This window comes from Eublepharis macularius, chromosome 8, assembly GCF_028583425.1.
Source record: "Eublepharis macularius isolate TG4126 chromosome 8, MPM_Emac_v1.0, whole genome shotgun sequence".
NCBI lineage: Eukaryota > Metazoa > Chordata > Lepidosauria > Squamata > Eublepharidae > Eublepharis > Eublepharis macularius.
In genome coordinates, this window is record NC_072797.1 from 582,391 (window position 1) to 651,410 (window position 69,020).

At 55.0% G+C, this 69,020-nt stretch overlaps 3 protein-coding genes across 4 annotated transcripts; 2 read left to right on the forward strand and 1 right to left on the reverse strand.

Moving 5' to 3' along the window:
* Positions 1 to 4,088: 4,088 nt before the first annotated feature.
* On the forward strand, positions 4,089 to 18,599 carry TMEM8B (transmembrane protein 8B). Its single transcript, XM_054986608.1, is given in 13 exon segments — positions 4,089 to 4,119; positions 5,106 to 5,295; positions 9,840 to 10,047; positions 10,846 to 10,979; positions 11,559 to 11,830; positions 12,832 to 13,193; positions 13,408 to 13,504; positions 13,654 to 13,799; positions 14,139 to 14,274; positions 15,059 to 15,237; positions 15,635 to 15,781; positions 17,446 to 17,562; positions 18,255 to 18,599. Coding segments are annotated over 13 exon segments (2,364 nt in total).
* Positions 18,600 to 34,652: 16,053 nt separating this feature from the next.
* Positions 34,653 to 49,816, reverse strand: LRPAP1 (LDL receptor related protein associated protein 1). The gene is made up of 8 exons (XM_054986818.1): positions 49,620 to 49,816; positions 47,456 to 47,600; positions 45,992 to 46,116; positions 45,483 to 45,603; positions 40,625 to 40,783; positions 37,616 to 37,698; positions 36,980 to 37,156; positions 34,653 to 34,908 (listed from the first exon to the last, which is right to left on the reverse strand). The coding sequence occupies exons 1-8, from the start codon at positions 49,788 to 49,790 to the stop codon at positions 34,843 to 34,845; spliced, it is 1,047 nt and encodes a 348-aa protein (XP_054842793.1). The 5' UTR covers positions 49,791 to 49,816; the 3' UTR covers positions 34,653 to 34,842.
* A 1,245-nt stretch (positions 49,817 to 51,061) lies between these two features.
* On the forward strand, positions 51,062 to 55,740 carry LOC129334610 (killer cell lectin-like receptor subfamily F member 1). Of its 2 annotated transcripts, XM_054986820.1 has the most exons (5): positions 51,062 to 52,037; positions 52,448 to 52,614; positions 53,450 to 53,538; positions 53,737 to 53,870; positions 55,204 to 55,278. In XM_054986820.1, the coding sequence occupies exons 1-4, from the start codon at positions 51,965 to 51,967 to the stop codon at positions 53,831 to 53,833; spliced, it is 426 nt and encodes a 141-aa protein (XP_054842795.1). In that variant the 5' UTR covers positions 51,062 to 51,964; the 3' UTR covers positions 53,834 to 53,870; positions 55,204 to 55,278. The 2 variants fall into 2 exon arrangements, with proteins under 2 accessions (XP_054842795.1, XP_054842794.1); XM_054986819.1 differs by lacking the exon at positions 53,737 to 53,870 and having other exon boundaries at positions 55,204 to 55,740.
* Positions 55,741 to 69,020: the final 13,280 nt, after the last annotated feature.

Here is a 69,020-nt window from a genome sequence, read left to right on the forward strand (position 1 = left end):
GGAGGGGTGGCAGCAAATCGGTGGGGAGAGGAGCAGAAACGTTCTCTTGGCTTTCCCCAGAAAAAGGAAAGGTGGGGCCGGTGGATCAGGACGGCTCGGGCCAGGTTCTCATGTACCTCTCCGTGTGGGAGGGCACATTTCGCTGCAGGAGAAAAACTGACAGCCCTCCCGGGCCAGGCTGAGTTCTTGCACTTCCACGGCTGTTTCAGACGTTGCTGTCTCCTAGAATACCGTTAACTCTCGGGCAGGGAAAAGCGTGTACTTCGCAACTGATAAAGCACAGTGCAAACGTGTGGTTTTTCACCTTCAGTGGAGTTAACCTTTGCGTGAAAAAACAGGCGATTGGGAGCTGACGCGTTAGGCAGCCAAGGAAACAGTCGCCTGTGGCCAAACACAGCCGTGCCTTTGCCTCTTCGCTGCGCCGTCCAGGCGCCATCACGCTCCTCCTGTCACTGGCGACCCAGGCGCAGAAGGGGAAGCGAGGCCACGTCTTCCCCGCTCTCACGCCAGTGTGCGACACGCAGCCCCGGAAATCCTCCCCAGGAAGAGCCGGTCCTGCCTTGAAAACCCCAGCAGGGGGCGCCGTAGGCCAGCCATGACCTGACAGCCCTTCCTCCTCCCGTCAATCTCTCCTCCGGAAGGCGCGCAGAACTGGGGGAGGGGGCTTTGCCCTAAGCGAGGTCCGCGGCCCCTTGCACCGGGGGCGGCCGGGCAGCCTAGAAGGGGTTGGGGGCGTCAGTCCGGCCCACCCGCAGAGCGGGGGGTGGTCTTCTCGCCAAGACCAGCCTCGACGGCAGCCCCTTCCCCGCGGCCCGGGCGAGGCGCGCTTCTCCCCGGGCGCCCGGTCTCCTGCCCGCGGCCCCGCCCGAGGTCCCGGGGGCGTCCGCCGGGCGGTCTTTCCTCCGAGGAGGCGAGCGACCGGCAGGCGGCTTGACCAATGGGCCGCGGCCTCCCCGGCAGCCCGGCCAATGGGAAGGCGGGGGCTGCGGCGGCCGCCCGGCCTGACGTCATGGCTGCTGGGCAGTCGCCGCCGCCGCCGCCGCTGCCGGAGCCCGAGCCGAGGCGAGGCGAGCCCAGCGCGGCGGCGTGCCTGCAGGGAGCGGGCGGGCGGGCGCGGCTCCGGGCGCAGCATGGGCCGGGCGGGCCTGGGGCGGCTCCCGCTGCTGCTGCTGCCGCTGCCGCTGCTGCTGCACGTGCTCGCCTGGCTCGGCCCGGCCGGTGAGTGGCGGGGCGGGAGGGCGGGAGGGCGGGCGCGGCCCCGGCCCCGGCCACGGCCACCCCCTGCCCGGCGGGGCGCAGCGGGAGCTGTCCGCGCAGGCGGTGCTGAAGGGCCTCCGACGGGGTCGGGCGCGGGGAGGGGGCGGCGGGAGCTGTCCGGCGCCTGGTGCTGAAGCTGCCGGGCCTGCGGAGCCGAGCGGAGGGCCGGGAGCGGGTCCCGAGGGCGCTTCCCCGCCTGGCCCCGCCCCAGCGGCTCCCTCGAGCCCAGCAGGCCAGGCTGCGCCCGGCGCCGAGCGGGCTTCTCGGGGAGGAGGCGCAAGGTCTCCCCGCCCGCGCCCCTTGTTGCCGAGGAGTCCCGCTGTCCGGGCACGGGGCACAAAGGGCGAGGGGGATGCCGGGCCTCTGCCCCGAGGCGCCTGCAGCTCCGAGAGAAGCCAGGCCGCCAGGGCACGCGGGGAGGGAGGCTGAGCCGAAGGCCGCACCGTCGGGGGGGAGGGGGCGCCTTCCTCTCCCCGGCGCCCCCGCCCCGCGGCCAAGCCCCTCCGCCTCCCCCGCAGCTCCTCAAACTCAGCCTCGGCATGGAGGGGGGGGGTCGTCCGTTGCGGGCTCGCCGGGCGCTTTCCTGATGCGCGTCTCTTCGGTTCGCCTTTGGAGGGTCTCCCCCTCCACGCGGCCGGATCGCAGGGGCAGAGGCGGCCCTTTGACGGAGCCCGGCCCGGATCCTGTGCCAGGCTCGCCTCTCCGGGCTGCAGGGCTGAAGCGCCGCCTTCATAACTCCGGGGGTATATTGAGCGCTCCTGTCAGCAGCACCCCAGGACATTTCATTACTTCGTAATTGATGGCTTTCAGTAAGAATAATGAGATCATTTTCATGAGGAAGGAAATGGATGATGGAATATTATATGTGCTCCCTCGAACCTACAAACAATATTTTATAGCGAGGGCTGACAGCACTTCCCTTGATTTACAGGGCAGAACCTGGCAGCCTTGGCAAAACCTGAGGGCTTGTCTTTGTTGCCAGGTGTGTCCTACCACATGCTCTGTCCACCCGCAGGTCCTTCCAAGCACACCTGGTGGCTGAGGAGGGTTTCCCTGTCTAAGGGGGATTGGAACCCTGCCCCCCCCCATCTCTGCCCATTTCTCCAAGCCGGGTGACCAGTAAGGGCTCTTACTGGGACTTCCTATTTCTGTGACTTGCAGGTTTCTTGGGGAAGACCCCCAATTTAAATATCTCCTCTTTGTCCTCTCTGGAAACCTGGAGAAAACACACATGCACACAAAACCATTGCTGCAGGTGAGGGAGGGTCCAGTGGTCCAGCATCTGCTTTGCATGCCAAAGGTCCGATCCCCCACATCTGCCCAAGTCAATGGAGAGCAGCAGCCAGAAGACTGGTCCTGAGAGAGCGCTGGCCCGACTCAGGAGAAGGCAGCTAGCTTCCTGTGTGTGCATGTGTGTACAAATCACACAGCTGATGTTGGGAGGCCCATTCTTGTGAGCAGTAATCTTTCAAACATGGGGGTGTTTTTCAGAGAGGAAGGCCTCACTCGGAGCCTGTGGTTCAAACCGCCCTTTCCGACATCCCTTCCCAAGCCACGCTGCGGGCCATTCAAGTGCCATGCTCCCTGCCCCGCCTAGCCCCAGTCCAGGAAGACTTTTGGGCTCCTCTTCCTGGCCCTACGCCCTGCTTAGTGCCAAAAGGTCCTGAGGCAGCCCGCTGGGTTCCAGTCTACTTCTGTGGGTGCCCTGAATACGCTCCGCTTGCCTGTTTGAAACTTTTGTATCCCTCTCGTCCACGTCCCCCTGCCATCAAAGAATAGCGAAAGAAAAGATTTTAAAACATTTGATCCTGACAGGTGTCAAGGAAATCACTGTAGTTTACAATTTTAACCAAAATAAAACAGTAAACACAAACAACAGAGTTTAAAAAACTATAATTTTTTAAATACAAAAATATATTTTCCTCCAATTACTTCTTCGCTGAAACCATTCAAGTCAACATTTCGGTGTATGGAAAGAAGTACTTTTGTTTGTTTGTGTTTGTTTGTTTGTAGCCTGCCTCTCTCACGGAGACTCAAGGCGGATTACACAGTGTGAGATCCACCCCCCCCCCTTTCCTCACAGCCACCCTATGAGGTGGGCCAGGCTGAGAGCATGTGACTGGCCCGTGGTCCCACAGGGAGCTTCCTGGCTAAGCGGGGGTGTGAACTCCAGCCTCCCCAGTCTTAGACCAGCTCTCTAACAACTGCCCCGTGCCCCTACTGGATTCCCAGTATGAATCTCCATGTGCATCTCAAAAAGAGTCCAGTAGCACCTTTAAGACTAACCAATTTTATTGTAGCATAAGCTTTCGAGAATCAAGTTCTCTTTGTCAGATGCATGGTACAGAGACTGGTCAAATATAGAAGAGGAGGGGGGAGGAGGGGAGGAGAGAGAAGATGCAGTTAGGGGGGGAGGGGGAGGGTGCAACCAAAACATTCCTTTGCTAGTAAATGTAAACATCTCCTTTTGGTGTCCTTTTGGGGTCAGTTGGCTTGGGTGAGGCTTCAAAGGAGTTTGCCCTGTTAGTTTGCAGCAGTAAAACAGCTAGACCATCCAATTCCTATGTAGTATAAGCCTTCGATAACCACAGCTCTCCCCGTCAAATGCATCTGACAAAGAGAACTGTGGTCCCCGAAAGTCCACGCCAGGCGCCACTGGGCTCCCCGCAGAGGCCTTTGCACCCCCCAAACACACGAAAATATATATATAATGGAGACTGCATTTTTCAAAAATATATTTAAAGGCAGCCCCAGGGTAGTAGAATACCCTTGCATAGCCAAATGGGGATGCTTCGTCTAAGGCAGGGCCCGCTCGGCACAGTGACGCCGCAATGATGGCCATCCTGGCTGCGAAGGCAAACCGTGATTCTCTCGGTCCATGACTTACACCAGAGTCCATGTTGCTGGCGAAAGGAGCGACAGTCTTCAGTCCAGCCACTGAGGCCCTCCTTCTGGTTGCGAGAGGGACCCCACCCGTTCTGCTCCTCCTCCCCTCTCCTCCGGGCTCCTTCTCTCTGTCTGTTGGTTCCACCGAAGATCTCTCCCCCCCCCACCGCTCTTATCCTTACAAAACCAAACCCAGCAAACCAGCCCTGCGGTGCCTCCTGGGAACTTCCTGAGCTGCTACAAAGACAGGCAGGCAGACAGGCAGACTGACTGACTGACTGACTGACTGAACTCCACAGCCTGAGCGGCTTCATGCTGCTGCTTAGGAGCCCGGGAGGGGGTGTTGCCCCCACCTGGGAATCCCAGAGGAGGCTGGAGCCCAGCTGCCCCCCAGAAGTTTAGGCCCCTGCCGGGGAGGAAGTTTGTACAAATCTGGGACAGCCCCCAGATTTGCACAAAAATCCGGAAAATGGGGAAAAACTTGACAGTAATGTTTAAAACTTTTAATAAGTGACTTCAGAGAGAAAAACAGATCTTATGATGCTGCGTGGTGAGATCGCAGCCCCTATTTTGACAGTTGCTTAGCAACCCCTGAAATAGTCAAAGCGAGTGAGGGCAACTGAAAGATGCCGCTGCCAGGTGTTGCCAGGAGGAGGAGCCACTGCAGAGGTAGAGGTGAGGGGGCCAGGTAGGAACGGGCAGGGAGGGTGACAGAGGCACTGCCAGGTGGGCCAGCCAGGCCAAGGGGGCAGGGCTGTGGGCAAGTCGGAAGGCAGACGGGCCTGGCAGTGACTGGCAAAGTGGCCCTAGCTGGTTCCTAGGGTGAGAGTTGTTCCATTGTGGCAGAAGGTTCAGTGCCTGCGTAGACGGCCCTCTTGGGCGGGGGCAAGGCCGGAGGCACCCGGTGGGTCACAGGCTTTTCTGCAACCCTGACTCAGCCCCCTCCTCCTTCTGCCCCTCAGATGGGCTCTTTGTCACCGACTATTTCACTCGGACGCCCCGCAAGCTGAACGCCTTCCGATCCTTCACCAGCATCGAGCTTTTCCATTTCCGCATCCCTGAGGACACAGTCGTGGCTGTCTGGAATCTCATCACCTTCAAAGAGCAGGGCGGCACCTTTGGAGACCAGTGCCCGGACCGAAGCGTCACTGTGTGAGTCGGAGGGGTGGGTGGCTGCTGGCTTGCTCCGTGAGGTTAGGCCTTGGCTGCTTCTCTTCCCAAGTAAAAGGGACAACTCGTCTCCCTGGATCTGACCAAACTGTAGATTTCATCACCATATTTAGCAGCAGGCCAAAGCACTGGGGCAAGGTGCCAAACAAAAGAAAAGCCCGTGTATTTCTGCCATGCAAGTTTAAGCTCCTGTTTCTGCAGAGAGAGGGTCTGGTGGGCCGAGCAGCCTCCTCTCCCCAGGTCTCCCATCTTGCATTTTCCACTGTGGATGTTGCCTCCAGACTGGGCTGCTCCCAGGCTCCAGGGCCTTCACTTGGACAACAGAAGGGACCTCACTGCTGGCATTCTCAGAACTAGAAGGCAGAGCAGCTTTCGAAGTGATCCTGGGGAGAAAGCTGGCAGGAAATGGGAGCCTCTGATTGGGAACAAGTCAGTCCCAAGGGACAGCAGCGTCAGGGCTCAGGGCGGTACCAGCAGGAGCACAACAGAAACTGGGAGCAAGAGCAGGACGGCAGAGGAGGGCCAAGCGTGGAGACGGAGGGGCGGAGGGTTGTCCGGAATGAAATAGGTTGCAGGTTTCTGTAGGGAGCTTTACAAAAACGAGGGGAAGAGAAGCGTGCGTTAATCATCAGGCATGCAAAGAGAGAATCTGAGGAGCGGATTGCTAAAAGCATCAAGGCAAACAAAAACCATTTCTTCTTGTGAGGATAAAATGGAGGAGAATGAAGTAAGCCGCTTTGTGTCCCCAGGAGAAAGGCAAAGTATAAATGAAGTAAAATAAAAATAAAATAAATATATCCAGAGCAGGAAACCTGCCAAAAAAAACAGTTGGGCCCTTGGATGACCAAGAAATAGAAGGACTGCTAAAGGAAGATGAGGGAATGGAAGAGAAACTCAATTAATCCTCTGCATCTGTTAGAATGCTGCAGTAGGATCAAAGCAATTAAATTATAGGCTTTGAAAGTCTGTCTCCAGTGTTGCATCAGTACTTAGTTCTCGTGGCCCTTTCTTCCATGCCCAGGATAATGCCCATCGCCACTTTGGGGTCAAGAAGCACTTTTCCCCAGGCCAGTTTAGTTAGGCGTCCTGGAGGTGTTCTGCCAACTTCTGGGCATGGGGCAGGAGTCACTGGGGGTGGGGGGGGAGGTCGTTGTGAATGTCCTGCCTTGTGCAGGGGGCTGGACTACCTGACCCCGGGGGTCCCTTCCAACTCTCTGATTCTACGATCTGGGAGACTTGGGCTCAGATCCCCGCTCAGAGAAGTCCAGATCCCTGCTCTGCTTCAGAGGCTTGCTGGTTGACCTTGGGCCAGCCACACCCTCCCAGTTCTTTGCACCTGTGTTCACTGTGGGAAGTGTGGGTCACGTAGCCACGCTTCAGCTGGATTTGCAGAAACGGGCCTGAATAACGGAGCAGATTGAGGTGATGAAAGATGAAGTTCTAGACTTACGGGGGAAATTAAAAACCAATCAAGTCTTCAGGCCCTGATGGCATACACCCCGGGAGCTCCCTTAGGGAACCCAGATGGGAGACTGTTGATCTACCGACACGTACGTATAACTCATCACAATAACCAGCCACTGTAACTGAAGACTGGAGAGTATCTAATGTTTCACCAGTTTTTAAAAAGGGGTCCAGAGAGAAACCAAGCCTAAGCACAAAGCAACAAGCCTCACCGCTGTCCCAGGCAGATTGGTAGGAAGTAGAATCAAAGACAGAATCGTTCGGCACACAAAGCCTGGTGAGGGGAAAGCAGCACGGCTTCTGCGAAGGGAAGTCCCGCCTCACAAGCCCAATAGACTCCTTTGAGGAAGTAAAGGAACATGTAGACGAGGGCAGCCTGGTAGATATTATTGACTTCCAAAAGCCTTTTAACGAGGCGCCTCACGAAAGACTCCTGGGCCGAATCCACACGGCTCAAGTTTGCCGCTATTTTCCCGCCATTTATGCGCTTCTCAGAGGGCTGTTCACATACTCTCACCTCAATCCCGCCATTCTATCGCATCTGTTGTGCTGCGCCTCAGACGAGGTTGTCACGCTTTCAAACGCTTCTCTTGCGGTTCCCAAAGAGACCGCCCCCTCTTAACCACGCCCACTTCCTTGTTTCTCGCCTTTCCGGAACACCGTCCCTCTTTGCCAAGCCATTCTTATGGTCCCATCTCTGCCCGAGGCATGCCCGCACCCCTGTCCAGTTTATTTTTTTAAAAGGGGGGGCATTCCCAGCACTATTGCGCAATCCTGTTCATGAAGATCACCCACAAGCGGTTCGGGAAGTGGCGTTGTAAAAAGTCCGTGGAGGCATCAAGCCGGGGGGGGCGGGGGGTTGCCATTTTTTTACAGTAAATAATGTTTCACTGCCGAAGGAGAGCCCAGGTCATTTCTGATAAGCAGACTGTGCCTGCAAAGGTGGACTCTTTCCGGTTTTTTAAAAAAAATATTAAAATTATCGGTATAGCGAAAAATCGCTATCCTATACTTATAGTTGAACAGTAACATTAACCAATCAAAGGAATCAATGGGGGTGTGGCCCCGCCATTGCAATTGAGCAGAAAATCGATATAGCAAAAATCTAGCATTAAATTTTTTAAAAAGGCTACGTGATGTTGTCATCGGCAATGGAGGATCTAAACCCGCCCCGTATCACATGATTCTCCCAGGGATGTGAACAGAGTATAGCACGACACTGGCTCAGTAAAAGAGGGGATGTGAACACAGACTGGGACGTTGCAGGATAGAATCCAGCACAATTATTGCATAAGAAGAGTGGAAGGTAGGGAAGTGTGGATTCAGCCCTGGGTAATCTTAATAGTTTTGGATAAGAGGATGGGTCTTCTTACCATTAAAAATTGGTTGGACAGGAAGCAAAGGGTAGGAATAGACGGGCTGTTCTTGCAATGGAGGGAAGTGAGCAGAGGGGGAACCCGTAAGGTTCAGTATTGGGGCTGGTGCTATTAATTGGTTCATAAATGATCTGGAACTAGGCATTGGAACTGGGGGTGAACAGTGTAGTGGCCAAGTTTGCAGATGACGTAAAACTATTCAGGATGGTGAAAACCCACATGGACTGTGAAGAGCTCCGGGAGGACCTCCACAGATGGAATGAGTCGGAAGCAATGTGGGACATGAAGCTCCATGCAGGTAAGTACGAGGTGATGCGCACTGAAGAGAAATCCCAGGGCAACAGGCTAATGGGGTCTGCCCTTGCTGAGAGCGAGAGGGAAAGAAACCTTGGGGTCAAAGACAGGGTCAGCCCCGCGTGCTGCAACAGTCAAAAAGGCAAACTCTTTGAGGAAAGGTAAAAGAGTCTGGGGCTTTTCAGTTGACTACGGAGGGGCGTGACAGAGGTTTATAAAATTATGCACTGAGATGTTGATCCTTCAGAGTAGGGTGCTCAGCTAGAGGGACCCCTGCTCTGATCCAGCAGGGCTCTTCTGCGCCCTCGTGGTTTCGTGGGGTCACTTTGCCCCCTCCCCTAAATCCCTTTCTCTCTGGCCATGCTCAGTCTGGAATTGCTGTTCGAGTGGCCGTCGATTGCCTGGAATGTTTGCTGCACTTTCTACATATCAAGCGGCCTGTTGCTTTTGTCGTCCTTTTATTTCTTCAACCTTAAGCTACAGAGAGAGAGAGAGAGAGAGAGAGAGAGAGAGAGAGAGAGAGAGAGAGAGAGAGAGAGATGAAAATCAATAGGAATAGCCAAGGATTGAAATGCAATTCTATAAGCAAGAGGCAGGAGGAGGTCGCATCTGGAAGGCTGGTGCGGCAGGCGCGGAGTGCAAAGCCCCCCTCCCTTCTCCATCTGTCTCTCCCCCGACCAGGACGAACGACTGGGAGGATCCAAACTCTCATCCTGCCAAGTCCATGGCAAGCCCCAAGAGCTGCCTGCCTCCAATTTCTCTCTGCAGGAAAAGGAAAGAGAATCTGGAAGGAGGAGGCAGGCCTTTGTGCCAGGCCCCCACCCATTTTGCTTGGGTGGGGGAGATGCAAACAGTAGCTGTAAGAGTCAGCAGGGAGCCCAATGAAACGTCTGCAGCCAGGCAAGCCGCAGGTGTGAAAAGCAGGGAGGAGCCCGGCCCAGTCCCCGAGAGAGCCCAGGCAGCTGCCAGGCAAAGGGGAGAAGTCCCGAAATGAGGCCCTCCCAGTGCCACAGATAGGTGGGCCTCCTGGAGCCGGCAGTGAAGGGTCTCTTAGCAGGGGCTGAGAATGGGAAGGCAGGCAGGCCAATAGATTTCAGCACTGTGGTTGCAAAAAGACGGCTCCCCAGGATGGGGTGTGTGTGTGCGCACTGGAAACGGGGAATTCGCCCTTGCCCAGAGCAAAGGGCCGGCTGGCCCCTGGGGATCCCTTCCAGCTTCCTTTCCTTGGAGCCAAGGGCCCCCAGGGCTTGAGCCCCTGACTTTGGAACAGGCCCTTCATGTCACACACGCAGCGGTTCGTTCAGGCAAATTCTCGTGTCACTTACTGATTTTCACACCCAGCCCACGACGGAGACCCAGATTCACGCCTCTCTCTGTCTCTCCCCCGCTCAGGTATTTCCGTTCAGGGGCCCCTCCCGTCATCAGCCCCCTGCACGCCCACTTCCCCAGGGACACGGCCGTGCCAGGCTCTTTTGCCCTCACGCTCACCTGGACGCTGCCCAACCGGACCACGGGGGTCTTCAACATCACCAGCCCCCTGCCTGGGGACTGGTTCCTGGCTGCCCACTTGCCCAGGGAGCAGGGCAAGATTTCTGTCAAGGTGAGGCTGTGGGCAGGGCCTGGGAAGACGAGCTCCCTCTCTGCTTGCAGGGCGCAGACGGCCCATTCATTCGGTGGGAGCAAGCAGGCAGCCCCTGAGAAGGGAGGAGAGGAGCGGGGCAGGAAGGAGTTCCGTTCCCAGGGTGCTGATTCTTGAGGTGCAGCAGTGGGGAGGGGGAGCTGGGGGGGGTTCAGGGGTTGCCTGTCCTCAGATTGGCTCAGTTCCCCCAAATGGGTCCTGCTTTGCAGGCCCAGCTCTTTGGGGACAAAGCCTCGTCTTTCTGGTTGAACTGTCTGGTGAAAGGGAAAGGTCTCAGGGAAAGGCCTCAGCCTGTATCTGTAGCAACCTGGGGTGGCCGGTGTGGGGCCATGTCGGCCAACAGCCTTTTATTTCCTGTAAGGTTATGCCCCCCCCCCCCGCCGCAGCAGTTCTTTCTTCAGAAACCACGCCAGTTCTGAGAACAGCCCTCCAAACCAATGGAAGGGCATCCACTTGCCTGGATGGCAAATTTGGAGGAGGAAAATGGTTGGGGTCCCAAGGGACAAAACAAGGCCAAAGGGACGTGGAGTGTCTGTGAGAAGAGGCCAGGCCAGGCCAGGGCAGGGAAGGGCAGGGCAGGGCAGGGAGGCCAGAGGGAGGCGCGGCGGAGCGGGGCCTGGGCAGGGTGCAGCCAGGCAGGGACAGGCACTGCTGGCGGGGGGGGGGGGCTCTTCGGCTCCAGGGCCAGCAGGTCACTGCGCTCTTTCCGGGGGGGGCAGGCTGTGGGCCTTCTAATGCTGACCCTCCTCTCCTTTGCAGGGACTTGCGGAGGACTGCCAGTACCTCTTCCAGCCACAGCTGATTGTCCAGCGGCTGGTGGGCATTGGGGTGCTGTACCCAGGCTACGTGGCTGACCACGTGCTGCCCCCCCACAACCGCTCCCTGCTCTACAAGTGAGTAGCCGCAAAGTGGGGAAAGGCTTTCCTTTGTGGGGGGTGGGGTGGAGGAGACGGGTGGAAACAAAGTCCTTCTCAAGGGGATTCAGAGGCTGCCCCACCCCACCCTGCAGCCAGAGGCAGGAGGGAGAGTGTCCCAGGGCCTGAGAAGGAGCTGCTGCTTCCTGCACAGCCTCATACAGGTCCCAGACTGCCTGCCTGCCTGCCCGCCGTGCGAGTCCAGAGTGGGCACTGAAGCTCCACCTCTGCAGGAAATCTTGCTCAGGCTCCCCCTGCCACCGCGCCCGAGGTCTCCCCTGGCTTTTCTCTCATGTGCAGCAGCCGCTCTTTGTAGCTTTAGGGCCAAGAGACGCTGCTATTTAAAAAGAGAGGAAAAGTCTTCCCAGGTTGGCCCCTGGCACCAAATTCTGCAGTGCTTGTGCAGGGCTAGTGCTGAACAGCCGGGGAGCTGCCTGTGGCCCCCGGCCCAGTGGCCCTCTGTGACCTCAGCTGTTCTGGGGGTGCAACCTCAGCTCCAGGGCTGGAAGACGGGCGAGGCAAGGGCCAGCCGTGACCAGGCCTCTCTCTCCACCCCAGGGTCTTCATTCCCAGCTACACCTCCCGCGTGCTGGTGCAGCTGCGGAGCTGCCCCGGGGCCAACCAGAGTGGAGAGGGCTGCCCGCTGTGGCTGAAAGTGCGTGGCAAGGCACCCCCGCTGCACAACTCCACTGCCGCTGACTGCCGGGAGCAGTCGCCCTGCCGCCTGGCGCTGGATCTCCCCTTCTGGCAGAACTGGTACTACGTGCTGGTGGAGAAGGAGCTTGGGGTGGCCGGCAGCGTCAAGTTCCAGCTGCTTGTGCAGCTGAAGGGTGAGTGAGGGCGGGACGGGGCTGCCGGGTGGGGGCGCAAGGCAACACCTGCAGGGGCCTGAGGATGCTGCGTGCCAAGAGGAGGAGCAGGCGAGCTGCGAGAGAGAGCAGAGGCAGGCAGAGGGGCCCAGGGGACTGCTTAGGGAGGATGCGGAGCAAAAAACGTCATTTTTTAAAAAAGCAATTAATGCAGCAAACCACAAAACATTCCTCCAGCTGCACCACCGGCAGGGTGAAGACTGCGGCAAAGCTGCACGCCCCCACCCCCAAAAGCGAAAGAGGCACCAGGCTTGGTTTCAGACAGCCGGCACAAACAAGTCCCCAGGGCTGCGTTGGAGGCGACTGTCTAAAACCCTCTCCTGGCCTTTCTGCCCTTTCGGACAGCAGAGAGGCCGCCGTTCCTGATGGTTGCCCACTCAGGGGAGTAGGGAAGGCTCCCAGGGCGAGGCCCCCTCTGCAGGCGGGTCCAGGAAGGTCATCGCCTCGGGCTCGGTTTGCCGTGAGGCACGACACAGTGGTGGGCATGAGATGGCAGCGGGTGGAGGCGGAAGGACGGGCCGCAGCGGCTCTGGCTGCAGGAGTTGCGCTGTGCTTCTCTAGACTCCTGAAACTGGCCAACTAACACAGCATACGGAGGGCAAGGTGAGAACCTGACTCTTGGACTTGGGCTAAGTTTTCACTTGCAGGGATTTTCCCATGAGGGAGCATTAAAAATGTGGGGGCCCCGGTCTGAAGTTACCACCTTACCACCTTGGAACTGAAGCCCCTCATGCTGCTATAGACCTAGAATAGGCCTGAGATCATCGGGTTCCAGAGTCATAGAGTAAACGGGGCCTCCGCGTACCAGCCTAGGAGGGAATGCTGGAGGAAGGAGAAAGGAAGCTGAGAGACTTGTCCTGGGCTGAGGCGTGGGAAGCAGAGGTCCCCGCTGACTGGCGGGTGGGCACTGGTGGCAGCTGCTGCCTCTGCCTGTGTCTTTGACCCAGTCCCTTTGCCCACAGACTGCTCCCGGACAGGCCTGACCCGCGCCCCCTTCCAACTGCCTGGTTCTAATCTGAACATGCCGCATTCCTTTGGCTCCCCAGGGAGGGTGGCGGTGGCAGACAGCCAGCCCCCCTCCCCTCCAAACGTCTCCCATCACCCACCGCCCTCTGCCCCTGCCGCCCCTCCGGCGGCCAGCGAGCACTGCTGGCCCATCCGGCCCACCCTGCGCAACGAGCTGGACACCTTCTCCGTGCACTTTTACATCTTCTTTGGACCCAATATCTCGGTCCCTCCGGACCGGCCAGCCACCTTCGCCATCAGCCTCCTGCCCGTGCTGGACAGCGGAGGCACCCTCAACCTGGAGCTCAAACTCAATGTGGTGAGTTAGCAGGCGGGGCGGGGAGAGCAGGGTGCTCCTGTGGGAGAGGTTGAAGAAAGAGAGTCCCTGAAGGGGGGCTCTGGGAATGGGAGGGGTGGGCCAAGACGGGCTGAGAATAGCCCAGGAAATTGCGGGGGGGGGGGGCCTTGCTGCGCTTGAGGGCCATCCTGCGGGAGGAAGGGATCCCCCCACAACGGGTCTTCTGTTTCCTCAGTCCTCCCTGCGGGGGGAAAATGCCACCGTTTTTGCCTGCTTGAACCACGAGGTCCCTCTGGCACTGGAGGAGAACTCATCTGTCAGCTGTGAGACAGGTAAGGGGCAGCCACGTCCAGCTTGACATGCCCAGAAGGTGGAGGCCAGGCTGGCAATGCTATCTAGCCATTGCTGGGGGGGGAGGTTGAAGCTGGGGGGGGGGAGCTCTGCCCCGGCTACTGAAGCCCCTGCTGCTGTTTCTTGGCAGAACTCCTGGCTGGGTTCCTCCTGTCCATCAATGCCACTGCCCCCCTTGCCCGGCTGCGGATTCCCTACCCACAGACGGGGAGCTGGTACCTGAGTCTGCGCTCGCTCTGCACCTCTGACCGTGGGTAAGGCGGCCCAGGAAGAGTTGTGTCCCCCCCCCCCCGCTCCCCTGAAGCAGCTTCAGGGACTGACTGTTCTCCGCCCCCAGGCCGCGAGAGGGAAGCCTCAGCCTGCGCTCTCCCTCAGAGCTCCGGGGGCTTGTGCGGAGACGGGGTCCCTCCCAACCGCCTGTGCACGCCACTCTCCTGCCGGGATAGAGGCCTCAGCCATCGCTCACCCTGAGCCGCCCCATTCCACCTCCCATGCTCTCTGCCTGCAGATACTCCACCCAACAGCAGAGGCCCTCGACTGAGGGGGGGGCTTTCCCTGCTGCGCTCCCCCCCCCCGTGGCTGACGCCCTGCCCCCTTCTCCCCTCTAGGCTGGAGCCATGTGGGAATGTGACTGCGGAGGTGTACCTGCGCACCTACCTCTCGCCCTGCATTGACGACTGTGGCCCTTACGGGCAGTGCAAGTTGCTCCGCACCAACAACTACCTGTACGCGGCTTGCGAGTGCAAAGCGGGTGAGCCGAGCGGGGAGGCGGAGCCAGTGGCAAGCAGGGGGGTGGGGGGCCCTGCAGGTTGCGCTCACTGGCGCAGCGGGAAAGACGCCCTGCCTACTTTTTTATTGCTCCCAGCACTTCAGGGGCTGATCCACACATCACAAAATCCACGGGGGGGGGGGGGCCTCAGGAGCCACCACAAGGCCTCGGCATCCCAGGGCACCTGGAGTTCTGTGCTGGGGATGAATTTCCCAAGTCCGCAGGGGCCCATTTTGGATCACGATGCAGGTGGACCAGGAGAAGCAGTTCATACCTCTACCCTGACCTGAAGAGCCTCAGCGAGTGGCTTTGGGTCCCCCCTGGGGAAAGTGACAGGCAGGGGTGGCCCTCTGTGACTCCCCAGGCTGGCTTCTGGGGCCTGGTCAGGCCAGGAAAGAGTGGGAATCAGAGGTCTGAAGCTCCTTCTCCCAACACTCTGCACTCCTGATCCAAACTGGGCCCCCACTTGCAAGTTCCTAGCACAGAACTCCATGGCCACTGGACCTGGCAGTGTGTGACTCAGAGCGGAGCCAGGCAGGGCCGGCCCTTGGCGTCAGGAGTGCGCTGCCATGAGCCCGGAGTCTCTCCCGTGGCCTCTTGACTCCACTGGGATGGCCTCCGGGGAGTGGGCCTTTTCCTTTGACTTGCCGAGGCCATGGGGGAGAAGCTTTGTGTCGTGGCCCCCATGGGGGGATGGGGGTGGAGCAGAGGGTCTGTCGGGGGTGGGGGCCAATGGCTTCCACCCCTGACCTCTCCCTGCCCACAGGCTGGAGCGGCTGGGGCTGCACGGACAACGCAGCCGCCTTCTCCTACGGGTTCCAGCTGCTCTCCACACTGCTCCTCTGCCTGAGTAACCTCATGTTCCTCCCTCCGGTGGTGATTGCCGTGCGGAGCAACTACCTCCTGGAAGCGGCCGTCTATATCTTCACCATGTTCTTCTCAACGGTGAGTGTGTGTGTGTGGGGGCTCCTGGGAGTGAGGCAGCAACACTCTCTCACACACACACACACACACCCGCCTGCTTGCTTCCCCAGGAGGAAGCCCAACGGCAGGGCGAGGGGCAGAGCTCCCCGGTGAGATTTCCCTGCAGATCCCGGCTTTGGGATCTCTCAGGCCAGGAGGGACTGGGCCCGAGGTAACCGGCTGAAAGTACGGACGCCTCAAGTCCCAGCATCTGTGAGCCCAGGGCAGGGGCCTGGCCCAAAGCAGGCAGCAGGAAGAGGCTGGGCGGCTCACACGGCCTCCTTGAGGAGGGCCAGGCAGGCAGGGAGGGAGGGAGGGAGGGAGGGAGGGGTGCTCTGCCATGACTAACGCTCCCCCCATGAACTCCCCCCCCCTGCAGTTCTATCACGCCTGTGACCAGCCGGGCATCGTGGTCTTCTGCATCATGGACTACGACGCGCTGCAGTTCTGTGACTTCCTGGGGTCCCTCATGTCCGTTTGGGTCACTGTGATCGCCATGGCCCGGCTCCAGCCCGTTATCAAACAGGTAAAGGAGAGTTCAGGGCCCGTGGCATGCAGAGAGGGACCAATGCCATGTGGAGAACGTGCTGTGAGGCCAGAGGGGTCACTTGGGGGGCTGGGAGTTCCCTCCTGGGACAATTCTGCCTCTGTGGGTCTGCGACGGCCACGCTGCCTCTCCGGAACAGTCCCGGACTCTCCAGAGGGCTGCTTGGGACTGGGCAGAGTGGCTGCTGGAAGCAGGAAGGGGGAGGACAGGTGTGGGGGCTGTGGGGAGACATGCCAGTGGGGGGGGGGACGGCCCCAGGCTGGCACGTTTAGCATCCCATGCCGCAGGAAGGAAAGTCATGCCCTCTGAGCTCCCAGAGCCCCTGCTGCCAGGGAGGAAGTGGTGCCGCGGAGGTCAGCATGAGCCCAGGAAGCAGGCGGGGTCTGTTGTTTCCGAGGAGGAGGAGGAGGAGGAGGGCTGAGCAAGACTTAGCAGAGCCAGGCCGACAGGCGGAGAACGGGGCAGCTGGCTTCAGGACCAAGGCTTGCTGCCGGGTAGCTGTTTCGCTGTGGCACCAGCAAGGACGGGTGCAACTTGGAGCTAATGCTTGATGACATACATGGGTCAGCTTGTGCCTTCCAGGTGGAGACAAACTTATACTTTTAAAAAAACATTTAATTTTTTAAAAAAGTTTTAGCTACAGTAAGTGTCTCTTATTTAAAAATCTGCTTTATAAGGAAACATGAACTTGATGCAAACGTATGATCCATGTATGAAAGTCTGCCTTTTTGTAACTGGTTGTTCCTCAGACCATGTGATTTTTCATGCACTTCTACTATGGCTTCATCTGGGGGGAGGGGGGCTGGCAGGTCACCCCCAGTGCGGCCCTTGGAACGGCTCCCTCTGGCAAGCCCCCCCCCCATTTATGCCTAGCAACTGCCTGGTGTCTGCAGCTGGCTCAGCCCTCTAATGAGCAGCAACCGTATAAGTGCAGACCTTTCCGTCCCATCTGGCAAAGAAGAGCAGTGATCTGGACAGGAAATGTTGCCGGCTGTTGCTTCTGGCTGAGATTAGGAGCGTTTTAGGAGGCAAAGCAGGACGAGGCAGGACCGTTACATGGCAAAGGAGAAAGGGCAGGCGAAAGCCCAAAGGAGCACTGGACATACAAGACCAAACACCGAGGAGTGTGGGTTCCACCCTCCATCTGTCTGCAAAGGCCTCCCATAGCTGCAGGCTGTAAAAGAGTGTGTTCACGGCCCCAGAGAGGGTCTAAGCACCGGCTGGATCGTGCATCATTCTCTAAAATGTAAAAGTCGGAGACAGGAGATGCTTATAGCATACCTCCCTGAAGCTGCAAGAAATCAATGTACTTTCGTGCCCATGTGACTCGTGACATGAATCCCAGCACCTGCCTGCCTCCCCTCTGGCCTGGGCTGCACCTTCTGGCCCTGCTTCATGCAGTTACCACACTTGGCGCATGGATTGCTGCCTGTGGGTGCAGAGCATTCAGGGCAGTGGGCGCTTGAGTCCCAGAGCTGTTTCTCGGTCACCTGGGCTTAATTTTGACCTGCTCCCTATTACCCCATTTCAGTTTTTATTTGTCAAAGGTGGGGGTGGGGTGGGGCTGGTGGAGAGGCCAGGGCTGGAGCTTGGGGCTGGCGGTCACTGACTCATGCGGCTCCCCCTCTGCCTCCCCCGGGCAGGTGCTGTACCTCTTGGGGGCCATGCTACTGTCCATGGCGCTGCAGTTGGATCGACACGGCCTCTGGAACCTGCTGGGACCCAGCCTCTTTGCCTTGGGGATCATGGCCGTGGCATGGGTAAGGCCAGGGCGGTCTGGGTGCCCTCCTCCACTCCAAGACGAAATGCAGACGCCCCAGCCCCTCCTCTCCGCACTTCACGCCAAGGCAATAGCCCTGAGCCCACCTCCTGCAGCAGCACCGGGGTCTCTGCAGCCCCTTCTCAGCATCCCCCCACCCACCCGCAGTGGCACGACCCTTCCTGCCTTGCTGACCCAGTGGAGGTTTCCGTCATTCTCACGCCTGTGATCGGGACCAGTGGGGGAGGGTGCCTGGCCTAGCACAAAGTGTGTTCTAGAACCTGCCTTCTTTCCATGAGCCATAACACGGAGGACGCTCACTCCAGCCTGTGACTGGCTTACGGAAGAGGTCAGTCGAAAGAGGATCCACCCCCCCTCCCCCGGTGAGGTCCAGGGATTCCGACTCACTTTTTCATCCCGGAGTGGGAGTCCACGTCCCCCAGCCCAAGGCTGCTGTCTGTTCACTGGCCCTTAGAGGACCCAGGAGAGGCTGATCCCCCCCCCCATCCGGGCAGGCTAAGCCCAGTGCCAGCTTTCCCCTTCCCCTTTATGTCCTCCCAGAGACCCTGTGAGGTAGGTTAGGCTGTGAGAGAGAGGCTGGCCCTGCACCCCATTGCAGGCATTTGAACCCAGATCCAACCCATGGGCTTCTGCCCCTCACTGGCTGCCTTGACGCTCTCCTTTTGCCTGCAGACAGCACGAAGCATCCGCCGGAGGCGCTGCTACCCACCCACCTGGCAGCGCTGGACCTTCTACTTGCTCCCCGGTGCTCTGATCGCAGCCTCAGCCGTGCTGCTCTACGCCTTTGTGGAGACGGAGGAGAACTACTTCTATATCCACAGCATTTGGCACATGCTCATCGCGGGCAGCGTGGGCTTCTTGCTTCCCCCTCAAGCCAAGGCCAAGGGCACCAGTTTTGCCGGCCCACTGCCTCGCCGGAAAGGCTGCGGCTACCAGCTCTGTATCAACGAGCAGGAAGAGCTCGGCCTCGTGGACCCAGGGGCCGCAGCCTCCGTCACCAGCGTCTGCACTAGCTGATGGGAGCTCAGGACAGACTCAGGGAACCGGAGCCCCACAGGCATAGGCGAATCTGTGGCTGGGCTGCTGCCCCCCTTCATGCCCAAGGCCAAGCGTCCTCCCGCCAAGGGAGCTTTGGCCCAACCACGGACTCCCCTGCCTGCCTGCAGCCTGACAGCACGCCAAGGGCTCCCTGCACGCAAGAGGCTCAGGAGTGTGGCTCCGGCATGGAACAGGCACCCTCCGGAGGAGCCCCCAGGGCAGGCCCAGCATCATCCTGCACCGCAGGGCCCGCCCCGCCCCGCCCCACCCTCGGATATGCAAAGGGTCCTGGGAGAGACTTGGAACTAATCCTGGCTGACCAGTAAGGAGCAGCAGGACACGCTCCAGAGTCCTCCAGCACAGGAGCCAACTGCCTCCAGGAGTCTGCAGTGCTTGCTTGTGGCGCAGGAGCTGGGGCTGGTGCCTCCTCAGCAGGGCGCACAGAGAGGCCAGTGGCGGCACCGTGGCTGCTGCTTGGGGCCCTGCTGTGTAGGGCATGCAGTAGGCGGAGTGGCTGGGCCCGCCTGTCTTCTTGCTTCGGACGTGGCGGCTGTTTCTTCCCTTTGCCAAATAACCGAGGCCGGAGAAGTTGGAAGCATTGTGACCTGGCTCTGTTGGGAGGGGGAGGGAAAGAGCAGTGCCTTGGATCCCGGGGTGGGTGGGGGGCATTCTGAGCTGACTGGCGAGGGCCTCTGCTGCGTGAGGAACAGGCTGTGGGGCCACAGGGGCCAGAGTCCTTTCCTTGGTCCTGACCCCAGCAGAGCCAAGTGCCTTCTCCTGATGCATCCGCCTCTCTTCCAAGCCCTGGGCCTTCCCTTCTCTGCTCTGCAGTCTGCTCTTCTGTGAGAGGCGGGCAGCCCCCCCTCCCCCCTCCCCGGGGGCCAACAGGCATGCTTCTGTATTGACTGCATGGCAGCCACGGCCGGTGCCAGGGCCGGTAGCACCTGATTGCATCCACACAATACAGTGTGGGGCCAGCAAGGCGAGGCATTTAGCTTGGTCAGGTTTGTCTTTGTTTCTGCTAACCGTTTTAGCAAGCAAAGGGAAACCTGTTGGAAAAGGCAGGAAGTGAGAATGAGGAGGGGAAACCTAAGCAAGCCACGTGGCTCCCAGAAGCTCCCTGGCCTGCCCACGGGCCCCTTGGCTTCCTGGCCCACCACGTGGGCGTCCGTCTGACATAAGGAAATGGAAGGCGTTTCATGCCCACAGAGCAGAAATGTTTGGAACATCCACTGGGGCCTGGCAGCACAGGCTGGCTCTTCTCCCTGGGGGGAAGGGAAGGGAAGGGAAGGGGGGGCACCTGTGCCCTGACTCTCCCGGAAGGGCCCTCCCTGGTCAGTCCGGTCTCCCCCGGCTGGCTGCGGCTCTCCAGGCACTCTGGCAGGAGTCTTTCACGTCACCTCCCACCTGATCCCATGGCCGGGAGATGCTGTGGGGATCCGGCCTGGGACCTCTTGCGTGCCCACAAGACCTTCTGCCCTGGCCACAGCCCCGTTCCCTTGGAAGGGTCCCACCAAGGGGCAGCTGGGGCCAAAGATGCTGCAGCTGTAGCAAAGCTTCAGGGCCCAGCAGCCAGCTCACCTCTGCCGGGAAGGGCCAGGGGAGCTGCCCCCCTGCCAGGAAACCCCACCCCCAGGACAGGGGTCTGGCTGGCTGGCCTCTGGGGAAGGGAGGAGGAGGCTGGCCTCACCAGAGCACTTGAGAGGCCTGTTCAGGACGCAGAGCCACCACGTGGCTCCCAGCTTGGGCCTCTCTGCTCCAGAGAAGTGACAGGCTGTTGGGGGACCACCGGGGGGTTGGGGGGGTTGGGGTGCAGTAGCAGGAGGGGCACTCCAGCATGATCAGGGAAAGGCAGAAGACCCCAGGGAGGGGCCTGCCTCATGATCCCTGTGAGCGGCACAGCTCCTAAGGGGACTGCAAGCAAGGGGGATTCCGTGAACTTGTCTTCCACGGCCCAGAAGACGGCAGGATGCACCAAGGGGAAGGCACCAAGGTGCCGAGGGCAGCAGTGTCCAGAACGGAAAAGGGTGGGGTGGCTTCCGGAGAGCCCCTCCTGCCCCTTCCTGCGGTGGCTCTGCCCAGTCAGCGCTCCAAAGGCCCCTTTTGCATGCACGACTGCGCACGCCAGGCAGCAGGATGGCAAGGATTCGAGGCGGTGTGCAGGAACGGTTGCGCTTATTGGGCCTCACACTGCTGGCCCCACTGCTGGGACTGCCACAATAGGTGAAGCATCAAGAGTATCTTTTCTTCTAACATCCTCTTTCTCCTGTGGGGCACAAAGAACAGCGGAGTGGGGGGGGGGCTGCTGAGACCCTGCATCCACTACAGAGCTGAGGCCAAGCGTCCATCGCCCCAAGGGCTGGCTGCCGGAGCGCAGAGGCATCTGCAGACGAAGCTGTAGCTGCATGCATGACCCATCCCGGGCCTGATGCAACGACCCCGGAGAGCTAGAGCCTGCTTTGGCCTGAATCCCAGCTAGCAGAGGGAAGGGGACGGTCTTGCCCCAGTTAAGGGCCTCCCGGGGGCCTCCCAGGTCGTCCCCCAGGCAAGTGGAGCCTCCTGCTCCCTCCCCCCCCCAGCAAAACAGACCTTTGCAGCCTGGAGGGTTGCTCAGGTCCATGGGTGTGGGGAGACAGAAGGGAGGCTGGTGTGCCTCTATCTCAGCCATCCTGGGTCCAGTGTTTTCGCTGCTTCCTGGCCTATCCTTTGCAGCTCAGAGATTCCCTAGGAGAGGATTCACGTGATCCTGGATCTGTAAACTCAAAGCAGCCTTCCTGCATTCTCCCGAGCATTTGTTTGGTTGCCCAGATGCCCTGTTCGGCACCAGCCCCTTGACCATTCCGGGGTGATGCGCAGAGCCCCCAAACCTGCTCTGAATGTGGCTGCAGCCAGACCAGGAAGCCGGAGGCAGATCTTGACCGGATTAGAGACGGTCTCGATTCTCTTAACAGGATTACTTGCAAATCAAGCCCTCTGCCACTTCCCAGCGCTATGAATGTTTGGTTCTGGAGGGTGGGGTGGATTACAAATGTCCTCGTGGAAGAGCAGCTGGTTGTATCCAAGGGGGGCGGAGCCCCCACTGTGTTCTTGCAGCATTTCCTTCAACTGCAATTTCACAGACAGATGTGACAATTGTGTACATTTCCATTATCAGCGGCTGTATTATAGCTAAAATACAATTTTTTTTAAGAGCGCCAAACTGCAGGATACTCCAGTTCCAGAGCCAGACTCACGTGAGGTCTTTTGGCAGGAAGAAGAAGAGGAGAAAAAACCCACAGAACTCAGCCAAACAAAAAGAAAACGCAGGAGCATTCCACAGGCCCAAGGAAGCACACGCTAACGGGCAGCGAGGGGGTGCCCATCGGGCAGGGACGGAGGCAGAGGAGCCCCTGTGCATGGCATTAAGGGAGAACTCTCGCCTAATCCAGGGGAGCCCTTGGGACAAACCCAGAGCCAACTGCCAGGGGCTGTGCCAGGGAACTGGGCGGCTCCAACCTCAGGGCCCGCGGGCCCAAGGAAGGGCCTTCAGGGGCTGCTCCTCCTGGGCTCCAGGCAGCCCGCAGGGCAGCAGCCAGGCCCACCACGCCTGCGGGCTTGTGTCTCTTCCTGAGGCCACAGCAAAGTCGCCATTGCGGGGTGCCAGAAATGCGCTTAACTGACGGCAGGTTATGATGGCTATTATCTATATTTATTAAATTTATAGTCCGCCCTCCCCACAAACGGGCTCAGGGCGGATTACAACATACAGATAAAAATACATTGATAAAACGGTAACATCGAATAATCATAAAAATCAGATTCAGCAGCATAAAAAACAATCCCTACGCCAAGTTCCTAGTATCCCAGGACGGGATTCCCTTCACCCTTCCCTGCAGTCCATAAGGAGAAGAGAGGGGTGGAGACGCGAGTTGGTGCGCGATTAGTCACCATTCCTACATGGGGCAGATGACCCATATTGCCCCCCACTAGTAGGAGACAGGCAGGGAGGCCAATCGGTGGATCTCAATACTGGCCTCAGCCAAATGCCTGGCGGAGCATCTCCGTCTTACAGGCCCGCCAAAAGGACACAAGGTCTTGGCAGGCCCGAGCATCCTCCGACAGAGAGTTCCACCAGGTTGGGGCCAGGACCGAAAACACCCTGGCCCTGGTTGAGGCCAGTCCAGCCTCCCTAGGGCCAGGGACCACCAGTAGGTGTTTTCCTGCTGATCTGAGTGCTCTCCGGGGTATATACGGGGAGAGGCGGTCCCCTAGGTATGCCGGTCCCAGTCCGTTTAGGGCTTCATAGATAAGACCCAAACCTTGAACCTGATCCAGAACTCCACGGGGAGCCAGTGCAGCTGCTGCAGAATTGGAGTCACATGTGCCCTGTACGGTGTACCCGTCAGGACACGTGCAGCAGCATTTTGGGTCCGTTGCAACTTCCGGGTCAGACCCAAGGGAAGCCCTTCATAGAGCGAGTTACAGTAGTCTAATCTGGAGGTGACCGTTGCCTGGATCACCGTAGTTAGGTCATGGGTTGAGAGATAGGGGGCAAGTTGCCTGGCCTGCCGAAGGTGGAAAAAGGCAGACTAGGCAACTGCCCGTGACCTGGAGTCCAGCGTCACACCAAGACTCCTGACTGCTGGAACGGGCACAAGTGGCGCCCCATTGAATGCTGGGAGCTGGAACCCCCTATCTACTGCAGCGTGGCCCAAGTACAGGACCTCCCAAAAGCCTCACAGCTAATGGCCGAATTTCTAATTTGGCAGTCTCCCTGTGAAAGGGAGACCAAGGACTGAACTACCTGAAACAATTTTGCCGGGCATGAGCTAGCAGACGCTATGGAGGCGGCATAATACTCCTTCTTTGCCGCCTTCACAGCCACCTCATAGGCCTTCATAAACGCACTATAAGATGACCTCGCCTCTCCGGTTTTATAATAATAATATTCGATTTATATACCGCCCTTCAAGACAATTTAATGCCCACTCATAGTGGTTTACAACGTGTGTTATTATTATCCTCACAACAATCACCCTGTGAGGTGGGTGGGGCAGAGAGAGCTCTGGGAGAGCTGTGACTGACCCAAGGTCACCCAGCCGGCTTCAGGCGGAGGAGTGGGGAATCAGACCCGGTTCTCCAGATTAGAGTCCCATGCTCGTAACCACTACACCAAACTGGCTCTCAGGCACAGGCTGTGAGTGAGTGCGAGAGAGAGCACACAGGCATACAGCCCCCCGCCCCGCCGCCCAGTGCTGTCTCTATCCTGCAATTTCCCCCTGCTTAATTCACTATTCTGGGCCAGCATCCCACCCACTGCTGGCAGTTTTAGCAACTGGTGCCTGGTGCTCTTTTAGTGTGGGAGGTGCTTCAGCTATCCCACACATCAAACTTCCCCATTTTCACAGCTGGGCAAGAAGGGTCCGGCCAGTGTGTTTGGGATTAAGTGAGGGGGGATTCAAACACAGGACTTGGAGGGAGGCTCTGGAGCCTTAAAACACACCCTGATGGACCCACGTATATTTAGTGCGCACGACTGTGGTGGGTGTGGCCAGGTGATTGGTGTGAGCAGGGCGAGAACTGGGGTCTGGCTTGGTTAGTCAGGAATCCAGCTGGAGACCCTTCGTGGCCCTTTAGTAGCAGTCGAGGTGTCCGAAAGGGCAGCCCGGCTGCAAGGCAGGAATCTGAGGACCGGAGGAGGAAGTTTAGAACGCGGCCACATTTGGATCAGGGCCAGGTTACAGGAACGGGAGAATTAAGCCTTTCCTCCGTGCTAATGTCACCCCCAGCCCACTAAAAGCAAGTGCGGAGAAGTGGGTGGAGGGTTTGACTAGGGTCTGGGTTCAAATCCCTGCTCTGCCGTGGAAGCTTGCTAAAGTAACCTTGTCCTAGTCATGCCCTCTCACCTTAACCTACCTCACAGGACTGTTGTGAGGATAAAACAGAGGAGCAAAGAAGGACGGATGCCACCCAGAGTTCCCTGGAAGAAAGGCAGGAAGAGGCAAAACAGTGACAAATAAATCTGCCCCAGAGGGGATGGGAAACACAGAAGACCCCCGTAGGGGGCTGATGCTCTGCCCAGGGGGCACCTGACGTGAAGCCCATTTAAATGAGTCAGCACAGACGGAAAGGGCTCAGCTGTCCCTCTCCCCCCACAGCAGCTTTCCTGCCAATTCCACCCCCTTTTTTGCTCTCCCACCGGTTGCAGGAGTTGTGTTCACTGAGAGCTGGGCGGGGGGGGGGGGGAGAGCAGAAATCCTAGCTGGGGTTGTGGGCGCAGCCATGGGGTGGAGCTGCTTGTGCGTATTTGCTCTCTGGGGAGTCTCTTGCCTGTTCTGAGAGCTCATCTCTTTTCCTCCACTTGCACCTCCGCAAATGGCTCAGCTCCTGGAGAGAGACAGGAAATCCCCTCTGCTGTCCGAACCTTCCAAAAGAGGTCAAAGTCAGGGGCGCAGGGGGCTTCTCCCCACCCAGGGAAGTCTGGCATGAGCAGACGGCCAGGGCTGGGGCCAGGCTCGCCTGCAGTAGCCTGGAAGCTGGTGCTGCAGATCCCAAATCTTCCAGTGCTGTGGGCCGTCAACATCCGCATGGAAGCCGCCTTGCCTGGGCTGGCGCAGGCTTTCATGAATGTCATGGGACTGCCCTACCTCGGAGCTTCTCTTTTGCATCAGAGAGGGGCTGACCCCACAGCCTGTGCTGTGGTCGGAACGTGGTGCACTGAAGGCTGAGGTGCCTGCCAGCCCCCCCCCCCCCCCGCTCTGCAAGGGCAGGGGACCGGTGCAAATGTCCTGGCCCCAGAGCCAGATGGACCTGACTGGTCTCCTATCCTCCCCGAGGTACGCTGCGAGGCCAGACAGTGTGGCTCTGCAGAAGGCCTGGCAGTGACAGAGAACGGTTTCTCAGGATTATGGACAAGTTGAGGCAGCGACTCAAGACCTGTGGGCAGAAAACCTGCGCGGAATTGGACGGAACCCTCTAGAAAGTCCATTTAAAGGCCTGTGGCCACTGTGGAGAAACGCCCACCACTCCAAAATGCACCTCAGGATCTCGACTATTGAGACTACTCCATGTACAGGAGGCACCGATTCAAACTGGCAGAAGAGAGGGGTCAGCAGGCTCCCAGCACAGGCACTCAAGCTCTTATTTATGCTCACACTGGCCGAAACAGGACAATGGCTTACTAACCCACACCCCATTGCCAGCTCCCAGCCCCAAAGGGACAGAGATTGCCAAGAGCCAACTGGTTAGAAAGCAGACGCCTCCTTTTGGGGCCAAACGGTCCCCAAGAGGGATGGCCTCCCCAAGAGAGGTTACATAAACTCGGGCCACGAGCAAGAAGCTCTTCTATGGCTTCTGACCAGACGGCCACATGCTCCGCAGGGCTTTTACCTAGAGACTCTATCTTGTCCACGCAACAAGGGACAACGGGAAGAAGTCCTAACCATGAGAAACGCTGAACTTTAAACTACTGCAAATTCAAGTAAACCTCTCCTGTCTAATTAAACGTCGAGTGTAGGGAAAGGGGACTGTGTGAATTCACCTTTTCTTTGTTCCCTTGCTCCACTTGCAATGCTTGAACAGAATGTGTGTAACCTTTTTATTCATTTATTAAACTTTCTTATATTTTGAATGCTCTAAGCCTGCTCTCTCTACCCTTCCCACGTCTATTCGGTCTTGCCATTTGGAATGTGGTCATGGGGAGGGGCAGTGAAGGAGCTCGCCAGGCCCAGAGCATGGCTGCGCACGTTTGTAAGGGTCAGGGAGGACATCCTTCTGCTAGCTTGTGGAGGAGCAGCAAGCAGGCAGAGCCTTTAAGTGGTAATGCAGGTACGAAGTGCCCGATGTCTGACTTTGTCTGGCATGGGAAGCAATGGGGGGGGGGGGGGAACATTTTTATTTTGCTGCCCCCAGGGCAGTGTTGCCAAGCAAAGAATTGAGATGGCCAAGGGGTTTTTCTGACCTCCTGGGAGCCAATGAGAAGGAATAGTAGGGGCTCGTGGGTCTGTTCCTTCATCGGTTTGGGGTGAGTAGCCTTTTTGGTCTGTAGTAGAAAAGGTCCAACAACGGGAGCTCTGACTCTCAAAAGCTCCAACCCTGGAAATCCAGCTGGGCTTGAAGGCGCGACTGTACCTGTCTCAGCGGCCAAGAAGGCGTTCCTTTCTGCTATCATTGCATTGGCAGAGTTTCACCCAGTGAAATTATTAAGGAAGGTTCAGGGCTTTATGGCAGCTGGGTCTAACGCTCTTGAGACTAATCCGGTTCTTAGCTGTGACAATTTAGCTCCATTCTTTGCCAGTCAAGTCTACTTCATCCACTCCAACTTAGGTGCTAGTTTGAGGGTCGGTCTGGAGCTGGACCTATCAGTGGTGACCCCTTCCTAGGTGTCTGTGGGTAGTTCCTGGCGGGTCTCCCTGACGGATGATGGCAGAGTGCTTAGAGTTCAGGTCTGCCTTTTGTCAGGGCCACCTACTCCAAAGGGAAAGCACTTTAGGAAGATCAGCAGGCTGCAGCAGGAGGGGAGAAGCGGGAACGCTCTATCACCCCAAAGGCAAATTTCCCACCTGATTCCATCCGCAGTCTCAAAATCATGATGTGGAAAATCTGCTTTCCCCTCTTTTTGTGTTATATGTTGTAACACCCGGCCTGACGAAGAGTTCTTGGAAACACTCTGCGCCGTCAGGTTGGTTCTCCTAGCAGAAGGGGCTACCTGGGTGGTGGTCTGGCTTCTTGCAGGTACTCTCGATTCCAGGACAGGACGGAGTGGAGGAGATCTTCCAAGCACTGGCCTGGCTTAGAGGTCACAGAGGCATGGAGGAAAAACAAAGCAGCTGCCCACACGGGGCTTCTGGGTTTTAATCCGAATCCCATTGGCAGGAGCTGACTGCCAATACAAGCAGCTGGTGGGAAATGAACCTCAAACGCTTATATGCTGGAAGTCTTGTTGGTCCTCGAACCTGGCTCTTCTGCCGCACACCAACATGGCCACCCGCTGGGAACTCACGACACCCTTTCCCTGCAGGTCAATTTTCTCAAAACAGTTCAGAGGCTGCAACTGGCGCCAGCTGTTGTCAGGTGCTGCCTGTGGCAAACAAATAAGGAGCCACAAACCCCCTTTCCGGTTTTGCTGCAAACTCACTAACACAGCCCCCCAGCCCCCCCCCCGCCACCTCAGGCCCTGCAACTCTGTTCTCGTGCCCCCCTCCCCCAGCCAGAAAGGAACCTAGCAGCCAAACGAAGAAGCTCCCGGGAGGCTGACAAAGAGCACTCACAATAAATCAGGGGAGAAAATTAAATTGCAGCCTGGACTCTGCAGTCAGGCTCCCTGGATGCCAATTGCAGCATTTAAAATGCATACTGAGTAATTAAACATGCCCGGCATATCACAAACAGAAGCCCAGCGGTTGGCAGCCCAGCCCAGTGCCAACCTGGCCGTTCATGCCCCACACTCCTTCTCTTGTAGCCAGTCCCTCTGGAAGGGGATGCCTCCCAAATAAATCAGCAAAAAGGAGAGGGGATTGGGGTGGTGAGGGGCTGTGACACGCCCAGCCCTGCAATACTCTGATTGGCTGCCACACCCGCCCAAGATTCCACACCTGGCCACAACTGTAACATGTTGCTCCAAACCAGAAACTGCCACAGCAGCCCCCGGAGGACCCACCTTCAGCTCTCTTGGGAAAGCAGAAGCCCTTTCTTGCTCCCCCACAGCGAAACTTCTTTGCGTTCTCCTCTGCTCAGAAAAGGGAGGAGAGGAGGAGGCTCCAAGGCCCCGCTGTGCGTGCAAGGCGAGTCCCGCGGCTTGTCTGCATTTTCAAAACAGCAGCCCAAAGGAGATGCCGTGGAGGCTGCTGCAGGAGCAACGACAGCCAGAAAGATGACCCCAGCACAGCCCCAGTACGACTTCATGTCAACAAAGTGGCCGAGCAGCTTTTAAACTAACTCCTGGGGAGAGCTGGCAGGAGTGGCGAGACCGAGGACCACCTTCCTAGACATGTAGTCATGACTGCAGCCCCTACACCCATGTCGTTATTCTAGGGGGATGCCAAATGATCACACTGTGTTACTGTCTGATTTCATACTGCAAATGCTATGTGCCTCGCTTTCGTTTCTCCCCCTCCCAGCCTGAGAACGCAGCTGGGAGAGCTGTGGGTAATCTGTTTCTTTGAAGCTCACTGAGTGTCCGAAATGTTACAGTTCTCTGTATCTCATCTAGCTGATGTAGAAATTCCAGAAAAGTTTCCCAGACTTCTTCCTGCTCAAACTGGTGGGTTAGAAGGGAGGGGGATGTTTGAGTATTTAGATCTGTGCTTTCCTCAAGCCTTTATTCCTTTCAAGGAAGTGGTACTGCTCAGAGGCATCCTTGCTTCTAAGTGAACTTATGGACCAGTGCATATGGAAAAGATCTGATTTCTGAGTAAGTCATCCAACCAAGGACCCGTGTCTTGCTGTAATGATCCAGAGATCTCTCTGCCATATCCTGTCATCTATAGTCTGACAGCTGTCTGCCCCAATCTTGGTAGCCGTTGTAGGAACTAGCAATGCCTGGCTTCAGAGAGGGCGAGGGCCAGGCGCTCCTCGGTCAGGCTATGCTGTGGCCAGTGCCTTGGGCAGGGAACTGATTCGCTGATGGGACATCCGCACGCCCACCCATGGCCAAGGGGGCCCACAAAGCCAGGGACCCCCCCCCCGGCCTCCGACGTAATTCTGTCAGCAAGAGTCTTCCTGAGTGCAACATCTAACCATCGAGCACCCAGCTGGGCTTAATTCCCTTTTACTGGCCTTGCCCAAAGGCCTCCGACCAGCCTGCCTCAGTAACGGGTGAAGCCTCCACCCTGCCAAGCCCTCTTGTCCACCCAGGATGCAATCGCCTTTGGTGCTCTCCTGGGAAGCCCCCCACTCCAAATCCAAAGAGCCAGGAAACCACGGTGGCTTGTCTTGGACGCAACACAAATTCCTGTATTTGGCAAGTATTACTTTGATATTCTTTTGGCTCCCCCCCTCCTCCTACAGCTATTGCTGCTCCGCCAGCCGAAGTGCGGTGGCCGCGTCACCCCTTCTGCTTGCCCAGAGGTTGGCAACACGTTTCCTTTGGAACTTCAGGACGCATTTTTGTCCCAAAGAGCATCCGTCCACTGCCTTATCTTTTATTATTTTCTCAGGGGCTCTGAGAACCCTGCCTAAGCCAAGTCCCCTGCTACTCTACCGATTCTCCCCAGGGGGCAAGTGCTGCCCTCTGGGCCACTGCCTTGGGTTAAACAGCTCAGGAGGTGGAGGATAAACTAACTCCTCCTCTTGCATTGGACATGGGAGATTTCTTTTTTCTCAGCCTCCAGGAACTTGTGGTGTGGGGCTGCCAGTATCGTGGGGAAACCAGGAATGACGTCATGTTGCTCTAGGAATTGTCAGAAACTCTGTGGTAGAACCACAGAGGTTTTCCCCTGAAGTGATGCGACACTGTGCACAATGCAGTTCTTTAAAAAATGTTCTCCCATCACTGCTCTGAATGCCAGTGGGCAACAAAGGTTGCTGGCAGAAAGTCTCCTGCCACGGCAAGAGGTCTGGCAACCCTAACCCCAAAGCCCCACGGAAATGGAGTGGCCACGATCCTGCACAAGCACCTAGCTGGGACCCCAAGGAGTGGAACTGGCCCTTGTCTTGCTACAGACAGTTTTTGCCTCCTGTGATGGAAACATCGGTGCTAAATGCAGAAATGGACTTGATTTCTGTTAATGAGACAGTGGCCATTTTCACTTTAAGTCCCACCCACCCCGCCCTTCCAGGCAGTCCCGTTTGCCCTGGGTCGGTGTCCTGTGGAATTTCAGCCTACGCCAGCACACACAGAACCACTCAGCACCCACCGCTGAGATTCTGCCAAGGTGTGTCTTTCTGTACCTTTCTGATGCCCCACTCTTTCATCTGCAAATTGGTGGCCCACCACGAACAAGAAAAGCCCAAAGAGAATGCAAAGTACAACACTGCTGTGGAGCAAAAGGGACTATTGAACAAGCCATTTTTGCAGGTGAGGTATCTGTTAATGATCCACTAAGGGTGTGAGTAATTATGTTTCCTCCTCCCTTTGCAAGGTCAGGGGGGGCAATTGGGCCAGCCGGCCGGCCTGCCGTCTCAGTGGATCCACTAGGCTTCCAGGAAGCTATGGAGAGCTTTGAGAGCCCGAACAGCAACTCTGCTGGAGAGCCTGAAAAGGCAAGCCGGTTGGGGTAACAGCCGAAGGCCCTTGCTCAGTTCTCCCGGAGGGCCATCGTCCCATGGTTTAGTGGGACGCCAGAGGGACTGAAGTGTCAGGAGACCTCTTGAGTATCTCTGGGAGAAGATTCAGACACAGCACACTGCAGCCCCCTCCGCCCCCCCACAGGCCCATGAGGCAGCAATGGGGCCAGCCGAGGGAGCTTTTCTTCTCCACCATCTTGCATCGACTGTACCTCATCCAGCTCAGCTACTTGAGGTGTTCATGATCTGTGGACACTCAGCTCCCTGAAGAGCTAAACTCTGAGGTCTGTTGTGACAATTTTGCAAGATTCACTGCTGGTGGAGCCCATCTCATCTGGTCTGACTTGGGAGGGTAGACCCTGCCCCAGAGTGTCACAAGCACCCGCTTGTCTGAGTTCCGTGGACAGTTTTGGGGTGATCTCCCTGAGTGAGGTAGATGGGGGTCTGGCAGTGAAGAAGGTCACCTCCTGCAAACTGGATCCAGGCTGGATCATCTGTGCCTGGAAAAGGTAAACTGCCTCTTAGTGGTATCCATCTACTTCTTGGGAGCACCCCTTCAGCTCCTGACGGAAGATGCAACTACAGTTAGGAAACCATTTTTTAGCAAAAGATGTAGTCAACTGCAGGCCTGCTTTTCAGTGCTGCTTTTTAGGCTAAGTTGCGTGGTCAGAACTCAGGTGCCCACAATGCGTGTCGTGGGGATGCTGCCCTCTTCCCCCCCGGAGTCCCCGGCATCCCTCTAGGGTAGCCCACCAAAGAGAGCCTCCCTTCTACCACCTTACTGCATGGCGGCGGTGGCTTCGGTTTTGCACTCCGCTTAAAGAAGCAGGCCCAGTCTGGGCCAAGAGGCCGTTCTACAGTGTGACAAAACTCCTCACGCAAGTTTGAAAAAAGCCCCGAGACCAGGAATATGGTGAAATCAGAGACTGCTTTATTGAGGAAAATATTACATTCAAGCATCCATGACAACAAGCATACAATAATGCCCTCGTTAAGATGCAATGGTTCCGAAAAGCCCTCCACCCACACTGTGCAACGTGCACCACTTGCGGTGGGGAGGCAAGAGGCCACAGAAAGGGGGGTGAGGCGGCAGAGCAGAGGCTGCCCGGCGGAGCAGAGACCCGAGTCCTCAGGCAGGGCCCAAATACCCGAAGAGGGAAGATTCTAAGAGGCCCACGCCCAGGCGAGGCGAGGCTGAAGGGGCCTTGGGCCGCTGCACCAATCCCAGCGCTTAGGGGGAGACTTTGGCTCCCGTTAGGGGGCTTAGGACTGAATGGTGGGTGGGTGGGGTGGGGGGAAATGATCGTTCTTCCTGGGCTTGGAGACAGGGGGTGGGATCCATGCAGCGAACGGGTACCAAGCGAATCTGCTTGGTGGAGGGGGGGGGGAAGTCCCCAAATGTCAGGAGCATTTCTTAATCATGAAGGGGGTGGGGGGGGGTCTGTGTGTGTGTGTGTGAGAGAGAGAGAGAGAGAGAGAGAGAGAGAGAGAGAGAGAGATTGGGAGGATGCCTTGGTGACCTCACTGCAGGGGGGCTCTGCCAAGGCAGCTCCCAGTGGTTCCAGCATTAGGTTAGGCGCAAGGAAAACTTTTCAGCTGAAACTGCTAACCGGAGGCTCGGCCTTTGTCAGCAAACAGCCCCTAATGCAGCAGGCCCCTCTGACCTTGGTTCCGGAGAGGATCCGGCGGCTGGTCTGGGGCCGATTTTGGAAATTAAACAGCCCTTCCTGTAGAGAGGGAGAAGGGAAACTGCTCTCCGGCAGATCCCTGCCTGCTGCTGCTTCTGACCCAGCAGACCCTGCCACCTTATTGCAGTGTTCACAGAACGGAGTGGCAAGTACGGAAGGGCCCTCCCGAGATCCTGCCCTTCCCTGTCCCACAAGACCCATTCTCCATGGGAGACACAGGTTTGACCCGTACAGTCCCGCAAGGGTCTTCTCTCTCCCCTACGCTTTTCAACATCTGCTCGGGGCTACTAAGGCAAGGTTGCATAGGACACCCAGCTCCACGTTCCGCTCTCTGAGACTCTGGAAGTGGCTGTTCACATCCTGGTGTGGGCAAGTGGCTGACGGGGGAGAAGCTGAAACCGAATGCAGACAAGACCGAGACAAAACCAGCCAGGGAGGCTGGAGTTCCACAAGGGAGTCAGGGGCTCGCTCGCGATGAATTTTTCATTGGTATATTATGGAAGAAGTCAGGGGTGCCCTTGGACCCACCCTGGAGGACCAGGTTACCACCAGTACCAACAGTACCTTGCTCATGAGTAACCTCCCTCCTTCTGGACTCGCCTGGCCTGGCCACGCTGACCCGTTCCGCTGTAACATGACCTATGGACCAGCCGTTAAAGACAGCTGGGAAGCTTCCCTTGTGCCGCTGCGGTCTGCACTCTCTGGACCAGGGAAGCCCCTTTGAACTTCTCACTCGCACCCTGGAGCACCTTCGCTGGCTGCCCAAGAGCCCCCAGCCTCGACTGAAGGGGCAGGGGGCTTCCCTCCACAGCCACTTACAACCCTGGGCCCCAAGGGCTCCCTGTCTGAACCTATATGCCAGTCGTGCTCCTGCGGGCAGTTCCTGCTCACGGGACAGTCCTGGAGATCGGCCTTCTCTTCCATTCACTCTGGGGACTTCTCAATCAAGAGATCATTTTTATGGAATGGCGGTCCCAAGCAAGTGAGGAAGGGACCGGGGGGCACAGAGGTTTCCGCTGTCAAGAGCCTTTAGTTGAGATGGGATGTTTGGGGGGTAGTTTGGAAATTAAGGATCTAGCCATGCATTTTTCAATACCCTGTACACCTGGGGCATTTCTTTCAGTCTGACACATTCTGCATGCTGGCACGTAAACGGCTTTGAATCACGGAAGTAAAGTGGGATAAGGATGTTTAAATAAAATACTAAAGAGCTCAGCAGCACCTTTAAGACTAACCAACTTTACTGTAGCACAAGCCTTCAAGAGCCACAGCTCTCTTCTGAGAGAGAGAGATGAAGAGAGCTGTGGGGTTCTCAAAAGCTTATGCTGCAATAAAGTTGGTTAGTCTTAAAGAAGCTACTGGACTCTTTACTATTTTGTGACTACAGACTAACACAGCTAACTCCTCAGGTTGATAAAATAAATGCTTGTTTTTCAACAACAATATTTAACAAAATATTTAACAAAATGTAAGATTAAGACACAGACATGGAAGGCCAGTGACCGCGTCACTCACTTTCATGCCGACCGCAGGTTCTCTCTCTGGCTCCACAAACATTTTCCGACCAGCTTCCTCTTCCTGGGACGCTCACGGGCGTGCTGCTAACAGGATCCCTCGTCGCTCACCGAGCAGCACTTCAGCTCACCAGATTTCCCAAGGAGTCAAACGACCCCCACCCCACCCCGGGAGAAAGGCAGCCAGGAGCAGGAGGGGAGGCAGCCACAATCCGAGCTCCATGCAAAACCCGACCCGCTTCCAAGCACTGCTGCTAACCTCAGCGGAGGAGGAAAGGGGGAGGATTCGGGCGTTTCGGCCAGGCAGCCTCTACTGGTCCCTTTCGCCTGCAGCACCACACTTGCCATTAAGGTCATATCAGAAAATGTCACAGAAGAGAGGCGCTCTGCCTGCTCACAGCTCCTACTCTAGGCTTCACAGCTTGACACTGGACAAGGTATTGTGTGGTCCATTTCCAAACAAAAGGACAACACAACACACTGGACTAGCAGCTTAGAAATCCAACCCCCAACCCCCCCAAAACAAACAAACACACTTTCCAACAACTGGGCCCTCGGAGTGCCCTTTTTTTTAAGGGCTTCTCATTTCAAAGGCTTGTGTTTTATGCAGAAGTTAGACTACAGAATATAGTGAGAAATTTATTGGACCCTTTTCACTCTAACAGTAAGGATCAAGAACGTGATTAACACACATACTTGGAAAAAACACCTCCAGGCGAGAGTCGAGCAGCACCAGAATGTCCAGCAGTTCCACAGAGCGTGAATTCAAAGTGGCCCTTCAGCCCACGTGCAGGCGGCCCACTTTGGCAAAGGGTTTCATAGTTCGTTGTGCTGGAGACCCCTGGAGATTCGGCTGGACAAGTCCTGCAGGTGCTTCTTGACCTGAGGGTGAGAAAGACCACAGCAGCTGGGAGGGGCTCCACAACTCGGGCACGGCTGCCCTCCCCCAGCCAGAACAGGACGGCTCCGGACCACGAGGTTAAGCCTGGCAGCAGCAGTGCCAGCCGGGCGGGGCGTGGGGGGGAAGCCTGGCAGCGGCAAGGGCGGGCCTCCCTGCCGTGCTTCACCAAAAGGGACCTGAGAGGGGAAGGGCTGGCCAGCAAGGGGCACCGGGGGGCGGCCACGGCGCTTGCAGCCCCAAGGCTAGAACATAAAAAGGACCCTGCAGGCTCAGACAGGAGCTCCGTCTAGCCCAGCCAGGGATGGGGCACAGGGGCCAAGGCCCTCCCCTGACGCTGCCTCCCGGCACTGGGGTGCAGAGGTCGACTGCCTCCGGATGCAGAGGCTCCCTCTAGCCACCCACGGCTAGTGGCCACCGATAAACCTCCCTTCCATGAGCCTGTCTAACCCCCTTTAAAGCCGTCTACGCCTGGGACCAAAACTACGTTTGCAGGCAGTGAACTCCACACATTTTAATAACTTGTTGAGTAAAGCCGCATTTCCTATAGTCTGTCCTGTAGCTATTGCCCGTCAATATCAATTGGTGCCCCCATGCCCTAGCATTACGGGGGGGGGGGAGGGGAGAAAGCCTCTCTCTATCCACTTTCCCCACCCCCACGCATAACGGTACAAATCTTTACCACACTCTCCCCACCAGTCATCTTTTTTTCCACCTGAAAAGCCGCACAGTCTTTAGCCTTTGCACACAGAAAAGGTGTTCTAATCCCGTGAACATTTTGATTGCCTTCCCTTCTACTTTCTCCAGCTCTACAATATCCCTTCTGAGACCGCAGGGCATTATACCATACAAGGGCCATGACCGTAGTTCTGAAGAGCTCGATCCCAGCACCAGCCAGCTCGGAAGGAGAAACAGAAGCATTCTTTATTTGGGGCATTTTCACCTCACCCTTGCTCTAAGGAGCTCAGAGTAGGAAACGTGGTTCTTGTCTTCCCCATTTTATCCTCACTGCGATCCTGTGAGGTTGGTGTAGTGGTTAAGAGCGGCAGAACTCTAATCTGGAGAGCCGGGTTTGACTCCCCACTCCTCCGCTTGAAGCCAGCTGGGTGACCTTGGCTCAGTCACAGCTCTCTCAGAGCTCTCTCAGCCCCACCCACCTCACAGGGTGATTGTCGTGGGGATAACAACAACACGCCATTCCTAGAACTGGCCATTTCCTAGCCACATTTCTTGTTAGAAGAAAGCCCAGCCTTCGGTCAGCAGCCACTCTGCTCCCTGGGCCCCGGGCTGTGTCTGCTGACACAAGGAGGGCAGGGGGATTCTGATGTCTGATTCCAGCGATCGCCTTTCTCAGGGATCTCCTGCAAGGCTCGGCCTACTTGCCTCCCACGCTCCTTAAGGAAAGGGTTAAGAGCTGGAACGGGCGTTCTGCTCCTTGGTTTCCTCGGCCGTTCAGTCCTGGCCTGGGTGTTCTGTTAACTCTTTGGAACCTCAGGGGCCCGACCTATCCTTGCCTGGAGAGGGAACTTCCTCTCTCCCCCTCTCTCAAGGTCCCGGAACGCTGCGCCCGAGACACTGATGGGCAGCAGGTTCATAATGAACGTTTTCTGAACCTCTCGGGGAACTGCCTGCCACGGCCTGCAAGGAGGCTCCGAATGCTTAAAAGAAGACTGGTGGTATTCGTGGAGGGAAGGTCTGTTTACAGCGATGAGCTGCCGTGGGCCTTTGGGGGCACTTGCTCAGTCTCTGCGGGCCACTGGTCCGATCCGGCAGTCTGGTCCGTGTTCCCATGAAAAGTGGGTGCAGGGGAGCTGGAGAACAGTGAATGCCAAGTGGGGGCTGGCAGAACTGCTGTGAAGTTTCTGTCTGGGGAGCAACTCTTTGGATGCTGGAACCGTGCCCCCCTGGGACCCGTCCAGCCTGCCTGTGCATGCGCTCGCTGTCTCCATCCTGCACACTCTCAGACAAGCAGGGGACCGCCAAGGCACCACAGGAGGCATTTTCCCCCCAAAGGAAACCAGCCAAGCAGAGGGGAGCACGAAAGACCCCACTCACCTTGTACCCCAGTTCCTTGGTCTTCTCTTCCAGCAGAGCGTATTTCTCCTTGTTTCGGCTCAGGTGCTCCTTGTCGCCAATCCCCTCCACGTGCTTCAGCTTCTCATGGGAAATCTCAAGCTGTTTCTGGTAATGATGGTGCTTCTCCACTTTTGCTTCAAAGTGTTTCAGCTCTTCCTAGGAGAGGAAATCAAGAACCACTGCAGGGCCAAGCAGCGTGGCTGTCTCCGTCCTGCACATTCTCAGACAAGCCATTCTCCTGTCAAGGCTGCCCTTTCTTCTGGCCTGCGGTGCATCCTTGCACCTTCCGCAGGCTGGGACTCCCAAACGCCCCGAAAGCGAGAGAGCCCAGGGGCGCTCGGCAAAGAGGGTGCTATTCAGACTTGAGCTTGGAGGGGACGTGGGTGAAGACCATTCAGGGTCCTGAGAAGGCTGCTGATCCCAAGGGAGTCCATTCCTGACCAGCCAAGGCCAGCCCCTTGTCCTGGCAGCTTACAGCAGCCAATAAGGACTCCTTGGCCCGCCAGCTGCTGGGCCTCCTTCGCACATGGCAGGAGCGGGGAGAGAGGGCGCTGAAGTGCCATCTGCCACCACTCCCAGTCCTGGCAGGCTAAGTATTGATTCCACTCAACTTACCCGAAGAGATTCAAGTTCTTGCTCCGTAAAATTGGCTAGTTTTGCCATATCCCACAAGTCAATCACTCTGGGCTCTTCAAATTCTGCAGGGACAAAGAAGAGGCACTTCCATTGCTAAAAAGTAAGTATTTATTTACTACACTTACACCCCTGCCTTTCTCACCAATGGTGACCCCAAGCAGCTCAGACCATTCCCCCCTTCTCTGCTGTATCCATAAAACAATCCTGTGAGGTAGGTTACGCTGAGCGTGTGCGACGTGCCCAAAGCCACCCAGCGAGCTTCCACGGCAAACCACTACACCACACTGGCTCTCCTATCTGGGACAGGGCTAAAGGGATCCAGTTTTATTCCAGAAATGCATGCATTGCCTTTCCACCATAATAGCCTTTAAGGGTGTTGACTGATAAGCTTGGTGGGGAGGGGGTTTTATCTCAAGCCCCAGAGGATGCTGACCCAGAAAACACCCAAGCCCACTGGGATTCCCTTGCAATACATTCTGCAAATAAAACTGCTCGCATCCGCCACAATTTCAACACCACACTTAGACTGGCTCGGTATCCGGATGCCACTGGTGCGCAGTCCGGTCTTAGCTGCATGGATGACTTTCAGGTGGGGAGGCCTGATGAAATCGACAACGTGCTTCGAAGCGCAGGCCGTTTCCCCACGCTCGACAGTCTCGCGTGAAGAGCTGCTAGACTAAGTTCAGGAGGCGATAAATGCCCTCCCTGCAGGACAGCGTAGTTCCGACCACTTTGAAAGAGGCGGTTCTGCGCCCCTCCCCCCCGAAGAAGACAGCCCTGGACCCAAATGACCCGACAACGACCGCCCAGGGGCTGATATTCCATTCCTGGGCAAGGTGCTCGAGCGTATGGGCGCTGCACGGCTTCAGGCCGTCCTGGAGGGACACATTACCAAGACCTATTTCAAACCGGACTCAGGCCTGGCTTTGGAACAGAAATGACCTTGGCAGCCCTGACTGATGACCTTCCCTGAGAGAGGGAGGGGGGGGCGTCCCTGTCGATCCTCCTAGGCCTCTCAGAGGTTTTCGATACCAGTGACTATGGCATCCTTCTGAGAGGCCGGCTGGGCTGGGAGCTGGGGACACCCTGCTTCAGTCCTTCTGCTCTTGCTTGACCAACTGAGGCCAGAAGGTGGCGCCAGAGGACTGCTGCGCCGCCCTGGGGCATCAAGGCTGTGGAGACCAGCAGGCCTTCATCTTATCTCCCACCCGTGCTATTAAACATCTACATGAAACTGCTGGGAGGGGTCATCCAGGGATGTGGAGAGAGGCGCCACCATCCAACATACGGGTGGCACTCAGCTCTCTTTCTCCTTCACAGCTAAGCCAGGTGGGTCTGTGGAGGTCCTGTATGCCTGGAAATGGTATCGGGATGGTCGACGGCCAGTAAACTGAAGCTCAATTCAGACAGCAGTGCGGCAGTGTTGGTCAGTGGAGAATCTGCTCAGGGACTGCGGACCCAGCCTGTCCTGGAGGGAGTGCACTCCCCATGAAGGAGTGGCTTGGTGTTTGTGGGTGCCACCGGACCCAGCCTACAGCTGGAGGCTCTGGTCTCCTCCGTGGCACATACAGCCTTTTTATCCAGGTGTGGCTGATATGGCCATTTCTCAAAAAGTGTGACCTGGCCATGGTGACCCAAGCCCTGACGACGCCCAGGCTTGACTACTGTAATGCGCTGTGTGGGGGGCTGCCTTTGAACAGTGTTTGGAATCTTTAATTTGTTCAAAATGTGGTGGGGCCAGGCCACTGCCAGGTTCTTTACAGGGACCATACCACCCTATGTAAATGGCTGGGCTGGGGTATATGAAGGACCGTCTCTTCCCATACTATCCACCTCACCAGTTCAGATCTGCCTCTCAAGCCCTGCTCTGGGCCCGCCATCAGAGATGAGGCAGGCGCTGAACACAGTCGGGGCATTTTCTGTGCTGGCCCCTCACCCTTGGAACACCCACCCCCTTGAGACTTGCCTGCTGCCTATTTTGCTTTCTCTCAAGCCAAATCACATTGTTTAAACCAAGCTTTTAATTAGGGGTTTTATTTTATCCTCTTTTTAATGGTCTGCTTCTGTTTTACGGGTAGTTTTTATGCTGCTGACATCTTTTCTTAACGGCTTGTGGAAGCTGCCTCAAGCAGGACTTCGAAGAAGCAGCACAGACATATTCCAAATAAATAACTAGAACAACTGAAAAAAACACTGAACACATCCTCAGACAACTGAGCTTGAGACAGATACGCGCAAGACAGCAAACAGCAGATCAAGCCCCTGAACCTGAGAGGAGGGGGGAGGCCTGGCCAGCGGGAGGGGGATCCCCTGGTGTCGAGAAGGGCCCAGCAGGGACGCGTGGAGAGGAAGTGTGTCCTCCACGCACCACCAGGCAAGCAAAGGCCTGCTCCCAGGGGCCCTGCAGCGGGTCTCAGCTGAGGGTGATTCATGTCTTTGGTCTGGTTTTAATACATGTGCACAAACCTTTCCGTTGTGCAGCCAGAGGAAAGGCTGGTTGCACAACGAAGAAGCCAGAGCAACATCCCCCTGCCAGAAGGCTTGAAACGGCCCCCTGCGACGATTGGCGATGGCTGGCCTCGTCCAGCCTACCTCAGATAAATACACCCCTCGGGTAAGAGGAGAGGAGAGGCCCCTTCCCCTCCCTGAGCTTCGACTCAGTACCAGGGTGCCAGTCCAAGTGGCAGCGCAGGCAGCGCAGGCACCTCTGCCCACTTTGGAGGTCTACCTGGGTCACTGCACCCCTTCCCTGCCTGGCACACGTGAGAGCCTGCAGCCCTGCCACGCAGCCAACTGCCCACCTCCCACACACCGCCCATCTCCACAGAAGACAGCCGGGACTGGACTGGGTGCAGCCTCTGGAATGTGGACGTCTTGGTTCCCGCCCACGTGCCCAGGGTCACAGCGGACCACAGACGTCTAAAGGGTAAAGGTGAGGAGGACAGCTGCAGGAGGTGGCCCCAGGCACCCAAGAGAGGAAAGCCGTACCGCTGGTGGCGTCGTAGCCCTGGTGACTGACGTGGCGCAGCCGCTCAAAGCCCTGGTTGATGCTCTGGAGCTTCTCCTTCAGCTCTCGGTGCTTCTGATGCAACAGGTCCTCCTTGAGCGCCTCCTCTTCCATGGGGCTGATCACATTCTTTGAGATATCTGTGACCAAAGAGTGTCAGCCAGTGAATGCAACGCTGGAAATGTATGCGGGTCTGAGAGCCACATAAGCTTAGCCTTAGTACCACTCGATTCCTTAACTCCCTACAGGCACCTGAAGACATGTCTGCAAAAGATCCCCCAGGGAAAATGACAAACACTTACTTTACTTGTTCACTTTTAAAAATCTATGCCCTACCTTTCTCCCCAGTTGGGACCCAAAGTGACTTGTATCATTCTCCCCTCCTCCACTTTATCTCCACAACAACCCTGTGAGGCAGGTTACTGAGGGTGTGTGACTGGCCCACGGGCACCCAACACGCATCCGTGGCAGAGGGAGGGCTGAGCCTGGTACTCCCAGAGCCTAGGCCCACACTCCGGCCACTAGTCGATGCTGGCCGACAGGCTTCGTTTATCAGGCTTACTGACCTGTGCTTACAAGCAGTGATCGGGGGCCTGAGAAATGTCTCCCTAGCCTCAGGGGATCTTCCAGGGAGGCGGCAGCTCCCTGAAGCCCTCAACACAGCGAGCAGTAGCAGAAAAGGGAGCTACTTAGAGAGGGGCTGGACACTGGACAGCCAGCACTGCGAGGCCTTTGCAGGAGTTTCTGGGGCCGCCTGTCCGTAAGATGATCCCATGATAGCCAGAAAGGGGTTCGACACGAGCAGCTGCAGCGCCCACTTTGTGAGGAGAGCCAAAAGGGTTTATAGGGATGTATCCAAACACGAGAAATTAGGCACAAAGATAACGGGTGCAGAAAACTTTTCTACTGCAACAGGGATGCCTGTGGAGCATAGACCGCCATGTCCAGCGTTCAGGACTCTCACCGTGTTTTATTATTACTGCAGCATTTGATTTTTAACTGTGTGCCGCCTTGAGGGCCGAGGGGCACCGAATGAGCCACAGGACAGAGTGGTGATGTCACCAACGAAGAAAAATCAAACAAGAGCAGACATGTTGGATTCGAAACTGACCACCTGGTGCTCACGTGTGGAGAACAAGCCACCCGCACCCCTTTCCGAGGGAGGGTCTGCAGAAGGCGGCGGGCCTAACAATACCCAGAAGCAGGGGCCTGCCCCTTCCCTGGGGGGTGTAATGGGCTCCCTGCCTGCCTGCGCCTTAACCACGCTTCCGCCAGCTCAAAGGAGAGACGGCTCTGTTCTCCTGGGCAGCTTCCTGCAATGAGCGAGGTCTGTCCAACAGGACCTGCTCTCCGAACAATCCGTTTATCAGGACATTTCGTTATAGAGGGTTCTTTACTGCTTTGCCTCTTTCTCATCAAAGCACACAGAAACCTGTCTAGAGTTTATTATTTCCTTTTACTGAAATATACCCTAGTTTTGGTTGTTGTGGGTTTTCCGGGCTGTATTGCCGTGGTCTTGGCATTGTAGTTCCTGACGTTTCGCCAGCAGCTGTGGCTGGCATCTTCAGAGGTGTAGCACCAAAAGATGCCAGCCACAGCTGCTGGCGAAACAGGAACTACAATGCCAAGACCACGGCAATACAGCCCGGAAAACCCACAACAACCATTGTTCTCCAGCCGTGAAAGCCTTCGACAATACATTATACCCTAGTTTTTTAATGAAGCAAGTTATCAAAATATGTATGACTAGTAACAAAGCCCGTTGTTGGGGGTAGGTGAGAAATACAACAGGCTCTAGAAAGGTCAGGGCAGGCAGCCCAGGCACTGCCACCTCTGCTGCACCCCGATTTGGTCAGGGGAGGAAGCCAAGTCTACCCTGCCAGCAGAGCCATGACAGGTAGACCTGGTCTACTGGACCAGCCAAGGAAGGGGAGGTAGACCTGGTCTCTGAGGGATTAAAGGCAAGGTCTACCAGTGGGCAAAGGGATGGGAGACTTGGGCTCCATTCACAGACGTGGGGTTGGGGGAGGGGAGCAGGCAGTGTGCAGCAGGGCCCCCGCTGCACCTTCCAGCCCGCTCAGAGCAGCCCCATTCGTAAGCATGAAGGATCTTTGTATCATATGTGGTGGACTTGTGAGGTAGTCAGGCAGTACTGGGGGGAAATAATAAGAGTAATAAGTGAGATTTTACAGTTTCAAGTTAATAAGAACCCAGAACTCCTGCTACTGAACTTGGGAATGGAAGATATTCCAGCACAACATAGGACATTGCTTTTTTACATGACAGCAGCGGCTAGACTTTTGTATGCGCAAAAGTGGAAAGTACAAGAAGTGCCAACTATCGAGGACTGGATTCACAAATTGCTGTACATGGCGGAGATGGATAAACTGACAAGAAAACTAAGAGACCTTGATCCAGGACAGTTTAACACAGATTGGGAGAAGCTGAAACAATATTTGGTGAAAAAATGGGAGGTGGGAGGAGAACTGTGGCAGTTTGAGAATTATTGAAGAAAAACAAAAGAAGAGAGAAGTGACTATACCGGGGGGAGGAGAGTTAAAGAAGAATTACTAAGCAATTATTCTATTTGATTATTCTATACAGTATTAAGTAATAGTTATTATGTGATATATAAGAATAGAAATTAATTAATTAATTATGTTGCTGGCAGATAGGGGTGTAATTGAGAATTAATAGAATTAAAATTCATGAATACAAGAAGGGGGGGAATGAGAAGTAGCATATAGAATATAGGTTAAATTGATTGACTTATGCTGAAGGTATTTTTGGTTATAGCGATATTTAGAAATGTGTAGAATATGAGTCAAATTGATTGACTTTATGTTATAAAGATAAGAGATATAAGAGGAAGTAAAGAGTAACATATAGAGTATAAGTTAAATTGGTTGACTTATAAATGTATTCATCACTTATGAGCACTCAAGTTATGTATAGGGAGGGATAAATTGTTTGTCCCATATTGATGACATTAGAATGAATAAGTTAGAGTACAGGATATTGAGAATATTACCAGTATTATTACTATTGAATAATATGCCAGGAATGTATTAGTTAGTTGATAAGTGAAGGGAAACTGACTTAGTACTGTGTTATAATAGACTAGCTTAGAAGAGTGTGAAAGTATATGTTTAATTGACAAAATAAGTTGAAATGAGTAGGGGAAGAATAGACAAAGGGTTGGAAAACTGTTGGAAGTCAACAAACGGGGGGGGGGAAAGGGAGGGGGTTAGAACTGGAATATTAAAGTAATTTGATTGTTATAAATAACGAAATATTTCTAATTCCAATAAAAATTTTTATAAAAAAAAAAAGAGCAGCCCCATTCGTGGCTGTCCTGGGCGGGTTGCATGGCAGCGGGGGGGGGGGCACTGCTGCGCTGGCCAGCCCGCCCGGAGCAGCCCTGTTCACAGCCGCCCCAGGAAGCAGGCAACTGGGTGCTGCGGCGCCTGGCAGCCCGCCCAGAGTGGTCCCATCCAAGGCCACCCCAGGCGGGCTGGAGGCGTGGGTTGGGCAGTGGGGGGGGGGAGCAGGCAGCGGGGCATGCTGCTGCACCAGCCTCTGACGGCGACTTGCCCCTAATGCTGTAGGGGCGCTCAAGAGCACACCTGCGCAGGGGAATCAAGGTGACTCATCTCGAATACGCTTTCTCAATTATGTAGTAAGATTATTAATACCACTCCTACAAAAACAGAACACAGAAAGGCAATAAGAATTAAATTTGCTATCATTTCCTAATAAACTCTAAGTTTAAAACAAAGTTTCTATGAAATGCACTGCAATGCAAAGATGAATTTCTCACCTAAATCCTCATGAGATTTCTTCCAATCAGAACTCTAACATACTATCTGAATTTGCATGTTTTATAGGTTATTTTATGCAAATATAAGATCTTTTCACATGATAGCGTAAACAAACTATAATTGGTTTAATGCTTCATTGAATATTCATAATTTCTATTATATAACCTTCTAATTAGCCAAAAAGTGACATTATAGTCAACTTGCAAAACAATATAAATCTGTAAGAAATGACAGAGAGTATTAAGTTGGTAGATCACTATCGGTTTATGAATCTAGATAGAGAATCTAGACAGAGTCCACTTTTTTTAATTAGCTGTCAAAAGATGAAAGCACGCCTGTTTTGGTTACCTAACATTCTGAAAAAACACACAGACCCTTCATGCAAAGTGCAAAAGTTCACGCAGAATACCAGTGAATTACTCTGCATTGCCTAGTATGGCTTATTGCCACGTGCTTTTATCTCTATCACTGCAACAGGGGCTTTCTCAAACACACACCCAGCCGAATCGCACGTGCTTTGCAGACTTCACAGGATGCCTGTGCATTCTGCACTCTGGAACCCCCCTGGCTCCGGCCTGCTTGCAGGATGTAGCCGGTAATGCTGCAGCCTGGGGTCTGTAATCCAGTCGAGCTCATCTCAGAGCCTCTTTGAATAAGCAAATGAAACCAAGCCCGAAGGCGATTAGAAACTCCTCCTCCTCAGCAGCAGCGAAGGGCTGGTGCTGAGGAGCAGCTGAGCTGGAGGCACTGCCTGCTTCCTCCTGCTGGAGTGTGTGTGCCTGTGTGGACAACGCTGGCACCATGTTTTCCAAACAGCAGGGCACACGCATGCACACACACTCTATTCCCTGAGGCGACTGCTCACTCAGGAAGAAAATTCTACCACGTCATTGCCCGTGGGATTCAGTTTCAAACAGGAGAACCACGGCCCGAACCTCTGAGGAGTGAAACGCTGCCTGCCTGCCACACTGCCTTCCTGCCTGCCACACTGCCTTCCACAGCCCTCGAGCATAGGTACCTTCTGTGCGACTCACGGTCTCAAGCAACAGATGGTAGTCGTGGACCTTCTCGCTGTGGTGCTTGAACTCCCTCCACAGCTTCTCCAGCTCCTCATCCGAGAACTTCTCCGAGGTTTTGGCCTGGAAAGAAGCCCCACAGGTTGGAAGTAACAGCCCCCACTGGCTTCCATACTTGGCTTTATAGGGGAGCAGAATGCGTTGTGCCTTTTGGAAGACACTGACCAGAACAAGAGGAGCGCCAGGTTCACCTGAACACTCAAAAGTCAAATTCCACATGCCTTGTTAGGACTGTCCACCAGGCACGTTTATGCCTTAGGTGGGGGAGGGGGGGAGGACTGTGAAAGGAAACGTTTCTTCCCAGCCTGTGCAGAATACAGGAAAGGGCTGCCACTGGCATAGCTGGAGTTTGCAAAAGAAGGAACTTAAAACGGCAGCGAGGCTCACGAAAGGAAAACAGCAGGCAGGCTCTGTTGACGGGGGCTCTGCTCTCCCCAGGACTCGCACCCACCTTGCTCCACAGCTTCTCCAGCCTGGGGTCATCAAGCACCTCGTTTTCTAGGCCATCCTTGATGTAGTTCGTGGCCCCGAGCTGTGCATCCTTCTTTCCGTCCATTCCGTACTTGGCCATAATGACTGCAGGGGGAGAGTAAGTCACAGAAAGGTATATACCACGACTGACAATTCCACCTGCAAAACTTTTCTTCAAAGGTCCTCCAGGCCTGTACAGCAGGGGAAGGCAGAAGATAGACAGAAGCCCATCTGCAAGCTACCGGTCTGTTCCCAGCAGTCTGCTTCATGCTTGGTGGTGGACAGTGGAAGTTCTAACAAAAAAAGCCACGTTAATGCCCCACCCCCACCCCCGTCCACACAAAAGCAGCTTGGGGGGGGGCAGGGAGAAGAAGAGTCAGACTGTGACTGGAAACATCAGTTGCTGCTCTGCTTGTCTCAAACAAGCCTCTGCCACGTCAGTTTAGGGTGAAAGGCAGATAAAGACTGCAAGCTCACCTTTCCCCAGGCAAGACTGCAAGCACACCTTTCCCCAGTTGTTTTGCCAGCTTCTTGGCATGGAGTAAGGGTCACTGGATGTGTGTCTGAGGTGAGGTATTTGTGAATTTCCTGCACTGTGCAGGGGGTTGGACGAGATGACCCCAGAGGTTCCTTCCAACCATATGATTCTATGAAGACTCCTGGAGAGCCTGTTGAAGGTCTTTTCTCCCAAAGACGCACACCATGGCAGTCAACAGCTGTGACTGACAAGGTTTTTCACGCCTAGGAACTCTGTTGCGGATGGTGAATGTGGCTCTCAGCAGGCGGTTTCGAAAGGCTGGAGGGGGGGCGCAGTGAGAGAGAGAGGAGGCGGGGCAGTGAGAGAGAGAGACGGAGAGCGCGCGCGCGCGCCGGGAGTGAAATGTCTGGATTGAGCAAAACGACGCAACCTACAGGGAGGGCAGGTGGGGCTGTCCGGAAAGGAAGATATCACTGATAAGATTAGAAAGGCTTAGGTTTATTTTTGTGCCTTCTACAGAACTGACTAATCTGTTTTTCACATACCGGGGTGAAAACTGAGAAAAGGGATGGGACATTCTGAATTCTTACATTCTTAAAATAAAATGTGTTCAAATTCAATTTATTTTATAAATATCGTGCCCTCAGCCATTCTTCACTTCAGATTACTGGTTCTGGGGGGTGCTGCTCACTCTAGTTGCTCTCCGCTACCCAAAAAGGGTGGGGGGTGGGGGTGGGTTAAATGAGTCAGGGCCCAGAGTGTTTGTGGTGGCGCTGTAGCTGGTCGGTACTGTGAGGGCGGCTGCAACAAAGAGACAGCACCTCTGGCTGGGAGGGCAAGAGAAGACCCCGAAGGAAACAGAGGAGGGGCCTGGAAGGCTGTCAGGAAGTGGGAAGGGCGGCAGAAGCTCAGCACCACAACACACCAGCACAAGTGCTGGGAATCTGTGCAAAGCGCCGTCTTTACCGTGCAGGTTCCGCCTCAGCTTGGCCTCCTTCTCCCCGTCTTCATCCAGGCCTTCGGCCTTCAGCTTCTTCCAGCTCAGCTCGTCCTTCTCTTGGAGCTTTAGGTCGCTGTGCAGCTCGGCCAGTTTCACAGCGGAGAGATGGAGCTGCTGAGGAAAAAACCCCACGTGAGCCGCTCTGGGGAGTGAACTGCACCCCAGCACCTCAGTCCCTGCCTCAGAGAAAGCCTGTCATAGGAACGGAGGAGCCACCCGGGAGCAAGGAGCTCCTCTGCAGCTGGGCTGGCTGCAGGCAGCCCCACACCTCAGAAGGCACCTGCACGGCATCTCGCAAGGCGGCTGTTGCTCTGATCCGGACACAGCAGCTGCAGCAGAAGGCAGCAGCTGGCACCCCTCGCCCACAGGCATCTCGGGGGGGGGGGGGTGAGAGAGTTTTCTGGGGCTTTATTGTATATGCATTAAATTGTAATGTTTTAAAATTGAGATTTGCAAGCCACCTTGAGCCACGAGGAAAAACAGGATATATTTTATTAAATAAGCAAACCAACGTCCAGAGTGGCAGAGTAGTTAAATCCACAGTTGCCAAAAATTTACTGGGTGACCCTCTTTCTTTCAGCCCAACCCACCTCACAGCTCATGGTGGGAGGAGAGGGGGGAGCAGAGGGGGCCCAGGACTGGCTCCTAAACAGATGGAAGCGAAATGCCCTCCTCACTTCCAGCAACAGGTTCCACTTCTCTCCCAGCCCTCTGGGATTAACATGGCAACCAATGAGGTTTCTGCTACGTGTTTGTTCAACAGCACAGGCGGCTTCCTCCAGCTCAGCAATCAATTCCTGATTCTGGTTGTGTGCAGCTTCTGAACAGGAGACAAAAGGCCAGCTGACCAAGAGCTGCGCAAGGGCCCAGCTACAGCTTCCAAGCGCTGCAGAAACTCAGTGGCCCCTCCCTGGTGGCCGCATGTCCCACACATGGGTGCTATCAAGGCTGCCTGTCCAAAACAAAGAAGGTCTTCCAAACAAAACGTGGGGCTTGGGCTGCCCCACACGGACAGGCAACATGGCTCAGAGAGTGAGAGAAAATCAGACAAAGCCTTACTTTCCCGTCTAGTTATGTACTTTGCAGCCAGGAGGCGAAGAGGGCGGGCGGGCTTACAGGACTGAAGGAGAACTAGCCCACCTTCGCTTGCTGGTGGCGCCCCAAAACGGGCCTCTCCCACCTTGCGAAAGGGGGTTCACCCAGGATTCTTCTTCAATGCTTTGAGAAGTGGGTGTGACCAAAGGCCTGCTGGAGCACGGGAGAGGGAGGCTGGGGAGCCGGCTCTGCCTCCAACACCACGCAGGATGGGGCAGGTGGGCACACAGCGAACAGCCTCCGGCCCACCCACGTTCCTGCCCTCAGAAGGGCGCTGATGGAGGGGGGGGGGCTCTTTGCCTGGCCAGCCGCCACCCTCTCTGTCTTGGCCCAGACTTCTGCTCTCATGCAGGCCTCCCTGCCTGCTGGCCATGCGGATCGGGGCTGCTTTGGCCTGGGGGCAGCACCAGATCCACCTCTGCCGACACCTCCCCAGGGCCCCCAGCTTCAAAGTCCAGCCGCCAACCAGGTCAGCGATGAACATAAGTGAGTTAATGTTAACATCTCCATGACTTAAACTTTAACGTCTGGTCATGTTAAAAGGTAACTTGGACAACAACATGATCGCGGTACTGGAGGGGGCAGTGGGCAGAGCCGGGCCCCGCTGCAGCTCCGGCCGTGGCAAGGGGAGAAACCCCTCCAGGAGCGCCCCGAAGGCTGCGGCGCAGGCCAGGCGGCGGCAAGCTCGGTCGCCAACCTCCAGGCGGGGCCGGGAGTCGTCCCCCCCCCCGGCCCTGCTTTCCCCCGCCGACCGGGGAGCGGGAGGCTTTCCCGGGAAGGCCCCGGCAGAGCCCGACGGCGAAGGGCTACCGGACTGCCCAGGCCCGCTCCTGCGCATCCCCGAACCTCCAGGGACTCCCGAGCCGCAGTCGGCAGGAGCCGCGCAGTGCCGAGGGCGCTCGCGCAAGACACGTGTCAGACGCAGGAGAGAGGGGAAGAGGAAGCGCCTCTCTGTGCCCGCCCCCCGGCCCCTGCCGGCCCAGGCGCGACTCGGAGTCGGGCGGCGCCAGGGGGACTCCCCGCCACGGGGCCTACCCGGTTGGCCTTCTGCCAGAGCTGCTGCAGCTTGACCAGGCGGAACTCGGCGGGCGCGGCCGGGTCGGCCTCGTTGGCCTCGCGCGAGTAGCGGCCCGCCCCGGCGGCGGCAGCGGCGGCGCTCAGCGCCAGGAGCGCCCAGAGCGGCTGCGGCAGGCGCGACGCCCCCATCGCGCTCCTCTCCTGGCGAGGGACTACGGCGCCCGGCGTGCCCCGCGGGCAGCCAGGCGCCACGCTCCTCCCACTGCGCTCGGGATTGGCTGGCCGTCGCTCGAGCGACAGACCCCGCCCCGGCGCCCCAAACCCTCTTCTGGATTGGACAGCGCTCCTTCGCGGGGCACCGCCCGTCCCTCGTCCCCATTGGCTTCCGCCGCGGTCCCTCCGGGAGGGCACCGGCGCAGCCAGGGCCTCTTTCTCGTCGCCTAGGCAACCAGGCGCGGCCCAGAAGGGACTGAACCATGGGGTGGGGGGGTGCGCGCCTTGCCCTGAAGCTCCCGAGCTCCCTCCGCAGGGCCCTCCCGGCAGAGCCTTCGGGGGACGAAGGGGGCATGAAGGAGCCTGCGGAACGGCCCGGCGGGATCAGGGGGCAGCCCGAGCAGGAGCCGCAGCCAGGGGCGGCCTTCGGGGCCAGCGGGGGGGGGGGCGCATAATAATGGAAGAATCCCGCCGGAGGCGCGTCGCTCGCCCTGTGCCCGCTGGACCCGCCGGGGCGGCCGCGCAGCGTCTCCGGAGCAGGCGGGGCACGGGGGGGGGGGAAAGCACGGGGGGGGGGGGGAAAGCGCCTCCGGGGAGGCCCCTCGGGCGGGGCGGCGGGGCGGGAGGCCCCCGGCAGTGCGGGCAACCCTGGAAGCGCCTTGTTCCCCCCCCCCCGCGGCCCCCTCCCCCTCAGGCGTTCGCGGGCAAGTCAGTCCCGCGCGGCTGCTGAGCGAGACCCGGGTTGCAGCCGCGGAGGCGCCGGTGCCCGAGCAAGGCGGGCCGCGGGTTGTCCAGCGTGCGGCGGTCCGGCTGAGCAGCCCGACGGCGGTGCCGGTGGCGTCCCGCTCCGCTCCGCGCGTCTCGGGTTTCTCCCCCCCCCCCTCCCCGCCCCCCGCCCCGGGGCTCCTCCCCCTCCCCCTCGGAATCTTCCTTCGGGCGCCTTCGAGGAGGCTTCCGGCTCTCGGGGGCGCTCGGGTGGGCCATGGACGAGGAGGAGGAGGAGGACGAGCTTTCGGCTCCTGCGGCGCGGGGTCGGCCAGAGTCCTCGCGGGCCGCGGCCCCTGCTGGGCCTCCTGGAGCTCGCGGCAGAAGGCCCGCAGCCAAGCGGGGGAGGGGGGCATGCTGGGCCCCGGGGCTGGGCCTCAGCACCCTGGACTCCTGCGGCCCACCCGCCGACCTGCCCTCTGGGGAGCGATCTCCCCCGGCTCTGTCTTCTGCAACTACCTGGTTTGTGTAGAGAGGGGAAACGGACAGCGCCTTCCGCTCGGTCTCTCTAAACTACGCTTGCAGCCAATATTGAGTCTCCCTGCACTGGAGCGTCCCCTGTAGAGAGAGACTCTCCGCCCCAGCTGGACTGTGCGGATGACAAGAACACTGACCTTGTTCACGGCTCTCAGTGGGGCTCTCATCTGTCCACAAGAGCGGCATCGGAGCGCAGCTGTTCTTATAGGGAGCTGCTGCAGCAGAGTGGTTAAGGGGGCTGATTCCGCACACATTGGATAATGCACTTTCAGTGCACTTTATCAATCAGTTGAGGTGGATTTTTTGTTCCGCACACACAAAAAATCCGCTCACATACGAGAACTGCCCGCCGGCCCGGACCCGCCTGCAGCAGCCGAGCGAGGCAGGGCAGGGGGACCCTCCGCAGGACCCCCGACGAGCCGCCGCTTTCTCTTGCAGGGCCCGCCCGGCGGCGAAGGGGGCGCGTCCCGCTGCTGGCCCTGCTGGGCTCCTGCCTCTTCCTGGGGGCCACCTGCCTGGCACTCGGCGTCGGATGTAAGTCCCCAGCCCTGGGTGAACCGAATAGCCCGCCCTAACCGATCGGCTCGAGGCGAGTTGCCTTGTGCTGCTTCTCGAGAGCAGAGAGCCTGCCGGTACTGTACCCCCTCCCCCGTCGGGGCCTTCACTCCTCTGCAGACGGGCAGGTCTCCGGGGAGCTGCAGCGGGCATCCCAGAGGCACGTGGCGGAGAGCGGCGCCCTGGGGCAGAGAATCGGCAGCCGGGAGGAGGAGCTGGAGCGGTCCTTGGGGCAGCTCGACCAGGCCCGGGCCGAGCTCAGCACCACCCGGCTGGCCCTCTGGGAGAGTTGGCGGGCGGGCAACGGCACTCAGCGGCAGCTGGAGCAGGAGCGGAGGTGGGCCCGGAGCAACATGACTGTCCTGCAGCGGGACAAGGAGGAGGCCACCCGGCAGCTGGTGGAGGCCACATCATGCCAGCGGATTGGTAAGCCTGTTGGTAGTTAAGCTTGGCCAGGTGGCAACTGGCCCAGCTCCCTCAACTTAGAAGGTCTTGCCTTTCCACCAAGTCCCTCCGCTGATCCAGAAACTGGTGCGGGCAGTAAAACGGAGAGCAGGCCTCCTACCCCCTTGGGCCTTGTGTTTTGGCTGCCTGTAGGGCACCAGTGGCAGAGGTGGAAATGTCTCTGGATCTTGCTCTGTCGCCCCTCATTGGTCCGATTTGCCTCTGTCCGAGCATGATGCTTAAGCACGATGCTGTCGTAGCTGTCATGTCACACTTGGAGTTTGTGAGCTGTCCCCAAAGGCAGCCCGACATAAAGCACATGGCAATCACAGCCGTTCCGGATCAGAAAGCATCTAGGACCCCACCCCTTCTTGTGCCTTGTCCTTCCCCAGGCTGCTGTCCCAACGGATGGACGCTCTTCCGATGGAAGTGCTTGTGGGTGTCAAATGAATGGAAGGCTTGGGAAGACAGCAAGCGGGACTGTGAAAGGCAATCCTCTCAGCTGCTGATTTTAAAGCCCTGGGATGCTGGCACCTTGGGGGACGCTGCAGGGATAACGGTGAGAAGGAACGCCATTTCCATTTGCAGAAAAGGGGGTGCTGAGCATGACGTAGCCCTTCATGCCTTCTGCCTCCCTGGTCCCAAGATCCAAGATAAGAGAGCTTCTTTCATGTGCCCTGGGAATTTATAGACACCCCCCCCGCAGGAGTCTATCACACCCCCTTGGGATTGTTCTGACATTCCTGCCTTGAGAGGAGAAAACCGTCTCGCCATTTGAGGTGGGGGCCCAGTTGCATCACCCAGGGATGGAACGGTACTGGAAGCGTTCGGACTGGACCTCGTTGGCCAGGAAAGGGGAGCCCAACAGAGGCAGAGGAATGTCTGCACTGGACTCTTTCTCTCCTGTGCGCTACATTTCTATACACGGGGAGTTTTCCCAGCACAAAGCAGCACTACGTCCTTTGCCCGCTCCCCACCCACAACGTGAAGGAGAAACTGCTGGGCTTTGAGGGCACCTTGGGAAGGGCTCCCACTCACACATGGAGGTGGAAAATGGATCAGTAGTCAGGGAGGAGTCGCTGGAGAGGCAGGCAGAGTGGGTGGAAACCCACGCTCAGCAACCAGTTTTATTTCTTTATGTCCCTTCCTGAGTACCCACTGAATGGCCAGAAAGGTGGGTGAGTCCCGGGAGACCCCCCACCCCCCGCATTGTCACCTTCTCTTATCAGAAGCATTGAAGCCAGAGTGCGCTCACTAATGGGTACATGGGAGGGTGGTGCCGCCTCCTCTCACAGGTGGCAGGAACACCCTGAGCATTGCCACAGGTGCTCTGTGCTGAGAACGTCCCAGGGCAGCAGCGTTCACCCAGATCATTGTTTTGTTTTGGGTCCTAGAGTCTTCTGCAGTCCAATGAATTCTGGATTGGGCTCAAGGGAACATATAACTGGTTTTGGTATTGGGTCGACGGCTCCCTCTATGCAGGGTAAGTATAGGAGACAAGGGGCATCCCCCCCCATGAATGAGATGCTTTCTGATTGGGTGAAACAGCCCAATTGCTCCCCTCCTTAAGGGGCAAAAATGGAAGCTGTAGTTCTGACCCCCCCCCACCAAGGACAGTATCATTCAATAAGCAGCCCAAACAAGACCCCTGTGTACCCATTCTCCTGTGCCTGCTCTGCAGAAAGGAAACAAGAGAGACAAGCACCCCTTGCCAAGTGTGGAGAACACACAGATTGCCCTGGAGTCCAAATAGCCCTCCTTCCAACAGCTACCCATGATGGAGTGGCATGCTTCCAGTGCCCCCATAAGAAGCACGTGAGTCAAGGAGTGTGAGTCAATGTGGTCCCAGCCTCATGAAGTCATGGCCACATACATGCATGCCAGAAATGAAGTTTCTGCTCCTGGAAGGAGGACCATGACGCATCTCTGTGGCCACCTTGTAGAGAAACACACCAGGGACCCCTGCTGTGATGTGGTTTTCCTCCAGGCCATGGAAAGCTTCTCCTGCCCATTTCCACACATTAGGTCTCAGTTAAAGGGGCAGGGCATTTTTCACCAGGCCCCTTGCCTATCCTGTATCAGATGCCAGCAGTGGCCTGGGGGACTGTGCCACCTGGAGACCTTTCCCCACCCTCCCTTCAAAGAGGCACCTGTGCAGGTGTAAGACCTGCTCTTCAGCCTGCTCCCCATGTGACCCACATGCCAAAGACAGTGGAGGTTAGCCATCAGCAGGGGCAGGACCTGAACCAGGCAAGCAGGCACACAGCTGAAGAGCCAGCCACACCTGTATTGACCAGTGTCAGTCCTTGGCAGTCAGGTCCCTCAAGGCCTCCACAGTTAACACGCAGGTGTTCCAGTTGAAGTAGCTTTATGGAGATCCATTCAGTACAGGTGTTCATCCGAAGGTGGCAATTGGCAGAAGTGACAATTCAAATCATGGTATCACTAGTTATAGGAAAGTTTCCCGCCCTCCAAAGTCCGTTGACAATTGGGTGCGAAACTCCACAGAGGTCGCATGGGAACAAATTAGTTTAGGCTACATGAAGTACACAGGGAAACATCTCAGTTCCTGGAAAGATACAGCAGGAGCTGCTGGCAGGGAGCTCCAAGGTCGCTTGCTGTAAAAACAAAAGTTCATATTTCTGCTAGATAACCGAGAGGCCCCTTTGGGTCTCTTTCCCTTAACATAACAATTAAGACACCCTTAAATGGGTTACACAGAATACAGTAAAACCTCTTGGCAATGATGAATGTTCAATATAAAACTTCAAAAGCAAAATTCAAACATGGCATGTGCAACTTCAAACATGGCATGGATGCTGGCATACATGACAACCAGCCCCAGGGACACTGGCAGTGAGTCAGACCAAGGGGGGGTGGGAGGCAGCTCTCACATTCCAGCAAGGCTTCAAGCTCAGTGCCCAGTCCCAGGCAGAATTGTCCAAAGAGAAAATGATGCCAGTCAAAGAGCTGTCTGCTGAGCAGCTTTAAAAGGTGCAGGTGAGAATGGAGAGACAGTGGGGTGTAGTGGTTAGAGGGCCAGACTAGGAGCTGGGAGACCCCCTCCCCTCACCATGGAAGCTTACTGGGTGTACTTGCCTCCCCCCCCCCCGCCCCAATTTTAATGAAGTTTTTGCTTTCTTTTCAGCACTCAGAAACCTGAAGGTGATGGTGAATGTTTAAAAATTAGCCAAAGAACTACAAAACGAGAGCGCTGTTCCATGCATCTGAGATATGTTTGTGAGAAGGCAGCCTCTTCCTGGCCAATAGACTGAAAGGCATGAGGTGCCCATGTAAGTCCAAAGGCCAGAAGCAAAAGTCCGCTTTTGAATGACCAGAGAGGGCTTCTCTTAGCACCGCAGTCCCCTCGGGCTTCATAACACAGTCCCAGGTGATGACTGGGGCTGGGGGGGCACCTGAAGCAGCCAGAACTGAAGCAGGGCTGAGAACACACACAGAGCCCTGCTGGACTGGATCTGCATTCCAGAGGCCAAGCAGTTGCCCTGGAGGGCCAACACGCGGGGCATGGAGGCTAAGGCCCTTCCTTCATGTGGCCTCCGAGCACCGAGTGGCATAATTTGCTGCCTCTGTAAGCAGACCAGGCTTGCCGTTTGCCTGTCCACAGTGGCAGCTTGTTATTTTCATTGCATTTTGCTCTGTGCCTTGAGCGTGGTTCCTGCCCTGCAAACACTATTCTGAATTTAATAAACAACATACATTAAAGCCTGGTGTATGACGTTGCTGGCCACATGTGTGCAAATTCGCCCAGAATGAACCCGGAGACTGGGAAGTCTCAACACACTAAAGGTCTCGACCCTCCAGAGGGCTGCTAGGGGGGGGGTCTCGTGTGGCTGTGCACCAGCGCTTGGGAACAGCTGCTGGGGGCTGAACCTTAGACGCTCGGCCTGAATGCTTGAAGGGAGCATCTTCCTTACACATGTTATTAAAGCGACAGTAAAAAAATACGCAGCAAGAGTAAATGTTTGCAGCAAAATGGAAGGCAGAGGAATGTCTAGATTTGAAGGAACGGAAGGATAAATTGAATGAGTAGGGTGACGATAGCAACATTGACGTCTTTTATATACAATAGACTGATTTCAGAATTTCAAGAAAAACTTTTTTTTTATAATATAGCTGAAAATCAAGATTAAAATTAAATTAAAGCAGAGAATGACACAAACAAATACTTGGGCAATGCATATTAATAGAAATGACAATAGATGGGAAAGATAGAATAAAGGTACTTAAATAGAAGAGAAATATTAAAAAGTAAATTTAAGCAAATTATATAATGTATGATTTTATTATAAAATATTATAGATTATGGATTTTATGTTTGTAAAAGGAGGGAAGGTAGCATGGCATAGCCCTCTTTTACTGGAATTGGTCTCCTTGAGGGCAGGGGGAATTAGCAAACAAGGACAAGGCTTAGCAAGAGGCGGTAACAAGCGAGATCCCCACCAATTTTTACGGGGGCCCTTCCCAGAAGAAACTGATGAAACAGGTATGGTTCTAAGTCAAAGACTGTCTTATTAAAGGGAAAAGCAAACACACAGCCGTAGATTCACAGGCATGCAAGGTTCCTAAAAAAAGCAGCAAGAGGTTGGAGTAAATTGTAGGGTCGAGTGATAATGACCTATCAGAAGTCTGCAGAGGAAGAGGGCTCAAACGGCCACCGTTCTCTGCCAGAAGAGGCACAGAGGGTACAGAGCCCGAATTCAGGTAGGTGTGCACTGCACTGGACAATTTGGCTGGGGTAGAGCCAGTATTCTTATAAGGTGAAATGGAACCTGAAGCTGGAGAGTGCTTTCAGCCAGTAAGACAAAAGACCTTAAAGGTCATCTTCTGGGATGGACAAAAGGTTTGATTACCCTGATTGATGCCGCCGGGTCATCACCAAAGAGGTACCTTGCCTGCTCACAGTGCCTAACAAAGAAACTATAACTTTAACTGAGCATCTTCAGGGTCAGAGATTGAATCTGGAATTTTGATTAAATGTTCCCAGGAAGAAGCTAAACTTATCAGAGCTGATTGATGGTCCTTGATTGAGGGACAAGATCTTAGCTGGGGTTGCATTTAATGGGAAGAAAGGAGATTGGAATATCCAAGAGGAGATGATAGGATTAAACCCTCAAGTGCCTTTTTTGTCAAAGAACTGCTTTGCTTGGAGGCATGGAAGGCAGGAGACGACGCTCAATTGCTCGGCATTCCATTTGCATGGTACGTGCATTCCAGCCTCCCGGGCAGGAGCTGACAGTGTTCTGCCCTGCTGGATGGTTTGGCTTATTGCAGCATGAAGCGCATAATATTCAGAGGTTTATGATTTCAACGGCAGAGGCTAGACGGACTGCTCACACTGATCTTGTCAGATCTCAGAAGCTAAGCAGGGTCAGTACTTGGATGGGAGACAACCAAGAAAGATACTGCAGAGGAAGGCATTGGCAAAGTACCTCTGCTTCTCACTTGCCTTGAAAGCTCCAGCAGAGGTTGCCATAAGTCAGTTGTGACTTGATGGCACTTTACACACATTTGAAAAATAAAAAAATGAACAATGGGTCTGAATTCCACAAGTCATTGTACAAGACCAGGCTTTCTACATTCAGAGAGGGGAAAAGCTCTCTCCAACCCCACAAGAAGGGGGTGGGGAGAATGGCAACTCTCTCTGCAATTTGGGATTGACTAGGAGCACTCTGTGCTCCTCCCTTGCAAGGATCTGATTGGATGAGAGAAATGACATTGTCCAGGAAATCAGTAGAATCAAAGGGAAACTTGAGTTTATGCTGTGTGGCTGGTAAGTGCTGGAACGGGGGGGGGGGGGTGCTGATTTTTTTCAGGGAGGGAGTATTGTGATCCCCAAGCAGTGTGAATTAGTGAACACCCCTAGTAGGATCCACTCCAATGATTCCTCCTGGGTGGCTAAACGGCTGCCAGTTCAGTTCCCTGCTGCCCCCCGCACCCAGGGATGGTGGTCTCACAGGCTGCCTTCCGCTCAGACTGAACCACACTGGAAACTTGGGGGGGGGGCTGGGTTGTCAGGGCTCTTCCCAGACCACAGAAGGGTGCGTTTGTACTGAACATTGACAAAGGCACATTCAAAACTCCTCACCTTCTAAAAATAAAATAAAATATTTTTCTAATGGACATACTCAAAACACGGGATGCATACTAAATGAAACTCCTTCCTAAAATTTCACATTATTCAACACTCATAATGCAAGATTGGTTCCCCCCAGGCAAAACAAAAAGCATAGTTAAATTTTAGAGATGAATAAACTTAACAAGATTGATAGACATTTAATCAAAACTAAAGATCTTAACGAGAGCAGAACTGGAAATAAAATAATCACAGAGCATTCCTTCGTTTACTTATCTACAAATCTCCCATATGACATTACAAACACACTTAACAGATACACTGAAGGACCCCAAGACAGAACTTGAAAAAATACTAGGCCATCCAGAATACAAACAAAAGAGGACTCATTTCAAACATTTATAATATCTTATTACACACAGGAACAGGGCTTTTTTTTCTGGGAAAAGAGGTGGTGGAACTCGGTGGGTTGCCCTTGGAGAAAATGGTCACATGGCCGGTGGCCCCGCCCCCTGAGCTCCAGACAGAGGGGAGTTTAGATTGCCCTCTATCTGGAGATCAAGGGGCGGGGCCACCGGCCATGTGACCATTTTCAAGAGGTTCCAGAACGCTGTTCCACCATGTTCCAGCTGAAAAAAAGCCCTGCACAGGAAACAAAAAATCAGGCTTTTCTTTTAAGACTGCGAACTCACAATAACACCAGAACAATGGACAACAATTTGGACATCAAAACTCTTCAATTCACCAGTAATTAATACAAGACTACAGACCTTTAAAATTATAACTCATTGGTAATACACCCCCAAAAGACTAGGGCCATTTTCACACGCACCCAGAAGATTGCGCGAAACTCACAGCATGGTGTCTTCCTTGTTGGAATAGGCGACTCAGCCTGCCTTTGGACACTGGGGGGCGCTGCATGTCTCTTTGAATGTAATGTATAAGTCTAGCAATCTGCCACTCTCTTGTCTAAGGTGGGAATGCCTACTGACTCCTCCTCTCTTGCCTCTGTGCCTCTTGGGAGATTTCATACCTTCCCTCATGGTCTTGCAAAAAGAGAAAGGATGTGAAGCCACCACGCTCCTCATGGAGCCCTTCTCTTTGTCCACAGACCCGCACCTACAGCCTCGCTGCCTAGTTTCAGGCCGTGGTATTAGACTAGAAATGTAACTCTTTATAGATAGGATCTTTCCCTTGTTATTACCAGAAGATATTGCTATGGAGAAATCTGCTACAATAAACTGTAAGTTCTATCTTTCTATGAATTTTGTCTGAGGATTAATTAACGCACATTTGTGAGGGTTTAAACGCTTCTGACTAAATTACTCTGCTATGATACTCTGCTAAGTTACTAAACTAAATATATAATACCATAATCTTCTAACATTCCTAGCGTGATTTCCTGGCACAATCCCCTTTAACGGCGCAATGACATCAGAAATCGTGCCATTAAACAGGATTGTGTTGGGAAATCATGCTAGGAAGACGCTTCATGCAGTAAGTTTTGCGCAATCTTCCAGAGGCTTTGGGTGTGTGAAAATGCCCAACCTGTAGTAACATTCAAATATTCTCCACTTGGCTGGAGAGAATGCAGGGAAGTTACTACATATGCCCACTGTTTGTGGAAGTGCAGCAAGATAGCTGTTTTCTGGAAGGAAGTTTTGAATTATGTATCTCAAATAACTAACTAACCAACAGGGAAGAATTGATAGATGAGATGAAGGTGGTGGGGACCTTAGGGGGAAGTGACCATGTCCTCCTTGAATTCCAGTTGCTGTGCAGGGCCAAGGAAGTTCATAGCCAGACTCGTAGGTTAGATTTTTGTAAGGCCAACTTCGATGAACTCAGAGGCTTGATGAGAGTCATTCCGTGGGGGAGTGTGCTGGAAGGGAAAGGAGAGAGTGAAGGGTGGTCCCTTCTCAAACACGAGCTTTTGCAAGCTCAAGCCCTCACTATCCCAGCAAGATGGAAACATGGTAAGGGCTCCAAGAAACCGATGTGGATGTACAGAGAGCTCCAGAATAAGCTAAGAGAGAAAAAGGAAATGTTCAGGAAATGGAGAGAAGGACAGACTTCTCAAGAGGAGTATATGAGGGTTACTAGGCACTACAGATCAGCCATCAGAGAGGCCAAAGCTCAGTACGAGCTAGGTCTGGCCAGGAGGGCTCGCTACAATAAGAAAAACTTCTACAGATATGTGAGAAGCAAACGCAAGGTAAAAGAGGCAATTGGACCGCTGTTGGGAGTAGATGGAGAAACTCTGATGCAGAACAGAGAAAAAGCAGACAGGCTTAATGACTTTTTTGCCTCTGTTTTCTCCCTGAAGAACTCAGGCACATCTAGAGATAGTAGAAAATGTGGCAGGACACCTGAGTGGCTAATTGACATTGACAGAGAGGTTGTGGAGAGGCATCTGGCTGCACTGGATGAATACAAATCCCCTGGGCCGGATGGGGTGCACCCAAGAGTGCTGAAAGACCTTTCTAGAGAACTTGCAGAACCCCTGTCAATCATCTTCAAGGCCTCCTGGAGGACTGGGGATGTGCCACAAGATTGGAGAAGAGCGAGTGTTATCCCAATCTTTAAGAAAGGGAAGAAGGATGACCCAGGAAATGACAGGCCGGTCAGTCTGACTTCTGTTGCTGGGAAGATATTAGAACAGATTTTAAAGGGATCAATCTGTAAGCATCTGAAGGACCGCTCAGTGATCCGGGGAAGTCAGCATGGTTTTGTTCCTAACAGATCTTGCCAGACCAACCTGGTTTCCTTCTTTGATCGAGTGACCAGCTTACTGGATCAGGGGAACTCTGTTGACGTGATTTATCTGGATTTCAGTAAAGCTTTTGATAAGGTCCCCCATGACATTCTGATGGGCAAACTGGAAGACTGTGGAGTGGACTATAGGACAGTTCGGTGGATAGGGAACTGGTTAGAGGACCGCACTCAAAGAGTGGTGGTCAACGGCATTTCATCAGATTGGAGGGAGGTGTCCAGTGGGGTGCCGCAGGACTCGGTTTTGGGCCTGGTACTTTTCAATATTTTTATCAATGATCTGGATGAAGGAGTGGAAGGGCTGCTCATTAAATTTACTGATGATACCAAATTGGGAGCGGTAGCAAACACCCCAGAAGATAGAATTAAAATTCAACAAGACCTGAATACTCTGGAGAAGTGGGCAGCTGTGAATAGGATGCAATTCAACAAAGACAAGTGCACAGTATTACATCTGGGCCACAAAAATGGGAAGCACAAATACTGGATGGGGGATACACTTCTGGGCAGTAGTATATGTGAAAGGGATCTTGGGGTAAGAGTGGACTGTAAACTAAATATGAGCAGTCTGTCATGATCTGACTTGTTTTAAGCTAAAGAGACTCCATTTTAACTCTGTCTATATTGTAAGCTTCTCTTTGCAGGTGGCAGGCTCTTTCATAGAAACTTCCTGATCACAGAGAACTGTTATGTCTACCTTCCACACTGTACCTTCAACCTTGGGAAACTTTCGTTTTCTCACACGCTAGAAGATTGTTTTGAGAACTATGGGGGGAGGATGGGGCCTAGGAGAATCTCTTACTTTGTACCTTAACCATTGCTTGTCATTCGTAACAATGTTTCATGTTAGCTCAGATCAATGCATTTGAGATGTGTACTCTAAGGGTTGTTTATCATCAGTAAAAGCCTTTTGGAATCTATGGACTCTTGTCTTATAGCAAGGGGCAGACTGGATTACAACTTTTAGCAAGCCACAGTCTGACATTTTGTTACGAATCACATCTGTTCCAATGCCTCGACCGGAGGAAACGGATACCAAGGCCGTGCCCGTCAGGGACCCTTTGTTTGATCCATATGTTTCCAGCACGGGAGGAGTAGATCCTAACTCAGCTAATCAACCCGTTCCAGGGGGAGCGGAGTCTGATACAATGTATTCCCTCGCACCCGATAGAGCTGTGACCCAGGACGTCCGGAGGGACTTGGGAGCTCGACCAAGGGGGGCATCTTTGCCTACTCCGAGGCAGTGGGGATCCCGGCCGCGAGATACGAGGGAGAAGAGAGCGAGCACATTGTTTTCCAGATCGCTCATTGACGTGAGGCGGACGGTCGGTTCGTCTATGGAAGAAGGGCCTGGCATCATCTGGGAGCTCCCCAGACAGTCCCGAACGCTGGGAGAGGCATGGGACACTAACCAGCCCTGGTATAAATGGAATGTAGAAACCGAACAACTGGAAGATTGGGATCCTAGAGGTTCGGAGGGTTCCCAGGAGTGGAACGCGACACGTCGTGATCTGATGAGTTAGGATTACACGGAGGTTGCGTCCTGGAGAGGAAGGAGAAATTCCGGCCACCAAAGTGTGCAGCAGTTGCAAGATCGGACTTTAGCTGTAGATGCCGGTATCTCGGCCGTTACTGGACTTACTAAAGGGATTTTAGCTGGAATATCAGAAGAAGAAGCTGCAGGAGCTGCTGGAATGGGAGAAATTCGACCCTGGGCGCAGATAACCACCTCTTCTGAGGAATATGTGGATCCCGCGCCAGAGTATCCCTACGAGGACGTGGATTGCCTCTTCATTTGCACATGAAGAGGCACATTGCCTCTTCATGTGCAACGCTTGGAAGATAGAATCGGCAGTATGGAGGAGAGTTTGGCTCAAGCAGTACATCTGTTGTCAGTACTAGTCATTGACGGAGGAGGTGAGGGACCACAACCGGGTGGGGAACCGGATCAACCGCCAGGACCACCACCAGAACAACCACTGGATCGACCGCAAGAGCCAGTAAATGGAGAATTGCAGCCCCCTCCTCCTCCAGACGATGTCCAACCAGTACCTGGGGATGGGGAGCAACCTATCCAGCCGCCGGAGCAACCTATCCAACCTCAGGATCCGCCACAGCAGCCGCGAGAACACCCCCTGCACCGTCCACCCCCTCGGGGTCTTCTTCCAAGAGGCCCACTGCCACCTTACCAGCCGCAGCCGCTCCCTCAAGGTCTGCTGCAGCCAAGACCTCAACGCCCTCCACGGCCGAGGCCCCAGCACCCGCCAGCTCAACCCATTCCGAGACCGGACGCACAACCCAGACCGAGACAGATACCAGTGCAGTACTACCCAGTACCAGCTCCAGCCCCATTCGCCAGGCAACAAGAATTACCAATGAACTGGGTAAAGTTGGAGGCTAAGTTTGATGGAGACCCTGCGAAATTAGGATTTTTCTTAGTACAAGCACTACAATTCTTCAATCGATGGGTACATTTGTTCGATGACGAAGCTAGCCAAATCGAACATTTAGGATCCAGGTTGCAAGGGAAAGCAGCGGAATGGTATGTAACTTTATACCAAATGGGGCCCCCGGAACTTGATACTTTGCAAGGTTTAGTAGCTGCTCTCCGAGTGCAATATGAGGATCCTCTAGAGGAGGAGAGAGCCCTCACAGAATTACAAACAATCAGACAAGGCAACCTGTCGGCTAGAGACTATGTTACTAAGTTTCGGCAGCTAGCCGCTAAGTGCCCAAGGTGCGAAGAATCCACCAAAATCATTTTGTTCAAACAAGGCATGGACCCTAAGTTACTAGACCGGGCCTTGATGCAAGATAATCCTCCAACTTTATTAGGTTGGATTCAACTAACATGCGAGGTAGAAAACCGCATGCAAGAAGTACATTTAGTTGAACAGCAGCAGCATACAGTCTACTTGTATGGCAAGCAGTAGTCTCTCTAATAAAGTCATGTATTGTGCTCAGGAGTCCCTGCCAACTCCAGTTAGCTTTGGAACATCCCTTTTTCCAATCTGCATCTTTTGCCAACACTGGAAACAGGTAGACAGGTACATTATTGGCAAAGTCTTTGAGGTTCTTCTTCATGCCAAGGTCTATTTTCTCTGTATTTTCTTTCTGATCCAATTTGATTAGTGCTTGAGGAAAATCAGATGAAGACGTTGGATCTTGTAGTAGGATTTTCCTTATGTTCCGTACGACAGGGCATGCTTGTGGGCTAAATATCCCCCAATCTTTGGAGAAGCATCCTTCCCAACTGGGATGCCATTGGTGGCAAGATCGTAACACTTGCATCACTGTGAACCCCATAAGAAGGATTGCTATTATACAGGACCTTTTGTTCAAAGTCCTTTCTAACTTGGACAAGTTTCTCAGTGTCTCTCCCTTTCCTACTTGGGGTGGGGCTGGATTTTCGGGCGGCGTTACCGGTTTTTCTTTCATCAGCTTTGGTGTCAGACATTGTTGCTTTAATTTTGCTTTGCTAGGTGAGTGCTGCGTGGATTCTTGTGTCGTAGAGTTGAGAGGTCTGTCTTTTCCAAGGGCAGTTTGAGGTTGTGTGAGCTGCTGTTGCTTCAGCAGATTTGGCTCCCCGCTAAACCGCTGTTGCGCGGGATCACTTGCCCTGGTCTGCCTCCCGAGTGATTCAAGACATCTCCCCTCTCCTCTTACAGGTTGTAAGAGAGGCGATTGAGAGAGGCTGTTGCGAGGGATGGCGGGAGGCATTTGTAGTAACAAAGGAGGCCTCTCTTTTCCACCAAAACGTGGGGACAACCGAGGGGTAGGCATCTCCCCATCTTGGTAGTCAATTGGGGCTTCAGCCCCCGCTCGTTCTCTCGGCTTTGGCTGCTCTTTGAGCTGCGGTGACTGCACCTGTTGAACCGGTACTGTCCTCCGTGATCGCTGCATGGGCGCGCCTATCCGGGCTGGTGCCTTTATCACCCTTTCCCCTGATGATTTTTGAAGCAGTTGCAGAAGGATTTGCCTCTCTTCCCCCAAAGAGGTTGGCGGCAGTTGTTGTTGTATGGTGGGCGCTTTGGAGGCTTGGTTTAGACATTGGAGCTCATACCGCTCCTCGTCTGGTTGGTCTTGCATTGGGGTTTCACCCTCGGCTTTCATTCTTAGTTCTAGTGATTCGCTGGGTGCTGGGCGCTGCAGGAATGTAACACCTCCATTTGACGGGTGGACTTGCTCTCCAGGCGCCTCCAGATGAGGTGCTGTTCCACACCCTTGAACAGAGTCCTCACCTCGCACGGGATCAACTCCTCCATCCATTCCAGTGTTGTTGGCGGAGTCAGGACCCGTTTGGATCAGGTTTGTAAGCTCCCTTCCCTTAGTACCGCTATCAGACAGATCAAACAAGTATTGCTTGGTATCCATCTCCCATGGAAGGAACGGATGCACCTCTTCTTCTCCTCGTACAGGCGGCTGTGGGGAAGGTGGTGAAATTGCTCGGTGCTGAGCAATTTCAGCCCTAAGGTTTGTTGCTGAGGTTTGTTGCATCCTAGGCTGCGCTGGAGTATCTCGCAGGACTAGATGGTATGAGATTACAGTTTTCTCAGCCATTCGCCCCGCTTCTGCAGTTGTCTGCGTGGTCATCGACGGCGGCTGTGCGGCGGGTAGGCATTGGGTGCGCAGAAGCGGGTCCTCTTTCCGGGAGACTGGCCGCGGCTGCAGGCTTCCCCTGCGCTCAGCGGCCAGCTCTTCCATTCGAGTTGGCACCGCTTCCTCCGGGAAAATTAGGTGCTGTGTGTGCAGGAGCGAGTCCTCTTTTCGGGAGTCTGGCCGCGGCTGCAGGCTTCCCCTGCGCTCGGCAGCCAGCTCTTCAATCATTTGAGTTGGCACCGCTTCCCCCGGGAAAAGTAGGTGCTGTGTGTGCAGGGGCGAGTCCTCTTTTCGGGAGTCTGGCCGCGGCTGCAGGCTTCCCCCGCGCTCAGCAGCCAGCTCTTCAATCATTTGAGTTGGCACCGCTTCCCCCGGGAAAAGTAGGTGCTGTGTGTGCAGGGGCGAGTCCTCTTTTTGGGAGTCTGGCCGCGGCTGCAGGCTTCCCCCGCGCTCGGCGGCCAGCTCTTCACCTCCAGGATGCCTTGGGGCCTTTACAGCATGGTTGTCAGGGTTCAGCTCCACTTCCCCTCCTCCATAGATAAGTAACTGACCGTTCGCCGTCTCGCCTGGTTTCCATAACTCAATGGACGGGCGAGTTTTGCGACCAGCGGCCACTCTGTGAGCAATACATTCCGTACTATCTTCCAAGCTTCTTAATGACACTTCTAGCTCTTCACTGGGCAACTTCTCGGCTGCTGCCGGATTAGCTTGCACGTAATCTGAGGCCTTGAGTTCCACTAGTGAAGCGTTCAGGACCGGGAGACTCTCTCCCAAAGTATCATCTCTCACCGTGGTCCCTTGGTCTGCCTTCAGCATCCCTATGCTCGTCTCCCTAACTTCTTTTGGCAAGGGATTTATGGCTAAGTCCATCAGGGGACGGGGAAATGCAATGTTGGTCTGACCCTCCATATCCGCTTGGCAGAGGGTTGGCAGCGTTGCCAGCATGGTGCCTTTATCCCTCCCGGGAGGTACAACCGGCAATACACCCTCGTCCGGCTTCGGCTCCCAGGCACTTTGGCAGCAACTTACGCTCTCTTCTGCCTCTGTTGACCTTTCTCGTAAAACTGGGGAGGGTACCTCGCGGAGCAGCCAGCCCAAGTCATCTTTGACTACGTATCCCTGCACCACTATCCCTGGCATGGGTTCCTGGCTAGCCCCCCAGTAAGGGAACATGGGGGTGATACAACCTTCGCTACCTGGCCTCCAGGGATTTCGTAGCGGGGTCCGCCGGGAACCACCTCGCCTCTTGCGGGATTTCTGACGAGTGCCTGTCTGATGCACTCTGCCCCAGGCGGTCTGATAAAAAAACTCACTTCCTCCATTCCAGGTGTTGACGGCTCTCCTGTATCCATCCTCTCTGGGTGAGGGGTGAGAAAAGTGTGATTGGTAACAAAATGTCAGACTTGTGGCTAGATAATGTCTCTACTTCAGAGTACCCTCTACTAGCAAACAAGAGTCCATTGTTTGAATAAGGAATCTTTACTGAAGTAATAGTTCATTATAGTCCACGGGCCTGAATACAATATTCAGGATGGTACAAGAGCATTGTTACCAATGACAAGCAAAGCATACGGTACAGAGTAACAGTTCCCACTTGGCCCAGCCTCCCCCCACAGTTCTCAAAACATCGTCTTTGAGGCTTGGGAAGTTGGAGTCTCTCAAGGCCGGTCCGGGGTGGAACGTCGGTAGACCAAACAATCTCTCTCTGTGAGAAATCTGCCTGGGAACCTTGGCACCTGCAGAGGAAGCACTTAAACACTAGAAGCATGAGAAAATGGAGTTGGTACAGCACATAAGACTCTGAACCTGACAGCATATAGATATTAAATAATAATGGAGAGAGTATCGCTCCCTGTGGCACACCACAAACCAGTGGCCTACGAGATGACACCCTCTCCCCGAGCGCCACCCTCTGTCCCCGATCATGGAGAAAGGAGACCAGCCACTGCAGTGCTGTTCCCTGAATCCCCACATCGGCAAGGCGGTGGGTCAAAAGCTCATGATCGACCGTATCAAATGCTGCTGACAGATCCAGCAAAATCAGCAGTGCTGATCCGCCCTGATCCAGATGTCTGCGGAGATCGTCTGTGAGGGCGACCAACAATGTCTCGACCCCATGTCCCGGGCGGAAACCAGACTGGAAGGGGTCTAGGGCTGAGGTCTCCTTCAGGAAATTCTGCAGTTGCTTCTCTGCCGCCCGCTCAATCACCTTCCCCAAAAACGGAAGGTTGGAAACTGGTCGGTAATTGAGCAGGTCAGCAGGATCTAATGATGATTTCTTCAGAAGAGGCCGTACCACAGCTTCCTTCAGCGCCTTGGGAAAAACCCCAGAGCTCAAGGACAGGTTTATAATCGCCTCCAAGGAATCCCGAAGCCCGTCAACACTGGCTTTCACCAGCCATGACGGGCACGGGTCCAAGGGGCACGTGGTAGGCCGTACCACATGCAGAATCCTGTCCACCTCTTCCCCGAAAAGAGGGCTGAAATGATCTAATATGGGTCCCGAAGACGGCCAAGGGGCCTCTAGTTCATTTACTGTATCAACTGTGGCTGGTAAGTCGCGGCGGAGAAGCAAGATCTTATCAGTAAAAAAGCTCGCAAAAGCCTCACAGCTTATCTCCAAATTCAACTTTTGATGGTCTCCACCTGATTGGGAGACCAATGAACGGACCACATTAAATAATTTAGCCGGGCGAGAGCTAGCGGATGCGATGGAAGCTGCATAATACTCTTTCTTCACAGCTTTCACCGCCATCTCATAGGACTTCATAAACAGCCTATAGGATGTTCTTGCTTCCTCGTCACGAGATCGCCGCCACACACGTTCAAGTCGTCTTAGTTCCCGTTTCTGTTGCCGCAGCTCCTCTGTATACCAAGGAGCCCGGCGAGATGGGCTCCATTTGGGCTCTCCGATGGGCTCTCCGAAATGGAGGAGAGAAGTGACTTTACCATTAAGGGGGAAATTTAACTATGATAATCTAAGCTAACATTATGATTAAGAAAATTTGAAGTAAAACGGATATATTAGAAAATTTATACTATATATTATATATATTATGATGTATGGTACTAGTATAGGCACTGTACACTATATTGGGATGCTATATTTTAACGCATGCTAGGTTACATTGTATGGAATAATATATAACAAATACTATATTGATAGTATACTATATTGATAGTATATTGGATAGAGAATATGCATAAAAGAATTAGAATATGGCTAGAGCAAGAGACATTATAATTTAAGTGCTATAGATAAATACATGTTATGTTATATTACATTAGGTTATGTCATACTTTAATGCATGCTATGTTATGTGGTAGGGTACAGTATAAAGTAAATATTATACTGACAGTATAGTTGAAAGAGTATTTGTATAAAAGAATTAGAATATGCTTAGAGTAAGAGATATTATGATCTGTGTGTTGAAGAAAAATATAAATGAAATAGTATTAAGGGAAAAAAGGGGGTAAGGGTTGGAAAGCTGTTGGAAGTC

Bases quoted from the DNA above. Each gene is read 5' to 3' on its own strand.
- LRPAP1 (XM_054986818.1), bottom strand. From the start codon at position 49,790: ATGGGGGCGTCGCGCCTGCCGCAGCCGCTCTGGGCGCTCCTGGCGCTG. The intron at 37,699-40,624 runs GTACGGCTTTCC...TTGTCCCTGCAG, and splicing joins GGGCTACGACGCCACCAGCG to AATTTGAAGAGCCCAGAGTG. The intron at 34,909-36,979 runs GTGAGTGGGGTC...TCTCACCCTCAG, and splicing joins CCAAGGAACTGGGGTACAAG to GTCAAGAAGCACCTGCAGGA.
- LOC129334610 (XM_054986819.1), top strand. From the start codon at position 51,965: ATGACTGTCCTGCAGCGGGACAAGGAGGAGGCCACCCGGCAGCTGGTG. The intron at 52,615-53,449 runs GTGAGAAGGAAC...TTTGGGTCCTAG, and splicing joins GGGACGCTGCAGGGATAACG to AGTCTTCTGCAGTCCAATGA. The intron at 53,539-55,203 runs GTAAGTATAGGA...CTTTCTTTTCAG, and splicing joins GACGGCTCCCTCTATGCAGG to CACTCAGAAACCTGAAGGTG.